At 46.2% G+C, this 70954-nt stretch overlaps 6 protein-coding genes across 6 annotated transcripts; 1 reads left to right on the forward strand and 5 right to left on the reverse strand.

Annotated features, from left to right (window-relative positions):
- Positions 1 to 6297: 6297 nt before the first annotated feature.
- ruvbl2 (RuvB-like AAA ATPase 2) lies at positions 6298 to 13721 on the reverse strand. The gene is made up of 14 exons (XM_079738473.1): positions 13687 to 13721; positions 13161 to 13215; positions 12980 to 13035; positions 12491 to 12632; positions 12087 to 12216; positions 11628 to 11694; positions 11422 to 11528; positions 11210 to 11303; positions 10519 to 10737; positions 10157 to 10275; positions 9036 to 9155; positions 8454 to 8583; positions 7635 to 7749; positions 6298 to 6652 (listed from the first exon to the last, which is right to left on the reverse strand). The coding sequence occupies exons 1-14, from the start codon at positions 13696 to 13698 to the stop codon at positions 6627 to 6629; spliced, it is 1392 nt and encodes a 463-aa protein (XP_079594599.1). The 5' UTR covers positions 13699 to 13721; the 3' UTR covers positions 6298 to 6626.
- A 527-nt stretch (positions 13722 to 14248) lies between these two features.
- On the reverse strand, positions 14249 to 19444 carry ftr83 (finTRIM family, member 83). Its single transcript, XM_079737713.1, has 7 exons — positions 18733 to 19444; positions 18095 to 18190; positions 17634 to 17867; positions 17261 to 17420; positions 17089 to 17151; positions 16521 to 16598; positions 14249 to 15215 (listed from the first exon to the last, which is right to left on the reverse strand). The coding sequence occupies exons 1-7, from the start codon at positions 19339 to 19341 to the stop codon at positions 14689 to 14691; spliced, it is 1767 nt and encodes a 588-aa protein (XP_079593839.1). The 5' UTR covers positions 19342 to 19444; the 3' UTR covers positions 14249 to 14688.
- A 4014-nt stretch (positions 19445 to 23458) lies between these two features.
- ftr82 (finTRIM family, member 82) lies at positions 23459 to 29172 on the forward strand. Its single transcript, XM_079738863.1, has 7 exons — positions 23459 to 24284; positions 25890 to 25985; positions 26295 to 26528; positions 27164 to 27323; positions 27493 to 27588; positions 27722 to 27790; positions 27899 to 29172. Exons 1-7 carry the CDS (start codon positions 23652 to 23654, stop codon positions 28417 to 28419), a joined length of 1809 nt encoding a protein of 602 aa, XP_079594989.1. The 5' UTR covers positions 23459 to 23651; the 3' UTR covers positions 28420 to 29172.
- A 903-nt stretch (positions 29173 to 30075) lies between these two features.
- Positions 30076 to 32312, reverse strand: atp5l (ATP synthase, H+ transporting, mitochondrial F0 complex, subunit g). The gene is made up of 3 exons (XM_079737742.1): positions 32193 to 32312; positions 31675 to 31835; positions 30076 to 30280 (listed from the first exon to the last, which is right to left on the reverse strand). Exons 1-3 carry the CDS (start codon positions 32242 to 32244, stop codon positions 30182 to 30184), a joined length of 312 nt encoding a protein of 103 aa, XP_079593868.1. The 5' UTR covers positions 32245 to 32312; the 3' UTR covers positions 30076 to 30181.
- A 901-nt stretch (positions 32313 to 33213) lies between these two features.
- Positions 33214 to 39426, reverse strand: nherf4b (NHERF family PDZ scaffold protein 4b; the record flags this gene model as incomplete). Its single annotated transcript, XM_079738162.1, has 8 exons — positions 33214 to 33438; positions 33850 to 34161; positions 34473 to 34669; positions 35212 to 35416; positions 35512 to 35648; positions 37286 to 37493; positions 37891 to 38102; positions 39405 to 39426. 8 exons carry the CDS (start codon positions 39424 to 39426, stop codon positions 33214 to 33216), a joined length of 1518 nt encoding a protein of 505 aa, XP_079594288.1.
- An 8003-nt stretch (positions 39427 to 47429) lies between these two features.
- On the reverse strand, positions 47430 to 61166 carry abcg4a (ATP-binding cassette, sub-family G (WHITE), member 4a; the record flags this gene model as incomplete). The annotated part of the gene is made up of 14 exons (XM_079737555.1): positions 47430 to 47655; positions 47809 to 47927; positions 48279 to 48437; positions 48541 to 48641; positions 49198 to 49366; positions 50026 to 50124; positions 50383 to 50522; positions 51254 to 51368; positions 52591 to 52714; positions 53427 to 53572; positions 54069 to 54119; positions 54595 to 54727; positions 55495 to 55612; positions 60938 to 61166. 14 exons carry the CDS (start codon positions 61164 to 61166, stop codon positions 47430 to 47432), a joined length of 1929 nt encoding a protein of 642 aa, XP_079593681.1.
- Between the last annotated feature and the right edge of the window lie 9788 nt (positions 61167 to 70954).

The raw sequence follows: 70954 nt of genomic DNA on the forward strand, positions 1-70954 counted from the left end.
GACGTCGGGACCGCTTTCACACTCCAGAAATAAACCACCACCGCAGCAGTAGAACCTATAGAGACCCCTATAGATCACCTACGCCCCCCCATCCCCCCACCCCTGCAAAACAGAGGTAGGTTTATGTTATGGAAAAACTTCTAGTTCATGTGTGTGTCCCTTATGTGTGGAATCAGGGGGCTTCCCCCCCCCCTCCCTCCCTCCCCCCCACTGATTCCGCACATTTTTGTCTGACAGGCCCAGTCCCAGTCTGACAGAATAATGCCATCACATTCGTAATCCTATTACGGATCTGTCAGCTGAACTTCATGAAATCATCCGTAGGGTGAACCGAAGGACGCATGAATAAATGAAGTCACTGGCAAACTAAAAAAAAACAAAGACATTCGCAGTATGATTTATGTATAACCTTTAACCGCTAGATTTCTCCTCACATTTCGCTCCTCTTCCTCCCTGTCTCTGCACTGAGGTCAGGAGCTCTTCACACTGCTACTGAACAGGAAGATGGGTGTTGACGACCCCCCCCCCCCCGCCCAGGGTAGCCAATCAACCTTTAGCTTAGCTGCGCGCCGCCGGAGCGTTAGCATGAATGACTGACTCTACCCCTATAATCACTCTGCGCCATCGCTGCTCAGTGCCGCTAATAAGGCAGACGCTCATTCAAGAGGAAGGGTGACACTACGCTCCCCCCGGCCTCCTCCTCCTTCCCCTCCTTCCTCCTCCTCCGCCCCATCCTGCTGCACCCTTCCTCCAACCCCTCCTCATCATCTTCCTCCCTCTCCTCTTCCTCTGCTTCCCCTCCTCCTCCTCCCCCTCCTCCTCTCCCTCCGCCTCCTGCCCCTCGCCTCCACCTCCTATTCCATCTCCTCTCCCCTCATCCTCCAATCCCTCCTTTTCCTCTCCTCCTCCTCCTCCTACTCCTCCTCCTCCTCCTCCTCCTCCTCCTCCTCCTCCCCCTCCTCCTCTCCCTCCGCCTCCTGCCCCTCGCCTCCACCTCCTATTCCATCTCCTCTCCCCTCATCCTCCAATCCCTCCTTTTCCCCTCCTCCTCCTCCTCCTCCTCCTCCTCCTCCTCCTCCACCCCCTCCTCCTCGCTCTGCTCATCGTTGCGTGCAGGGGAGAGCAGCGCGCGGCGCGCACAGCGATGGAGTCAACATAAAGGGTCACCGGCCGGGATCAAAGGCTACGTACGCGCCGGGCCTCCAGGCCGTCTATTATTGCTCTACTAGACGCCAGGCCGCTCCTGCGACCGCGGCTGTAAACGAGCGGGAAACTGGCCGTCGTGTCCTGTAGGTTAGTCACTCTTTAGATGCCGCAGTGGCATCCATCGGGCGGCGGCGCGCCCCCGCTGCGGAGCGGTGTTTCGCGGAGGGCAGGGGGCGTGCACTGCTGAGGGGTTGATTAGATGTGCACGCTCTGAAGGAAGTAATGCGGACAACATCCTAAGTGGGAACGTGATGCGCGGCGAGGTTCGGTCGTCCCAGGGGGCTTTGTCTGGTATATAAGGAAAGTGCACATTCCCGCATATGCGCATAATATCATTTTTTCCACCATAAATGAAACATGAGGGAAGCTAAACTTGGCCGGGTGTGAGTGATGTCGGCTGGCATCGCTTGCCATTCTTAGCTTACGTGAGTCTATATTTAGACCCTCGAGTGTTTCCATTGTAGAAAAAAGCTGAATAAAACAGAAAAACAGGCAGTAGAGTATTTATGTATTTAGTGTGTGTGTGTGTGTGTGTGTGTGTGTGTGTGTGTGTCTGTCTGTGACGTGTTTGTATGTGTGTGTGTGTCTGTGACGATTGTGTGTGTGTATGTGTCTGTTTGTGTATTAGTGGCGTGTGTGTGGGTGTGTGTCTGCACAGCTGCAAATGCAGCTGGGTCTCGCAGGGCATGCAAGTTGTTCAGTGTGTGAGATTGACCGTGTGTGTATGTGTGTGTGTATGAGTGACGTGTGTCAGGCTGTGTTTCTGCAGAGTTGCATATGCATTTGGGTCTCAAAGAGCAAGCAAGGTGGGTGAGCGTTTGTGTGTATGTATTTGTGTCTATCTGTGTGACGCGTTTCTGTCTGTCACTGTGGTGTGTGTCTGTCTGTCTGAATGTGACATGTGTGTCTCTGACTCTTACCATGTGACGTGTGACGTGTGTGTGTCTGCCTGTCACGTGTGTGTGTGTCTGTCTGTCTGTCTGAATGTGACATGTGTGTCTCTGACTCTTACCATGTGACGTGTGTGTGTCTGCCTGTCACGTATGTGTGTGTCTGTCTGTCTGAATGTGACATGTGTGTCTCTGACTCTTACCATGTGACGTGTAATGTGTGTGTTTGTGTTTGTGTTTGTGTGTCAGGGGCCAGGGGTCCCACGCGGCATTGTGAATGACGTCGAGCAGAACAAGAGTGTCCAACCGAGTCTCACTGGAACCAAAACTTTCATTGAATGGGAGAGAGACAAATACAGAATGATAAAAATATACAGTGTCTGCACTAATGCACTCAGGGCAGCATGCAGATCTTCTGCTCATTCAGATGTATACACCCAAGGGGCACTCACACACGCACACACACATACACACAAAAACACGGCAAGGGTAATAGAGTTAGCACCTACACCATAAAAGCTCATAGATACCCACAGGAAAACACCGATTAATAACAGATGACAGGTCTAGGAAGTCAGTGTTGGACTCCTGCATGAGTCTCACTCTCTATATCCAGCCCTATAACTATTATTTTGTGTGCATGGAAATAAGGATATTAACATTAAATTTAATCTTCTAGCTTTGCCATGACAGTGACACGCAGTGGAAGTTGGATATTGAAAATTGGTGCGTAAATGTGGAAAAATCCACCCACCCACATTTTATCTGATTGGGGGTGGACACCCCAAAGCATGGAGCTAGAAGGCTATGGTAGGTCAACATCAGACAGTGCAGTGTTTTGGTGGGCAGTTCTGTCTTGAGTCCCTCTGCTCTGCCAGATGTTGGGCAGACAGTCTGGCCTGAACCCGTCCCCTCCATACAGTATAAAGGAGCTTTTCTACTGGCACACATTGTCTGGTCAGCTTCCTCCATGCGAACAAAACACAAGGTATGTGTTTGTGTCAATAGGAGGCCTGCAGATATCCACTGTAAACAGCAAATCCTGACTTTCAACACACAATATATAACAAATATAAATCAATTCTGCAGAAAAAAGCAGCTGTGTGTTGATCCGGGTTTCAAATGTGGTTTCAATAACCTTCTTTTTACGTCAGGGTTCTAAATCCAATATTTTTTATTTGAATAGTCAACTACTTCTTGGCAGTCAACAGCTGCTTGAGTTCCATCCAAATAATTATTTTTATGAAAAACCTTTAGCATACCTTATATTCTTTGATGCTCACCATGGTAATAATGGCTTCCACACAGACTCTGTCCTCTGTCTTCACCCTTTCTGTCATTCCTTCCATGTCGTTTCTTCCATGTCCCTATCTAGCAGAGGTTGTAGGCGGGGGGAAAAAAGGTCTGCTATAGATCATTGAGTGTCTGTGTCTGCTTAGGGGGGGTCTGTTTCAGTTCACACTCTTGTCCAGCCCTGAGATTATCTGAATCAGTTTGACAGATGCACGCCCATCGCCAGATCACTCCCCCAACTGTCCTCATCTCAACATAACAGCAGTAACACCCCTCCTGCAGAACCCGATTCATGAATACAGATGATCCAAGTGTGCTCCTGACACTTTACAGGTCTTGTGAGGGTGAGTGTGAACTAATCCTTTGATAGCTGATACAATGATGGTGGCTCATTAAACAATAAAGCCATCGATTCAACACTTCATGCCCACATACCGCTGAGATATAATGATACCACAATGACAGTGGCTTAGCCCTAACCATTTGATAACTGCAGTACAAGAACAAAGGCTAAATGGAACCGTTTTTCAGTTTGCTTATCATACTTTATTATACTTTATACTATTTTGATGGCCTATACAGCTGCTGTTTTTCTTTCTTTTGTTATATTTCTTTTATGAGACTTTTGTCTCATAGCTAACTCTTTTATGACACTTTTGTCTCATAAAAGAAAAACAATTTCCTCAGGGAGCAATAAACCGGGATCAGAATTCCTATCAGCATCGTTATCAGTATATCATCGGGCAGAATGACGTCATGTTACAGAGCTCATTGGATAAACAAAAGACCTGTGTGAAGTTAGTGAGCTCTGCATGTCCTCAAAGCTCAACGGCTTTATTGAAGACGGGTTTACCAGGTGCAACAGGGGCGCTGCACTCATCATAGAAACAATAGAGTGTGCGTGTTTTAAAGAATGATGCCATCCCGCCAGTTGCAAGAATTGCCGTCCCAGGGATAACTGATATCACAGCTTCCTCAGGCTGCAACGTGTCACTCCTCAAATATTGGTTGGCTCACATATTCATTGCCTTGATTCTCTGTACACATTCAAATATTCATATATTCATTGGCTCTATGGGCTTCCGACCTCTGCCTTTGTGTTTAAAGTTGCGCTAAAGTGACAATGCGAAAACTATAGGGTCAAGTAAAAGTTGAAAATATGCAGAATTTATTATTCAAATTGGGGCCGTATGTTCATTTTATTAAAGATAATAGTAGTAATAGAACAATTGGGGCTCAGCGCATCCCAGAAGGTAGATATAAACGTTTAAACATGACTGGGTATCTTGAGATGCCGATTCATGTTTAAACGTGTCCTTTATATTCATCAGTTTGCAACATGTACAAAAGATAGGACAGGGCACCCATGAACTCAAGGTAACAATCAACAAGAGTTAGTTCATTCTAGTTCGATTGGCTTTTCACTCCCAGCCCTCACAGGGGATGGGGATAAGGGAACATCGTAGGCCATCTTTGGAGAAATGGACTCTAGGATGCAGAAAACACACAAGGCAACGAGCCACAAAGCAACAACATGGTACCTGTGGTTCAGGACATGTACCATCTAGCCTGCAGGTTAGCATGCAACACACTTAAGGGTGACCCAAACAAATGGACAAGGCTTGGTTATTTAAAACAGCCCTGAAAAACTGCCCAAACCAAACATGTGATCTAAACCTTTGTATGGAACCAACTGTCCAATATGGAAAATATCATGTCGAATTTGAAGTTTTATATGTTCTTTACTGTTTGTAAATGTTGCTAATTGTATTGTTAATTGTTTGTTTGCATTACATTGTACTGTTTTTAATAAATTCCTGCCCAGGGACTGCAGATGTAAATTAGCTACATAGCTAACTTTGTACCAAGAGTTATGTTGTGTTGGCACCGCCCCTGTTAAATAAACGAACAAACTAAACTGAGTCATGGCATGCACTTTCAGTTGTATATGCAGAAGACACACACAGATAACACAGACATTGGTATTTTTTGTTGGGAAAGCAATCCCACATCTTTGGATGCCCCCTCTCTCTCCTTCTCCATCTCTCCCTTCCACTCACACGGATGAGGCATCAGATGCGTCTCATCGTGGGCCTCCGAGCGCTGGTGGGCAGCGACCTTATGGTGGACGGCGAGTGGGTTTGATTGGATGAGACGCAGCAGAAGGGCGAACCCAACCACGCAAAAAAGACACGTTCGATCAGAACCAAACAGGTCATTGATTATTTATTTTGGGCTTGTGGGCTGATGAAATAACGTATGTAGGTAGAGAGAGGTTGATCATTCCTACGAAAGGAGTTAATGATTCTCGTTAACGTAGCAGATTGTATTGGTACTCTTCACACGATACAGACGGACGCGACGTTCGGGTCATTTCAAAACACGATATATCTATTATATACTCGTAGCATTTTATGTTTCATATATTTTGAAACAGACATCACACATCTGAATGGCATTCCCACCAGTGGTTAAGGCTACCAATACTGTAGGCTGTACAAGGGACTAAAGATACAAATTGGTTTAAGGCTATAATATCTGGTAGTGCTTTAAGTGTGATATTAATGTATTAAACTGTACATGCTCCCTTTTTTTTAAGTGAGCAAATGGGCAACGCTTAGCTTAGCGTCTTTGTGGAATATTTGGTTCATAGAATAATGTTGGAGCCCCATCTAGTGGTAGAAATAAAAAAGTATTTATCAAATGACGACCCAGACTTGATTCAATGATTTTTTGCAATATTACAGAAAGCTTCGCCCTACAACCTTGCATAAATAATGTATATGAAATTAAAAATAATAGTGATGCCATATTTAGCCATGGTCCTCCTTCTGAAAGGCAGGCACACAGCGCACATAAAAGATGGACCAAACATACTTCAGAAAAAGATTGGTTTAATAAACTCCATACAAAATAAACTACAGCTAAATGAAGGCAAACAGAAGACGAAAGGAATGATATCTCTGCCCCGCTGCTAACAATGACAAGACATGGGAAGAAAACAGAACAGGGGATCAACTTCACCTGAATAGGTACAGTGAGACAAGACTAGAGATGATGTTAAGTGCCGATGGAGGAATTCCAATTATGTTTAACAACTTGAATTATGAGTAAACACTCTTCTCCTTCAAACTCCTCTTCTCTTGCTTCTTCAACTTCACAATCATTCAGTTTTCTCAACGGTTTCGGACGAACAAATGGCCAAAAGGAAAAATCCTAGGCGGTACAAAAGGCTCATTAGGAGGTGTCCATCGTAGGTGTTTCTGAAATATGAACAAAGAGACACATTATTGCATCGCGGTTATAAATGTTTTATGAAGTGAGGTGTAGGTCCCCAGGCTTACTGTTTCTCTAAAGGCCGGCAAAAAAATCCACTTTCGTTGACAGCGGTCATTATATGCTTAGCAACGGTAAATTAGCAAATATAATTTACCGCCGGAAGTTGTGAAGAGCCCATGCAAGTGAACTGAGCATTCCACGGCATTGAGAAGAGCTGTGTAATACAGTGAAATGATGAACATATTACAGCCAGGTTGACCTGATCGCTCCCCTGATTGAACCGAGTCACGGTCGTACGTGATGAAAACCCTTGGTGAAATATGGTCGGCCGACTATAAAATGTATATATAAGAGTCTCTGTATAAAGGACAGCTAGACTAAGGGCTTCTATCTATCTTTTTTTTTTACTATCTTTTATTTATACAGCTACCAAATGTAGAAATGGGGTGATTTTGGACCACACATTCGTATTTCAACAGCTCAATGTTTTCACATGGTTTGGTCTGCTTGACAATCTCCTGAGTGAACACTAACCAAACCCGGATGTATTACTCTCATCCCTGAAACCGGAAAGAAATCGTTAGAATTCAGGCGTCAAAACGACCTTAGTGATGCCAGCAGAGACGGCTACGATGGTTTGAAAACAGAGTGGTATTGTCCTTTAAAAAGAACCTGGCTGTCCAAAAACATGGGGTTCTGACCAAAAACACAGGGCTCAGGGCCTTTTGAGCGATGCCATTTGGTTCTCAGGCTGCTCCCACCGATGCTTAAGGCACGTTGAGAACCCTAGCGGCCATCTTGGTTATTGGCTGTAAACGCCAGCTGAACGCGGAATCATGCATTCAGCTGGCGTTTACAACCAAGGTGGCCGCTAGGTGAATTGGGCCCACGGAAGATAGTGTCTCCAAACACTTTGACTTAAGGGGTGGTCATTCCAGAGAGGTGAACCGTCAGCGGTAAACTTACGTGTTTCATTGAAGAGGAACGAGTCCTGGTACTCCTTCATGTACTGGGAGGACCTGGCCTCGTCCAGGAACAGAGAGTACACCCTCTTGATGTCCTCCACCTGCACCTCTGTCCCCTGGGCAACGCAACACAACCACACACATTAGCATGTTAGGATTCAGCGCCACCTAGAGGTCACCCGTTACTGACGCATACTGGTTTGGTGTACTGTAGCAGGGAGCATCTTTCATGTACACATGAGCCTCTGTTTTACTATCAGGTCTGATGTTGACGAGCCCATTAATATAATCTACCCTGTAGTGACATCACACACAGGGGCCTCCCATATGCATGATGGCTAGTTCGTAGGCTGAAGGTGATCCATCATCATCTGGTTGATGCGTTTGGCTGGCCTCAGCCTCTGCTGTTCATTGGCCCCATGTCACATGGAGCATGGTAAGCCACGCAGAGTCTCCACGAAACCAAAGATATAATTGGCATGCACACAAAGCAGAATGTATTTTCTAGAGACCCCTTTATACCCCTTTGAGCAAGTGGTTTTAACCACATATTAAATAACGGGTTTGTTTTTCTGAAAACACAGTTCAGAGTGTAATCTAGCGTAATGGTGTATGGCGTCTAGTGTAATGCTAGCGTGTCAAGCAAGACCTCCTTCTACTGGTGTGTGTGTGTGGGGGGGGGGGGGGGGGGGGGTGCGGGTGCTGGGACACGGTGTTGATGTGAGCTGTGTCAAAAGCCTGGCTAGCCCTGAGACTAGCACAAGAGTAGCACCACACCAGCGCGTTGCCATCAAGGGCGTGCAAAGGGAAGGAGGTTTACCCTGCGCTTGCGACACACCAGGCCGGCGGTGCTGATGAGCTGGATGGCGTAGCGCAGCGACGTCTCCATGCCGATACGGGTCAGCACCGTGTGGGCCTCCTCGCTCATCTCCACGTCCTCCTCCTCACACCTGGACAACGTTGAGGACACACGAGGTACCTTTATTTAACACGCACAGCAGTCAGAGTCAGAGCTCACCTGCAATATGTCTGGTGCATTGCATTGAAGTGTTTGTAGCTTATGCGTATTTGCAATACCATCCCTATATGGGGTATTAAAACCACAACTCTAGCATACGTCTGCAGTGGCCTACCATGTAGGACACTCGCTAGTGGAAAAGGGGACACCCAGGATGTGGATGATTTGTCACGGTTATATTTTCTACAGCTATGGTTCTACATTTATGTTATAATTGGCCGATTGGAGCATCAACACTTTCTAGACAGTGTTCATTCAAACTGAAACACACCCCTGACCAGTCTGAAGAGCCCCAAAGATAAGTGGCATTAAGTAAGAAACATCAATATTTTAATACAAAACGATAAAAGAGGGACACCGTGGCCCCCTGGTGGCCCCGCTCACCTGATCTTGAGGATCTGCCGCGTCTCCTTCTCGGTGTAGGGCGAGGTGGCGATGATGAGCAGGCGGTCCAGCAGGTCGATGGGGATGCCGTGGGGGCTCTGGTAGTTGGTGCCTCGGATCCTGCCGGGAGAGAGAGACCCTGAGGCGTGAGGGTTTCAGCGGAGGACCCCCCTCTGACACCACAAGGGGACCACCCTGTCGTCGGGAAGGGGAGGAGGGACGGGAAGGGGGGACGGGAAGGGGGGACGGGAAGGGGAGGAGGGACGGGAAGGGGAGGAGGGACGGGAAGGGGAGGAGGGAAGGGGAGGAGGGACGGGATGGGGAGGAGGGACGGGAAGGGGAGGAGGGAAGGGGAGGAGGGACGGGAAGGGAAGGAGGGACCGGAAGGGGGGACGGGAAGGGGAGGAGGGACGGGAAGGGGAGGAGGGACGGGAAGGGGAGGAGGGACGGGAAGGGGAGGAGGGACGGGAAGGGGAGGAGGGACGGGAAGGGGAGGAGGGACGGGAAGGGGAGGAGGGAAGGGGAGGAGGGACGGGAAGGGAAGGAGGGATGGGAAGGGGGGACGGGAAGGAGGGACGGGAAGGGGAGGAGGGACGGGAAGGGGAGGAGGGACGGGAAGGAGGGACGGGAAGGAGGGACGGGAAGGAGGGACGGGAAGGGGAGGAGGGACGGGAAGGAGGGACGGGAAGGGGAGGAGGGACGGGAAGGGGAGGAGGGACGGGAAGGGGAGGAGGGACGGGAAGGGGAGGAGGGACGAGAAGGGGAGGAGGGACGGGAAGGGGACGGGAAGGGGAGGAGGGACGGGAAGGAGAGGAGGGACGGGAAGGGGAGGAGGGACGGGAAGGGGAGGAGGGACGGGAAGGGGAGGAGGGACGGGAAGGAGGGACGGGACGGGAAGGGGAGGAGGGACGGGAAGGGGAGGAGGGACGGGAAGGGGAGGAGGGACGGGAAGGAGGGACGGGACGGGAAGGGGAGGAGGGACGGGAAGGGGAGGAGGGACGGGAAGGGGAGGAGGGACGGGAAGGGGAGGAGGGAAGGGGAGGAGGGACGGGAAGGGGAGGAGGGAAGGGGAGGAGGGACGGGAAGGGGAGGAGGGACAGGAAGGAGACGGGGGGCCGTACCTGGTGATGCCTCTGTTGGTGGCCATGATGAGGACCGGGGACAGGTCGGTCTCCAGCGCGCGGTTCAGGAAGGAGAAGCACTCCATGTCCAGCATATGCACCTCGTCGATGAACAACACCTGCCGAGCGAGTCACAGTACCTCGCGTCAATCAGGACGGACCTCAACCTCACCCACCACAGTTCTGAGGCAGATCGAGACGCCCATAACGGGTAGGATTGGCCAATATGGCAGACTGTTATTTTAACTATTGTAACTATAACACGCAGGCAGGCACAATACATGGGAACATCACTGTACAGGAGCCAAACCTGCGGACACACAAACACACACGGGCAGACAGGCAGAACAAAAGCCTCATACCCCGGGGATGATCTCGGCTTTGCCCTCTTCCCTCCACTCGGACACCTTGGCGTTGATCTGCTCGCGCACCTCCGACTTGATCTCCCCCGTGTCCCCGGAGAAGAGCGCCAGGAAGCCCTGCGTCCGGCTGTTGATGACGTCGATCTCGTGGAGGGACACCGTGTGCACCACCTCCTTCCTCTTCTGCAGCTCCCCCTCTGGACACTGCACGAACTGCGTCTGGGGTTTGGACCATGGGAATGTTTCCATGAGTTAGGATAATGAATGCATACAGATTAATGTGATGGACAGCCCAAATCTGAGATTAACTTTATTATCTGAGATTAACTATTATTTATTATTTTATTAAGCGTTTATGATGTTCATTGAGCATCAGAACAGTATAAAGGCAATCGCAACATCCCGGGATTTGATGTCTGCAAATTTCCTTTAAGCCGATTCAAATGGAGGGACTATATTTTCCCTCTTGGAAACGCAGGCGACCTTTGAGACCATTTTCCTGAAAAGATATTCAGCAGGTGTGCAGTGGATACATGCATCGGTGACATGTTGAATTTGTTTAAGATAATTTTAGATAATGTTTCTCCTTACTTTAAATATAATTTCTAATTATACATCAACAAATAAAAGCTCAGAGGGCCTCCTAATCCCTTAGTTTTCACAGCACTTAAAGGTGAAGTCAAAGCAGTACCTGCGCTCCCATAGCGTCGTAGTCTCTGGCCCTCGTGAAGGAGCGACCCAGCTTGCTGATCTTGCCGGTGGCCTTGTCGATGGTTATAACATCACTGGGACACAAAGAAAAAGGTATAGACTGAAACAACGTAGGCTTCCAGAACAGTATGGAGCACTTGGATGATGCATCCTAGCAACGATGATGACGATGATGATTGAGGATGACCTCACCCAGCCTGAACCTTCTCTTTGCTGAGGCTCTCGATCATCTTGTTGCCCAGGTCGTAGATGGTCTCCATCTCAGTGGTCTTCAGTGTCAGCTTGCCCACCTTGGCCCCCTGGCACCAGATGATTGGAGGTTGTTGAACATTGAACTACCGTCGTTTAAAACGTGCAAACACGTTTTGTGCTTATAGTTTTTACACCGTACAACCTACCGTCCCTGTGGCGGGCCGATCAATCTGGATCTCCACCACCTCTCCCTCGATGATCTCAGTTTCTTCTCTGCAAGAGAAAATAAACAACCACGTTATTATCCGTATTCATCCTGTACACCAAGGTAGGATGTTTTATCTTGTACACCAGGGAAGGAAATAAACCCTACTTCAGCACTGCCATTTTTCAAGGGGCATTTTGACTAATTTACAGGGCCATGTCATAATATTTTGAGAATTTATTTTTTAGATGTTGCATGACAGAGCAATATTCATTGTCTCCCAACTCATAAATAAAACTGACCCGCTTCGCAAATACCAAGTAAACACAGAACCTTTTTTTCCATAAATATTTTACCAATTCAAGATATTTTTAGGGGACAAATAACCCAAGCCCCAGTGTACACAATAAAAAAAACATTAAGAGAGTTATTTTGAGTTAGTGTGGTTCTGTGTACGTACTTGATCCTCACACCCATGGCCTTTCTAAAAGCCTGGCTCAGTGCTTCCGTCTTGCTCATCTCCAGGGAGAAGATCTCGCTGCCGGCCATGGCAGTGAAGGGCGTGTCGGTGCCCAGAGCCTGGGCGATACCTGAACACACAATAACAACACATTGTCATCTAGAGAAGAGTTTATCAACCTACCAATATAGTGTACTGTAGTAATCTAGGTCTTCCGAACCTACTTGTTGTCATCCATTAGCAAGAAGCCACAGGACTACCTCCATAAGACATGGATCTGAGTTGAAATCAGTGACTGACTAACAAAATTGTCAATTAAATACTACGGACGACCAATATAAATGATCAGCAGTAACAGCAAGATGACTGCCATCCATAGAACGTGTTTTGCACAGCGGCCCTACCCATGGCGATAGCGGTCTTTCCTGTGCCGGGTTGACCCGCTATGAGGACAGCTCTTCCGGCGATGTGGCCGTCCTTGATCATCTCCAGGATGACTCCCGCAGCCCGACGGGAGGCCAACTGGCCCACCATCCCCTGGGACACCTGCCAGCAAAAAGGATGCTTTAGGTACTCTCCGGGCTCAATGGAGCGGACTGAACCTCTGCCATGAGGAACAACTTCAAATCATGACACAACTGTAGCGGCCAGTGTGCACTCAGTTCGCCCCCAGACCTCACAGCGATGCCATAGGTGAGGTGATGTTTGACATGTTAAACCTATGGTTGACATTTAATTGATTAAGCAGATAAGCAGTCTTTATATAGTTGTACATTTTATTCGTAGTTGGCTACTTGGCTTAATCTCATGACAGGGACGAGATATGACTAGGAAACACTACTAAATTGCACCTGGAGTCCTAAGAATAATCCTAATGAAACGTCGTAGCCCACCTGTCTTGGCTCCAAGGCATCATCTAAACCAAGGCCACGGATGTGGGAATGAGCACCTAAACAAAACAAATGAGGTTCTCAATCGTGTCAGAGGTCAACCTATTTACTCCGAAATAGTTCTGAACGAGGCGTTAATCGTGGCATATTGTGATGTGATGTCACGATGAATGTGTCTTCTCACCGATCCTCTCGATCCGTGTGATGTCCCGGACCTCGGGCACCTTGGTGGTCGACATCTGTGGGATCATTAGGAGCCGACAGACCGTCAGGTACTAGTAATGAGATACGGGTTTATTGACGGTTTGGTTGTCATAGTGACCGCTGGACGTTACACACGCAAACACAACCGCATGAGCAACGGGACACAAGTTATCCTTTTGTTCACATTTGTTTTTTAGAGAAGAGAAAACTCCAATTATCGTATCGGATACCCTTTTGAATTCAATACATTGAACAATCTTAGTTGTAGGGAGACAATAAACTAATGTAACGTTAGCGCAAGCTAACGTGAAGATTGCTAGTTAAGCTAGCTCCATGCCTAGCTTTTCTCATTTAGTTTTAATTGTACGGAACTCGTTCCTCGCCAATAAGTCTTGCATAGAAAACCAACTCATCATCTTTACAAACCACAATGAGCGCCCTGATTAAATAAAATATATAGTTATTAGTTTATGTCATATTTAACATTGATTTATGAATGAACTCACCTGTGCAGCCATACTGTTGAGCACGCGAATACAGCGCCGCGTATTTGGGTACGCAGAAGAAAACCGTCCGTGGTGCAACAACGACTGAAGGCGGCACCTGACCCATCTGACTTACCAATGACAAATAAACCGCCACATTATGCAATTAACTATAAGTTTAATAAAATAAGAAGAATTGCATGCATAAAATCTACAAATATATTTTTTTCAGCTATCATATTCGAATTTGTAACGTTAAACAATGGGCCGAACGGCTATTTCATACGAATACAAAGTCGTTCCTCTGTTAAATATCTCTCCACCAGGGGTAGCTGTTTTTCCTAGGGTGTTAGATTGAGCCAGCTGAACTTTTCAAATAAATGTGCGTATTAAAGATATGTTTTTGATAAAATAACAGTGTATACCATTTTTGACTTTCTATTATTTATAAGAAATAATGAATTACTTAGATTGACAGGTTAATGAAACTGTAGATGTTTATGTAGCTCTACGCAAATACAATGTAATACAGGTGTTTATTAGAGATATACGAGGACTTGAAACATGAAAGCAGAAAACAAACTGTTTTATACAATTTCATTTTATTTGCAAAGATATAAAAATTTCAATTGGCAATTAAATATTCATTGATTGATCACATCAAGTAGACGACAAGAGCCTGTGAAACATTCCACTAAGTACAATACAACGCTTTACGAATCAAATACGATTTACGCATCCTAAATTTGTCTAAAGTAGGTAAAAAGTAGAAAACCATCAACTTCATCAACAAAAATCATCTTCCGTGTACACTTAGATCCGTCAACATCACATTAAATGTCATTTTAACACTTCATGTCATCCACCTCTGTCTCTCTCCGCCTATATAACTCCAACTTCTTATCTTCCTTTATATACACACACATATATTCCTTCTCCTCATATAATCTATATCCTCAACAACAACAACAAAACAAATCACAGATGATCATTGATGGCTGGGCTGCCCTGCCGGCGCCGTCCTCACAGCTGACCGATGGTGATGGCCGACTCGTACCAGACCCAGAAGCCGGCGTACACGGCCTCGCTGAAGGAGGCCTTGAAGCGGTGGATCAGCGACATGGTGTCCCCCACGCTGTAGAAGGCCAGCGTGCCGCCGGCGTGGTCCAGGAACACGCCGATGCGCGGCGCGTACGGCGCGGTGATCTCCAGCTGGTCCTTGCTGTGGCGCGCCGAGTAGCTGCTGTCCGAGCAGAACAGGCTCCAGGACTTGCGGTTGTAGCCGATGCGGCAGGTGTCCCCGTAGCCCGTGCGCTTGATGCCCTTGTAGGTGATCCCCAGGGCCGCCCCCTCGCCGCTCCAGTCCACCTCCCAGTAGAAGGGCCCGCCCGACAGCGGCTCCTTGCACAGCACCTGGGGCAGGCAGTCGAAGCGGGCGGGGCTGTCCCCGTATGCCTGGGGGTCCCGCTTCAGGGCCGCCTTCCGATTGTTCCGGGACAGGTACAGCTGCCGGTAGGCCGTGTTGGGGTCCAGGGTCAGCTGGCAGGCGACTGGAGAACAGAAAGGACGTTCGCTCATGAGTGCACTGCTACTACACACTGTTGAGTGTCCTCAGAGCCGACACCAGACAGAGTTCAGTACGGATTAGCGTATCACAAACATAGTTTATGATATTGGACACATGCTAAACCGTTATATACACACCATCTCGTCCCCCCCGGCATCCCATCTCAGCAGCAGTTAAATAAATCATTGCCAGTCCAAGGGTTAGTCCTGTTAGATATTTACTACTAAGTGTTATAGTGCTGGTATTCAGCCCTGGGGCTGTAGACGCAGCACGGTGTTCCCTGGGGGGATGGATGTCACCTGCCTGCTGATGTGTGACCCCATCCCAGCCGGTCACAGCTGGTGGGTGACCCGGAGGGTCCGGCCAGACCTGGCTGGCCTATCATCTGGAATGCCAGAGGTTTCAGAAAGGTTTGTGATGTTCCCCCGGGGTCCAAATATTTACTCTTTTAGTATTGTGTCTTTTGACCTGCCAATGTGAACCAACCGACCTGCCAAACGGTCAAATGTATCCATCATTGGCTGGTGGCAGGTGTTTATTTTGAACCCTGTGTTCACTACAAACGGGCATGCATTGAGCTGGAGCGTTTTGCTTGAAAGCCATTGCCAAGCCAAGGAGAGTTTCTTCTCCAAAATAGTCATTTTAGCTTTATGCTGCAAAGCACCCCTGCTGTTACGAGAATGGCATGCAAAAGCATTATCAGCTCACATAGCAATGCGTGACTAACTGCCAGTCTTATCTTAATTCTGCCATTTTATATCTGATCGCACTTCCCTTGCCGACTGAAAGACATTAGCTCCAATTAGCGCTAATGTCTGCACTTTAGAGGAACTTTGTAAAAGCAGCCACACGGTTTTTGCTCTGTGTAGTGGTTCAGTTTTCTGGTGTATGTAACACCAGAAAAGAGCAGTGGCATTAATACAAAAAGCATAATTTGCAATTCATTCATTCATTTCATGCAGGTCCCAAAATAATCAAGCATTCATTGGTATATATGTTTGTGTGTTTTGAGCAAAAAATAAGATTCAATGTAATTGTACTAAAGAAGCTAACAGTTGAAGGTAAACAGCCAGGCTGGTGGGGAACTGACAATTCTCCTGTGTTATGCGTTCCCAGGGGCCTTGACAATAAAACAAACATAACCCCAGATTTGCCTCAGAACATTCCCTCCGAAGAAGTCATTGAATGATTGAATAATGTTTTTTGTATTTGGTTTGGTTTATACGTTCAAATACTACTAGATAAATTGTTCATGGGACCCGTGTTTGTGCCAGGGAATATAACTCACATCTTAAGAAGTCTTCCCTGTGCTTGGGTTCCTGGGTGGGCATTGATCGGTACATGGCCACTTCATCGGCTGCGCTAGCTGATACAAGGATAAAGAAACATGTATCATTTAGTCATTTCTCAGAAATACCTCATGAGTAAAGAAACAGTATTCAAAAGTTACATTATTCAGCAAAGCCACGTGAAATTGTTAAACGTAGGCCTACAAACCATTATCAAGCATAAAAAAGGGGGAAAATTATGTACATTTTAAATATTGATTTTAAGAAGCATTTCTCCAAATCGCTAGGTTTTTCCTCAAGGAAGATAAGAGAAATGCTCCTTTTGTTTCCAAATGCTGACCAAATATCTGGGGACGATAAGGAAGCGATGAGGCCACACCAGGGGACCTTGCCCGCAAATAATAACATGGTTGCCATGACTACATCCAAAATAAATCAAGTTGCACAACATGTTTATGATAGAGAGGGTAAGAATGAAACTCTACATCGGTGTCCTGGCTCTGGGCCAGTACCCTTATTATAGTACAGGTTTCGTCGTGCTCAAACTACAAATTCAACAGGGCTGACCTTTGATCGTAGACCTTCTCTTGTCATCCTTCTCCTCAAGCTGACAGAACGGCATCTTGTTAACTGCAGTGACAAGAAGAGGTTTGGTTAGAAAGCATCATGGTTTATTGGTGTGACCATTGGGACATTTTTATTCCGAGTAAACCCTGTGTGGTCACTGGTCTCCACTCGCCTGTCTTGGCCACCTTGACCAGCTCCTCGTTGCCGAACTCGCTGAGCTGCTGCTTGATGTCAGAGACGGACTTGGTGATCTGGCCGAAGGAGAAGTAAGGGTTAACGCTGACGGTGGGCAGCTCCTCTGCATCCGTCTGGGCGATGAGCATCTGGTAGCTCTGGGGGAGAGGGGAACATAAACACACACACTCAGCGAAAACAAAGAACAGAAAAGGCAAACCCTATGCCGGAGATGCACGGAAGTGTGGGAAAGCCACACTTCTCAGCATCGTCGGCAATAAAATAATTCAACTTTATTGCATTGAATGACATGTTTGGCGTTTCGTTTCTACACCAATAAAGTGGTTTTATTATGGATCATCGGCGGCTACCTGGATGAAGTGGATGTGGTCCTCGGTGCGGGACAGCTGCGTGATCTCGTTGTCGCGGCGCTTCAGGTCGGCGATCTCGTGGGTCAGCCGGTCCATGTGGCCCTCGGCGTTGCTGAGCGCCGCCCTCTTATTGGACGAGATCAGCTTGGACATCTCCTGCTGCATCTTCTCGATGGAGCGCAGCATGTCGCTGAAGAGCTTCTCGCACTCCTGCATTGCCTGCTGGGCCGAGCTCTGGACAAGGAGGAGGAGGAGGAGGAGGAGGAGGAAGGGACGGAAAACACATGAGATCACCAGGTCAGGAATGTCGTAAGGGCAGATACTGGTTTTACTGCTGCAGCCACTGATTGACAGCAGAGAGACAGATAGATCGCTGTCGTTTGCGATTGCGTAACGAAATGTCCAAGAAGGCGAAATGTTTTTGTTTCCATGTTTTTGGGAGATGTTTTGGGCTTACACACCTTGAGTGAATCCACCGCCTGCTTCAGCTCCTCCATCTGCTTCATGCGGTCATGAATCCTCTCCTGGATTTCGGCCTGGGTGGCGCCCAGCCGTTGCTATGGAAAGAGAAAAAGAAAATAAACAGGTGGAGAAGATTACATTAGAACAATGCTGCCCTGTGATCGGCGTCGAGAGATTGCACTGGAAGCTATATCAGCAAGAACTAACACGGCAATCGGAGCCAGAGTCCAGTGGCAGTCACGTTGCATTTAGGCCGCCGACAGCAGACCCGTGTAAAACTGAACAAACTCATAGAGCGCTGCGTTCAAGCATTTCCTTCTTTACGTATTTCTAACTGTCAGCTCGCCCTGCTCGTCCAGCTCAACAGAAGTCAACCGTGAAACATTTGCATTTCGTCTGGTCAAACGATAGCAGAACCTCATCCTTGTATCAATAGACCTGACGTAGGTTTAACATCGCTGTCCTCGTCCGATAAAGAGACAGCGACAGCAGAGAGAGAGAGAGAGAGAGAGAGAGAGAGAGAGAGAGAGAGAGAGAGAGAGAGAGAGAGAGAGAGAGAGAGAGAGAGAGAGAGAGAGAGAGAGAGAGAGAGAGAGAGAGAGAGAGAGAGAGAGAGAGAGAGAGAGAGAGATCCTACCTGCTCCTCGGCCCGCTCCTGCTCGGCCGACACCATGTCGTGGCCCTTGTGCTCCTTGACGGTGCACAGCACGCAGATGCACATCTGGTCCGTCTTGCAGAAGAGCTCCAGGCCCTTCTGGTGCTGGGGGCAGATCTGCCGGTCCAGGTGGCCGATCTCGTCCACCAGCTTGTGCCTCTTGAAGGTGGCCGACTCGTAGTGGGGCTTCAGGTGCTTCTCGCAGTACGACGCCAGGCACATGAGGCACGACTTGATGGCCTTGTGCTTCTTGCCCACGCAGATGTCGCAGCCCACGTCCTGGGCCCCAGCGTAGCCGCCGCCGCCGCCGCCGCCGCCGCCGCCGCCATTATAGTCGGGGGACGGCGGCGGAGGGGGGAAGGCCTCGGAGGAGGAGCGGGGGGGCAAGGAGGAGTAGCGAGAGCTGCCGACTCGGCGCGGCGTGGGCCTCTTGTTGTACGAGACCCGGCACTGGGGGCAGAGGAAGGAGCCGGACGGGTCGGTGTGGTCCCAGTAGGTCTTCAGGCAGATGGAGCAGAATACGTGTCCGCACGGGATGGACACGGGGTCCCGGAGGGACTCCTTACACAGGTGGCAGTGGTCATGGTCCATCGTGGCGACGCGAGGATCAGGGGGTTTGTGTTGGTCGGTGGATTGTGGTTCCGAATGCAGGAGGGCTTCCGTCGGAGGTGTGTGCCCTTGAGTGAGTCGGGGCAAAGTGACAACGTAATCAGACAGGTAGTACAGGCACACGTTATATAGAGTAAATAGAGGCGGAGGCTAAACTGGTTGAGCCGATACCAGTTAAACAGAGGGTTGGGCCAGCTGAGGAGAGAATAAACACCGCAATCAGATAGGCTTCTGAATGCGGAACATAGGTGAAGTGAAGTGAATGACAGCACGGAAGAAATGGCCGCTTCAGAATTTCAGCGTAAGGGAGGACTTGAACTTGACTGTGCCACCGAACACTTCAGCCAAGTGTTACAAATTGGATACATGTTGCGGGTTTTAGGATTCCAAGCATGTGCCACAGAGCATAGATACACCTGGTCAAAAATAGAGCCGTATTGAGAATTTACGTTCACATTTTGGAATATAGTCCTATTAAGATCAGATTTGTTATATTTAATTATATAACTATTTCCCACAATTTTATTTACTTTTACAGCTGTACTGGGGGTGTGCATTGTACATTGATCACATAGATTAAAGTTGCCAGTCAATTAAATTAAATCCTTTAAAATGCACACCACTGTCTCATCGCAAAAGCAGTGTTTATAGCATGACCAACCTTTTTACCTGCCTAATAGAGAGTTGTTGACCGGGTTTCAACAAATTTTCCTCTTGAATAAGTGAGACTCAAACCAAGTTTCACCTTTTTTGGGAATGGTGAGCCGTTAATCATCAACCCTGTTTTACGTTCCACTTTATTACCTTTGACTTCTAATTAACTTAACGACAAATTCAAAACCAAGCAAGTAAGAGTACCGTGGCCATTTGCAAGTAATGTTTCCCTTTCTTATTGCATCCCCCCCCCCCCCCCAACCCTCTCTCTGGGCTCCTCCTCCTCAACATGCAGAGTATCAGGGTTGTGTAAACCAAGGGTGGAATGTGACTACGCTTGACAGTCCAGATAACAGGAGAGCCAGGCTGAACAGATTCCATTGTGTTTGGGGGCCAGGCGTGCGTGCGCGCGCCACCAGCAGAGCCTTTGCAGGCTGCTGCTATCCATCGACAGCAGCATGGCACGCCTCGGAGAGGTGGTGTCATCCACACATATTACACTCATGTTTTACTTACCGCCCACGCGGTCAATCTCAGGTGAACATCTGAGTCATTTTTGTTTATTCATCATTGTTAGATGCTTCCGAGATTTACCTGTATTGTTTACTTGGAGAGAAATATTGGATTTAATATATTTCAATAAGCATTTTAATTCATATTTTAACTAAATATCAAGCAAAAAACAGCAAGGATTTTTTTTGGGGGGGAAGTATAAATTGCTTTACCCTAGATATATTATATTCCAAGTAATGTTCTTGACTGTCACTATACAAAATACAATGCGTTGGTAATAATAGAGTTTTCTTTCCTTGTCATATTTCCATGCCGTCGCATTTACTACTACAGTTTGCATGTAATGCTGATGTAGCAAAATATATGAAGATTAGGCAAAGCTAGGGTATGTCAATGCCATCTTTAAAAGTTGCACACCTGTATTCATCTCATCATAAGGTTATATTTCAGAGGACACCCGATGCCTCTCAAGGGCTTCAGGATACTATACGAAGAAAGACGGTCTTTGTTATCTGACTGATGTAGTAAAACACTTGAACCGATATGTCAAGTGAACTTTGGGACCATGAAACTATAAACATAAAAAAAAGATGTTTCCGTTACAGTTATTGTAATTCATAACTAAATCACCACCACCTATAAATTAACAACATTGAGGAGGGTGGACCTATGAGAACCTAACCCATGTAATGGACACGGGAATATGGAGCTATGACTAAACGCTAAGTAATTATTATATTTATTTTTCAAAGTGGGGTGAAAGTTTGGGAAAATTCACTGTTATTTTGACGTATGGTTTCATATCCCCTAGTATATTGATTGTAAGGGCCTTTAATATCTTAAAAGGTAAAATGACTTATCAGAGATATAAATGCAGCAGTTTCTCCTTCTGTGTATACGGTTTTACTCATGAATCTTCTCTGGAAATTTCTTGTCTTTCTTAATTCAGTCCCATCATGGAGATTATAACAAACACCTCCTTGCTTAATCCAGGCTTTGGTCTCGGGTCGAAGCATTGGACTGAGTCGCAGGGGCAGGGGGGATGGGGGTGAGGGCGGGGGGTCTCGACAACGCATGCTTTATAGTGGCCATGCATCCTGTTGTTGCAAACCAGGCCTGCGTGGCCACCACTGCTCCTCCTATTCTTCACCTTGTGTTTCCACTCCGAGCCACAAAGCCACCATTGTTCCCCCCCCACAGCACCTCAAGTATCATGCTTTCATAGCCCCATCAATAACACACAGCGCCTGCCTCCTGGGCCGCTCTCCATGCTAAAGCAGCCCTCCTTCTTGTTCCTCACTTCCCCACTAAATTAATGTAAGAGTACTCTGCACAACGCCCTTTGACCCAAAAGACAGGCGACCCATGAACTTGGAGTAGAGAGAGTGTCGGGATTTATTTTGGTATTGAATTTTTGGAAAGGCAATTTAGAAGTGTTGAAATACTTTTGAGCGAATGTAATTGGAATGACTTTTCTATTGATACAAATGAAAGTATTATTGATGACTGGTATCATTGATATTTTCTATACAGGTAACTTTTACTAGGTTATCAATTCGTTCTCTATGGCAGGTAAAAGCCCGTTTTTTCTCACCTAAATCAAAGCCGTTGAATACCGAGTATCTATCCAAACCCTCTCTGTTGCTCTCTCCACCAGTTAATCATTAAGCACAGTACCACTACATCTTCTACAGAGTAGATGAAGAGTAATCTCTTAATCCCTCCAAAAGAAAGTGAAGTACCAGCGTCTGATCTTAAACCTGACCATATAAGGAGAGGGGGGAAACTGGCTTTGAAGTGATGCAACAAGTATACTAACAAGAGGGGACAACAATTTCTTTACATTTGGAATGTAAAAATCAACATTGTTTCATTTTTGGTCTTTCGGCCACCACACTAAACACAAACACTAACAATATTACGCTTCAAAGTGACTTTCATGTGAACGGTTAAAATACACGAAACCTGCATAGGAAGTGTATCACCACAGAAACAATGGAGCCGGCCCAAAGGAAATGCTAATGAGGGCCAATGATGTCAGCAGACACTTATGCCCAGAGCAGAAGGAATTCTTTCCACTAGTAGGCATGAGATAGTTGCACATCAAGATGGCATGAACAGGATGTTTGGGTGACTATCAATACAATGTAGAAGTATTTCAGATATTTACATCTGCAAACTTGACAGCAATGGTGAACATTTTTGCGTGTGCATTTTCAGTGAATGGGTTTGTATGTATACGCGTCTGTCTTTTTCCTGAGTGTACACATTCTCTCTCTGTTCTCAACTTACAGAATGCCATTTCCTCATCGACGGATGCACCTGTAGAAGTGACCAAACTCGTCTGACGAGCTATAGTGTAAATATTATAACCAGTACATGCAATGCACTGCTCTCGGGCAAACAAACCCAGCTATTTACGAGACTATAATTAGCTTGGGCTGAGAGATACAAAAGCTAACATCGAAACTACAACAGGGGCCAAAACAGTTTCTATCCCTTCCCAAAAACAAACCATATTTTTGTAGCCTACAATGGATAGTTGACACAAATGCTAAATGTTTTGGTTGATGAGTGACACAGTGCAGCTAAATATATAGTATATAGTAAAATTATTATAGTAAAAAAGCTATAAGTAAAACCATTGGACAATGTTACCCACTTTGAAATGTGTTCTGTGACTAAGGCTGGCCTCAGGGTTTGGCTCCCATAGTTCATTCATTTCTTTCCTCCCCGCCCATGTCTTTTCCCCTTCCTTTAGACACACCCTCTCCACCTCCGCCAAGAGCCTTTGCTCGACCTGCTTATCTGAGCTGGGCTAGGATTGGCACACACTCCCCTCTACAAGGGGAGGGCCTTGTCTGCTTTCAATCAATAACCCCTGGAATTCAGAAATACAAGTAGGTCCTGTCTCTGGCAGGCAGTACCACACTCCTGAGGGCGGGCTCCCAAGTGTAGTCTGAAGTCTCTCTCTCTCTCTCTCTCTCTCTCTCTCTCTCTCTCTCTCTCTCTCGTGTTCCCTCCCTCTCACTCACCCTCTACCTCTCTCGACCGTGTTTTCTGTTTGTTTTCCGTACTCCCTCCTCTCTCCCAGGACCGGCTCAGTGTTTATTTTGCTCACAGCCATGGCTGAGCCCAGCTCTTCCGATTACTTCAGCTGTCCGCTATGTGTGAGCCTGCTGAGGGACCCGGTGGCCATCCCCTGTGGCCACAGCTTCTGCATGGACTGCATCAGCGGCTACTGGAACGATGCAGACTACACGGGGATCTACATTTGTCCCCAGTGCAAGATCACCTTCACCCAGAGGCCCGTGCTGAGGCCAAACGCCACGCTGACCCTGGTGGCCGAGAAGATCAAAAAGAGCGGCCTCAACCTCAACAACGGAAACGTCCACAGCCCTGCTGTCGCCGCCACCGCCGCGGCCCCCAGCCCCGCCGCCAACAGCTACGCCGGGCCGGCCGACGTCCCGTGTGACTTCTGCTCCGGGAAGAAGCTCAAGGCGGTCAAGTCCTGCCTGAACTGCCTGGCGTCGTACTGTGAGAAGCACCTGAAGCCCCACTACGAGTCGGCCACCTTCAAGAGGCACAAGCTGGTGGACGAGCTGGGGAACCTGGACAGGAAGATCTGCCCCCAGCACCAGAAGTCCCTGGAGCTCTTCTGCCGGACGGATCAGATGTGCATCTGTGCCATCTGCACCGTCAGCGAGCACCGGGGCCACGACATCGTCTCGGCCGAGGCGGAGCGCAGCGAGAAACAGGTAAGAAACGAAAAAGAAAAAAAAATAACAGCCAGGCTAAAGCCTCAAGTGGCTTTGAGAGTTCAGGAAATTCCTGAGGAAAGGAAAGTGTGTTGCATTGTCCTAAACCCAGTATGTTCAGCTGTGAGGCAGGAACTGCACTCTGACTCCACAGGGCGACCGCCGTCACAGTATTGACTTACCTACCAAAAACTTTAGATTCACAATCCTAAACCCAACGTTGTTAATGGATGAAACTATAGGATCATAAAATGACAACGATAATACTAATGTGGTAGTTTATTGCTCCAAGACAGCTGTGAGGTAAAAGCCCCCCCCCCCCCCCCCCCTCCTTCCTCCCCCCTTCCCCCACCACCTTCCTCCCCTTCCTTTACTGTATTGCCAGTGTTGTACTTTGACCCAGATCAGGAATGCTATCAGCAAGCCTAGCAGGATTTCACCGCCAAAAAAAATGCAGCTCTGTGATTAGCCAAAAGGGGTTTGAGGGGAGGGCTCCAGGTGTGAAACTACTCCAAACAATCTTTCAACATTCGTCTATCCAACCGTTTGTGTGTTTTTGTGTGAGTGAGAGACCTGGAATACGACAGAGCCAAGGTCTCTAGTGCTTCATGTTCGTGAGCCAGTAGTAGTTATCTCTGAACCATGACCACAGAAACTCAAATAACTTCCACTGTCACATGGTCTGCAAAGCCATGGAGGCGAGATAAGGAGTCGAAAAAACACCAGCCCTCCCCTACCCCTCCAAAAAAACGAGCACTATTCATTATTTCAACCTGCCTTGGTTTATTTACACTGCATGTGGCTTCACCAGGGCCGTTGGTAAATGAATGATATCTCGACGAGATCAGGCAGCAGCCCATCCTATTTCCCACTCTCTCAGCTAAATGGGGAGTCTGTTTTCCCTCATCCTCGGATTTACAATCCGAGTCTCACACATCTTACTCCCACCCTTCCCTCCCCCCCCCCACCCCCAAAATTACTCTCACTCCCATCCCCCCCCTGATTCTTACTCCTCCTCCCCCCAGATTCTCCACATTCCTCCAGCTTATCTTGAGAAGAATGGGTCGGTGGGTTAGGGTGAAGGCTGCATGAGGAGCCCTCTGTTCGGCCTGCCTGTGTACCGTGTGCACCTTTAAAAACCCTGGTGCGGCGCTCGACTCGCATTCCTGACAGCGCCAAGATTCCATTACACCCCCCCCCCCCCCCCCTCCCCCTACGATTCACCCTCACATCAACACCACCTCTCATCTCTGCCTCACATGAAAGCAGAGAATAAAAAGAGAAGAATTTCCCCCAGTATTTATCCGCATTAACATAGCAACCGACGTCCAAACATTGGTTGGTTGCTATGTGAATGCTGATCAAAATGGAAATTCAAGTTATTTCTCTTTTTTCCGTAAAGCAAACATTCTCGATCCGTAGTAAAGGGAACCGTTGCATTACCATTATGAAACACGGAGTGGTTGTCTAGAGCAAAGAAACCTGAATCTTAATCGGAATCATTCATTCAAATGAGCTCCAAGAAGACTGACGTGCCCGGAGGTCGCGTCCATAGCTATTTGCGCATTTGACTGTTAAATAACACAGAGTGGTTCCTCTTAACAGAAACTGCTGGGAGTCTCTCAGGCCGAGATCAAACAGAAGTGCCAGGAGAGGATGAAGGAGCTGGATGAGTTAAGGACCTCCGTGGACTCCCTGAAGGTAAGGTCTAGCCCAACTGTCAACGGTAAAGCATACCGTGTTTGTCTCATAAAACCCATTAACTCACTCCCATTAAATCACTTTTAACTGATTATACCTTGGTACCACATCAACCACCGTGGCCCCGTCTAACGCCATATCAAGCAACCATCCATGTTATTGTAAGGAACTGGGAATGTAAACAAACACTCCAAACTACCTTGGGTTACAGCCGCCATGGTTACTAAGCCCTCAATGAGGCTACGGTATGTATTGTACATAAACTCACACCACAGGGCGTGTGTTCTGTTTGTTTCTGTTCTGGCACAGAGCTCCGCCCAGAGAGCTATGGTGGAGAGTCAGAAGATGTTCGAAGAAATGATTCGCTCCATCGAGAGGATGAGGACAGAGGTGACCAAGTTGATTGGCATCAACGAGAAGGCCGCCTTCAACCAGTCCGAGGCCCTGGTGGAACGCCTGGAGCAGGAGATCGACGAGCTGAAGAAGAAGGAGGCGGGGCTCAAGCAGCTCTACAGCACCGAGGACCACATTCATTTCCTGCAGGTGCCTAATTCTAGCTTATGACAATAAAGCGAGTAGGGCGTCATTGGCTGTTCATTAGAGACCATGCTTAAGAAGTAGTGATGGAGCTCAACGTGGGGAATGAGGAGAATTAATACATTTTAAGTTATGCTCATCCCCAAATGTGTGACTAAGTTAGTCATGAGTATGATAATGAGATAATTTCAAACCAGAGGATCATAAGATCATTGAACTGTCGATTAGTAAGATAATTAAGTGATGATTGTGTGTGTGTGTGTGTGTGTGTGTGTGTGCGTGCGTGCGTGCGTGCGTGCGTGTGTGTGTGTGTGTGTGGGAGGACTAACGTTACCGCACATGATTCACCTTTTACCAATGTGTGATCACCAAAGACTGCTGTGGTGATCACACCTGTTTCACGCCAGAGTTCCGGCTGGTCTGTTAAGCAGAACTTCGCAACAACAAACCATTCACGTTACAACTATGTCGTGTTAAGATTTCACACCAGTATCTTTGTATCGCTTTGCATAACCTGCGGTCATTAATCATGTTTGAAAAGTCAACAGCGTTCCACTGGAGATCGACCGTAGCCCGTACTAGCAACACAGAAGTTTCGAGCACGCTTTACTAACCTATTGTTTTGATTTCAATCGGTGCAGAACTTCAACTACCTCTGCACACCGACGGACGACGGCTTCATCCCCCGTGTGACGGTGAACCCAGACTTCTCCTTCGCCACCGCCAGGAAGGCCGTGTCTGAGATCAAAGAGCGGCTGGAGGAGTACGGCCGAGAGGAGCTCCTCAAGATCTCCAAGTCAGGTGGGGAAAATAGACACACGCGCACGCACGCGCACACACACAGACACTTTTTTGCTAGGCTACAATCTAGGCAATGCTAGCGGAAAAGTTAGATGTTTGGCTATCAAAACACGTCGTGGCTGGGTGTGTCGAGTAGGCTGGTGACCCTTGTTCTGTCTCTCCTTTGCAGTGAACGAGGTCCCCGTCTACACACAGGTTCCAACCTACACAACGGAGACCTTACAAACAACCCGCAGTGAGAGAACATTGGACAGAAGAAGCAGAGGTGAACGCGCAGCATAATTGATATTTGTCAATATTTTGTTAATTTTAAGGAAATTGTATTTATTTTCGTCGAAAAAAAACAAAACCGTTTAAGGGTTACATATTTGCTGAATATAACATTCCTCCATCTCCAGGCAAAGAAATAATGACAGTGGACAGTGCTCCCCCGCCAGAGCCCAAAACCAGGGCAGACTTTCTCAAATGTGAGTATCTGACTCCTTTATCAAGATCATCATCACCACCATGTCAAATAATGACCACACACAGAGAGGGAGAGTATTAAACAACATGGATTTGTTTTCTCCCGTTAGACTTCTGCCAGCTGAAACTGGACCCCAACACGGCCTACAGGGAGCTGCATCTCTCCGACAGCAACAAGAAGGTGATCCGCACGCGGGACCTGCAGCCATACAGCGACACCTCGGAGCGCTTCGACAGCTTCGCCCAGGTGCTGTGCCGAGAGGCCCTGTCCGGTGGGCGCTTCTACTGGGAGATCGAGTGGAGCGGGGAGTTCTCCATCGGAGTGGCCTACAAGGGCATCAGCCGCAAGGGCAAGGGCTCGCTCTGCCTGCTGGGCTATAACGACAAGTCTTGGAGCTTGCTCTGCTCCGACACGGGTTACTCCGCCTGGCACAACCGGGTGGACAAGAACGTGTCCGGCCCGCATTCGCCCCGGATAGGGGTGTACCTGGACCACACCGCGGGGGTCCTGGCCTTCTACAGCATCAGCGGCAGCATGAGCCTGCTGCATAGGTTCGAGACCCGCTTCGGCGAGCCTCTGTACCCGGGCTTCGGGGTCGGCACATCGGTCAAGATCTGTCAACTGAAGTGACCTCACGTCCCTTACTGAACAGTCTCGTTACGTGGCCTGTGTTTATGTTAGAATGTAACGTACCAAGCAAATGCCTTTTTTCTACTTTTTCAGCCGTTTTAAACTGTACTTCAGTTTAGAGCTGCGATGGAATTGCAATTTTTCACAGGCTGAAATATTAGGCCTATTAGAGCATGCTTTTGTATATATTCCTACACCTAAGCAATTATTTTTTTGCATCTTGATGCAATTTGTATTACTGCAACACATGCAAAATATATTCACAACTGTACTCGGCAAGTTTATGAAGTGTTAGTCTATATTTTGTTTGCCCCCACCTTTTATTTAAAGTCTTATAATGGAATAGATACAAGGATAACCACTCATTTATATGACAGGATATTCATTTATAATGGTCAATTTGTCAATAAAGTGCTATATAATTGTATTTTTATTTATTTGAACTTAATTTGAACAAAAGAAGCCAATGTGGCTGTGCGACGGTGAGAGCGATATCTGAGATTAGGCTGTTTCTTTGAAATTAAAATAGAAATGTGTAAAAAGGACCAGCATGACGCCCGTGGAATTAGAGAAATAAATGTTCACTTTAAGCTAAAGAAGTTTAAAAAGCGTTTGAAGTGTAACATAATTCATCCACATGTATATTCCTTATGTTACGTTTCTTGGAACATACTGGCCTCTGGTGTTGGACTGATGTTTTACCAGTTTTATGTATATATAAATAATAAAATTGTAATTTATTTTTCAATTGGCCTTCTGAAACGAACGACAAAAAATAATCGCTATGAGGAAGCCAGTGGAACCTGCCAATTACAATTTAGGTGAAACCCCTTTGCACATGAATGCATTCTATTGGGTCTAGGATTTTTTTATATTCTAAGTTATATCACCTGACGATGCAAGCGTCATTTGTGTCGACATAGCAAAAAAGAAAAGGTGAAGGATTGTTTTATATAAATGAACACCATCTTGAGTGGCTCAAGTACGTACATTCATTTTCAAATGAGTGACATTACAATGTATCCAACTCCCCATATTCTAATCACAATATGACCAATGCTGGCACAGATGACTAATCTTAAAACAGTCACCTTTAAACTAGAGTATACACACCCTTTCAAATTCTGTATAGTATAGCAGCATTCCAGGACACACCCATTTATTAGTTTAGATATTGTAGATCCTGTAGATTATGGCAATACTCTGGGATGAAGTTATGAAAGAACAAGTTAACCATGTTCACAAGGAATGCAAAATGGTCAGGAGCTGAAACTATGCTAATTAATGGTGCCGTTTATTACAAGATAGGCGTGCACATGACCATCTAGTGTTCAGGAATGCGACACAATACGGGCAGACTTTGTTGGTATTATGACCGATTGCAGATAAGAGCATTTACTACATTAGACGTAAAAGCAACGGAGTGAATGAAGAAACATCAAGGAGCATGTAGATGCTAGCAGCAGGGAGAGATTAGGTCTTTCTCCAAAAAAAAAAAAGAAGCAGGTAGGTTGTTGAGATTTGAGATCAACTTGGTTCCTTCCGGTGGTGAGTCGAACACCCTAGCGAACCGACTACCCTGTCTCGCGATTAGAATGGGATGAAATGCAGATATTCCCTCCTTTGAGGTTTGGCAAGGACCACAACAACATACCATTTAAACAATAAACATTTATTGGATCCCTGGACTTGTGAAGGAATTAAGCATACAATGCTCAGGAGAAATAAAATCTCAAACTGGTTTCAGAAGCGTCCAAAACTTTTAAACAGCGTAGCCGATCAGACCGCCCTTGCCGATGCACTCTCCAATGTAGAACCACATCAGCACCTCGGTGCACACCAGTCCGTTCCTCACAGCATCCTGGGGGGACAAACACAATGAGACAGTTAGGGATGCAGCCTTCAGTGAGGAAAATAGGCTTCTTCCCACAGGTCGATTCTTAAATTCTGGTCAATTTCTGTAAATCAGACTGGTTAATTAAAGCTCATCATGCCAGACCTATTAACACTGCTTCAGCACATTTCAGAAGGTTTTCTAATAAAGCATTTATACTAAATATTCCATTATTATAAACTTATTGTCTGAATTTCAACCCAGTATTTTACTGTATCAGATTTAAATAATAAAAAAAAGCTATACGAGCAAACTACCCATCAACTGTTATAACTGAACCATCCAATATTCTGTAGAGCTTGTAAACCACCCTCCATCATTGCATTCATGGAAACTGATGAACCTGTATTGGCTTTATATGTTATCCATGCAGTACATGTTCATAAACACATAGCATCTGACACATTCTGAAGCATTAGCAAAAGGAAATACGTCTCAAATAATTTGAAGGTGCTTCTCATTATGATTCACAATATCAAATAAGGTCTGAAATATCACAGCTGTTTGTTGAACTTCATGATCTCCCCATATGTGCCTCTCCAAGCCCCATATGATCACTCTGTGCGACACATTCTAATGTCATAAAGGAACACTAGGGCAAAACTAAAGGGTATATCAAACTGCTTTCCAATGTTGCAACAGATGTCTGAAATACAAAGGACTCACGTATGTGTCCTTCTGAAAAACCCTTCAAAGCATATCTACAAAGTATCAGTGATGTTTTTAGGACACATGCGCGAGTACTTGGGTCAATTAAAAGCAGTCAATATGACATTGGAAAGTACTTTAAGACAAGGTGACCCGTAGGTCGTGTAGTGTGTTCATATAGAATGCAGGGGCATATATGGGGCTGCACTTAACGCAGACTAAACTAAACTACCTTTTAAAATTTCAGTTACATTGAAAAGACCCAGTATCAGCGGCTTGCGCTACTACTTTTACACAGCACAAACCAAGTATAAAACGAAACAGGGCATTTTTTAAGCAAAGACTAATTATATAAAAACAAGTCAAATGTGTTGCGTAAAAGGTGAATCTCTTTGATACCCAAGTTCAGGCCGAAGCCAACCCGAGCCATTACATGACTTAATCACCAAGGTCTTACCGCACCTTTTTTATTTTTATTTAATCCTTTAATAGTTTTATAATTTTTATTGTAGAGTGAGTAAGGCAGGAAGGTATGTGAGACATGCAAGCATGTCTAACATACCTTCCTGCCTTCGATTCCTGCCCGTAGTCCTTGCATGCCAAGGACTACGGGCAGGAATCGATCCCCGGTCCCTGCGGTAAGGACATGGCCTTAATGGTACGCGCTCTACGCGGTGAACGACCACATACAGGGGCGCCAGTTCCTAACGCACCTTGACGGTGGTTTGTCCCAGACGTCCAGACTGGAAGGACTTCAGGATGTTCGCTGCTCCTTCGATGGCCTTGGGGATCTCGGCAGGTGAAGGGGGGACGAGCTCGACCCGGGCGTAGTGCCAGAAGGTGGCCAGCTTGGGCTTGGAGAAGGTCACGGCGGCTGTGACACAGAGACACAGAGCTGTCAATGAGCTTCGGAGCCACAAGGAACCGCAGGACAAGTCTGGATGTTTTAGGCTGCTAGCTAAAGCTAGCCAATATACTACACAAGGTTTCGGCTCGTGCATCATCGACATGTAACGCAGTATGATCCTCTTCAGCTAAACTTCTTATTTTCCCCATGGTTACTTACACGTATGCAAAGTACAGTTTACACGAGCGAAATGTCATATGCTGAATAGGTCACGATGCGGTTTGCTGACATTAGCATAGTGAAATTATCTCAATGTTAGTCGTTTTAGACATTTTTAGATTGATCAGCCGAGCCCTTAGTTCTGAAAAGATATGCAAAACTTACCGCCGATATATGTCGGCACTTTGGCCACGATTTTCTGCACTGCCTGTGCCATGTTGCGTTATTGTTGTATGTTCACAGCTCCCCCGTTAGCTGCTAGCTGCGACTGAATGTCACCTCCAGTAGGACCCTCTAATAGTAGCTGACTACACAGCTGCCTGACTTAAAATAGGACGCGCGCCTCTACCGGCTGTCTGTATCTTTTTTTAATAGGTCCGTGTTTGCATGCTCGAAAGAGGATAAAGAAACAGCACCATGTTTTTTTATTTTATTAAACCTTTATTTATTTAGGGTAGGCCATTGAGAGCAGGCGTTCTTTTGCAATGACGCCCTGATTACAACACACGAATAAAAACAAAAATACAAATGTACACTATATATCGGTCAAACAACCAGAACAACATTTCAATACACATAAATTATTCAATAATACAATTGAGTTGGTGAACTTAGAGACAGAATATAAGTGGGGGAACATCAATGGAAGAAGATACGCACAATTATTTATTAAATTATTAAAATACGTCTTTTTATTTTTACCCGACCTCAATTTAAATTTCGATTTCTTTTATTTTTTTTCTACTTTTATATTCAGTACATCGATCTGGACCTTTATCGTTGTAAATGCATTAAATAGTCTAACCTTAAATATGAATCAAACGTGGAATGTGTATATGTTGATGTACTATATATGTGTACATATATATAAATAAATATATATATATATATATATATTCTGCTATAAACATTTCCACAACACAGCTCATTTAAATATGCATTTATTTGTACATTTGAGATCACTCATAGTTTGTCTGAGATATTTGTCTGATCATTGATTCATTATAATATATATGGTACAGTAATGGTTCCTTAGGTAGTTTTAGGGGCAGGCCTACACGTTGATTGATGCCTGTAGAATATCTCTCAAAGAAATGAATCTTCAGCATTCTCCTGTGAAGTAAAAATGACAACAACAATAAGTCACCACCATATAGTTGTTCAATGATGCTCAGAATATCATTTGTTACCTTACCTCAGAGTCCTGAGATTCCAATCCAGAGCATGTCTGATCCCGATCGTTGCTGTGGTGACTTTGATTCTTAACCACCAGGGAGAGATGTTTCCCTCCTGCCTTCACCAACATGAGCACATCTTCCAGGTATTTCCTCTCAACATTGTGTCCGTTGACCTCAACGACCACCTCACCTTCTACCAGTCCTGCTCTGTGGCCAGGGCCCCCCGGAGTCACCTACACACACACACACACACACACACACACACACACACACACACACACACACACACACACACACACACACACACACACACACGCACACACACACACACACATTATTAAACACTGAACGGTGTACCCAATATTACCATGTCCAAACTACGGCCCTCCACCACATTCTGGGTGGGCCCCGAAGCGATGTATGTTATTCATTGTATTCGGCCCTCTGGTTTATTTACACCTAAGGTGTGTTTTTCTTGAAATTCCCATTTTTGGGGGAATTTCAGTCCCATATTAAAGTCCACTACAGTCCCATATTATGCAGTCCACATATATTAACATCGGAACATTCACCAGGATACCAGAATACCATGGGAAAATACAAAAATAGGAAATGTTAAAGACAATATGTGTTATTTTTAGTACCTGGCTGACAACGGTCCCAGAAGTGTGTTGGACAGAGTCAAAGTCCAGGCCGAATCCCAGAGGTCCTTTTTCAATGACACAGTGTCTTTGAGCAGGCAGGCCATCCACCAGCTCCTCTGTGGTAGCACACAGGCTAGCTACAGAATCCTCTGAGGTAGCACACAGGCTAGCTACAGAATCCTCTAGGCTAGCACACAGGCTAGCTACAACCTGCTCTGGGGTCTCCTCTGTTACTGAAGGCAAAGGACTCTCCCTTTCCTGCTGTTCCCCACCAGCTTTGTCTCCACAGAAAATAACCGGAGATAAACCAAGCTGGGACATGGAATAAACGAAAGAGATTGTCAAACAACAACCGCAGCCTAAGTGTACACGGCTATGTGGTCACATACAGGATTTCCATAACGTTTCAATGCCAGGGGAAAACCAAGCAAGGGCCCCCCATCTACAAAACACCAAAACTAAAGACAGGCATGTCTCTGTTAGATGGCATGATTGGTTGCTTAAGCTTTTTTTAGTATGCATTATGAAAGGACCTTCTTTTTTTCTATTTGAATATTGTTGTATATTGTTGCATTTAATCGGCGGCTGCCCCTCCTAGAAGATCAGTGGTGTGGAGGCACTACCTTGCAGTAGAAGTCCAGCCCCTGGGCGGAGATGGTGGTGAGTGTGATCTGAGGACTGCTCTGTTTGACTCGCTCCACCACGACCTTGTGTGCTAGGGACTCCACCGACTCCCAGTCCACCTCCAGAAGCAGCTCCCCCTCCTGCATACCTGCCCTCTGTGCTGGGCTGCCGTCATGCACCTCCTGCACCACATGAACTGTAATGTGAGGAGAGCACTGTAAAAAACTGTCATCGCTCACATCACAACGAGTGGATAGTAGTAGTAGATCAATAATGAGTAACACTGTCAACAAGAACACCTGAATCCCTGACATAGCACATGTAAGCAGACCACAGGATAAACAAAAAATATAATAATTATAAGCAATTCAATTAAATACTTCAGAGTGCTAATTTCTATAATTATCAAAAACAATTCCATAATGAAACTAAAATACTCAATTGGGGACAATTGGGGTTGAGGAGCATCGTCGAACTATGGCTTTAATCGGATTAAACTGTGCATGTAAACGTACTGAGTGTGTGTGTGTGTGTGTGTGTGTGTTTGTCAGCATGCGTTAGTGTGTGTATGTCAGCATGTGTGCGCATTCATAAATGTTTGTGAGCGTGTGTGTTTGCGTTCATACTTATGTTTGCTTCCGTACGTTTGTGCATGGGAACGTGTGTTTTTCGTGTTTGCATGTGCGTGCGTGTGTTTGTGTGTGTGCTTTAATTATTTTGCCTGTCTAATTGGCCCACCTGTTCGTCCTGAGGAGGTTTTCCCCTCCTTCAGGAGGAAACCATAGCCATGGGGCCCCTGGGCCAGGGCCAGGCTCCTGGCTCGGTGGGGCAGGTTACAGGGAACCGCCATGGCCGGGAGGATGGGCCACTTCTGCTGGGTGTACTTCTTCTCAGTCTCGCTGTCCACCACCAGGACGGTGATGTGATCGCCACATTTCTTCACCTGCGGGTCCCGACACCATGCAGATTATCAGTTTGAATTGTGTGAACAAGAAAGACCAAACCGAGCATCCATTTCTTTGCAGGCGAGCATCTCACCATGCTGGTGAGGGCAGAGTGCGTGAGGCCGGACACCGCCGCACCGTTCATCCACACCAGGCGGTCTCCCCGGCGCACCCCTGCCCTCTCAGCGGCCCCCCCATGCACCAGGCCCACCGAGAAGTGGCCCTTCTCTCCTGCCGGTTGGGTGGGAAGGTAGATAGACATAGAAAGACATGCATAGAGTATGGTCTTCAATGTAGCTTTCTTCAGTTCCATACAATTTTACTAAACTAGAAGACACCTTGGGCCCTATCTTGCATCCGGCGCAATTGACTTTCTCACTGGCGCATGTGTCGTTGCTAGTTTGCAACTGGCGCAGAGCGTTCTTTTCCCTCCTGCGCCACTCGTCGGTAAATTAGGGAATGATCTTGCGCCCCAAGGGGCGGTTTGGTGAAAGGAGGAGGCGTGTTCTGGCGCAAACGTTCCCTGGTGCTATTTTGCAGTTTCAGAAATCACTTGTGCCACAAACCAGGAAATACCTGGTTTAAAGTCAGTGGCGCGTTGTTCAGATGCTATTTTAAGGGCGCATGCATAATGTTCCTTGTGCACCTCGCGCATACACTTTGCTTCTCTCATCTACCTAGCCACACATTCTTGGTAAATTATTTGGGAAAGAACAGCTGATACAGCGGTAATAAGTTGTATTTTTAAATCAATGCATCTGCAAACATCGTACAGCCAACACATATTGTCTTGACACAGACATCGTGTACATGCCCATAACTTTTAGGATTGATTAGTGTTTGATCGTGAGAAAACATTGTTTTACCACGAGTGAGTGTTAAAAAGAATGAATGAATGCGGGCGCGCGTGTGTGTATGTGTAAAAGAATGAATGAATGCGGGCGCGCGTGTGTGCGTCTATCTGTTTAAACACAAGCAAACTAAACACGTAACGCATAATACAGTCCATGCCAATGTATATAAACGGGGGGACACATGCATATTAGGAAAACAATTGACAACAAGTCGATAACGATAATGCATACAATACTGATAAGAAACGATGTTTATAATGTATTGCGTATATCATTAAATAGAACCACAGTTACCGCATATCATGTGTGTGTTAAGTTTTCTTTGCCGAAATTTATTTGAGGACTCAGTATTTCTGAAGTTGTGGAAGAAAATCTTATTCCATGTGTGAATTAGGCCATATTATTTGGCCATAAACTGAGCCATTTGAAGTTTGAAATTCCTGTGCATCTGTCTCATCTGAGACTGCAGACGCGCTGTCAAAATATCAACTCGTCAGATTCAAATGCGCTCATGGCTCTTAAAGGGGATGGGAGCTGGCACTCTCATTGGTTTATTGCATGTTACGCCCAAACCACACCTAAGGGGAATTAGGCTACTTCAGAACAACCCTTTCTAGATTTGCCCCGGGCGCAAGAGTCATTTTTGCGCCGGTAAAATAGCAACATCGTCATAGAACCGCCCACAAAGCTACTTGCGCTTGGCGCTTCTCACTTGCGTTTCAGACCGTTAAAATAGGGCCCTGTCTCTCAAAGCAACTGACAGGGATGCTTCTAATCAGATCATTATCTATCATTATCAGATCTTATAAGATCATTAAGAAGCAGGTTAAGGGGTAAGAGGGAACTGAAGTGTATAACTGGAGAGAGATAGGGGTTTGAACCCTGAACCCTTTGACTCTGAGTCACAGCTCCCTAACCCTATCATATACAAACAATCACTTGGATCAAAAGTACATGGGCAATTTTGGTTCTTGAATACATATAGATAGTTCTGATAGTTCTGAACAACCATACCTTCCACCGGGTTGAAGCTGACTCCCAGGCCAGAGTGAGAGTGGTTCCTGGTCACATGGCAGAGCCTGGGCGATTTGCAGCTCTTCATCTCATGTGACTTCACCAATTGCAGGAGGCCGTCCCCCTGGGCCTGGGCCCTCTCGTAGCCCTCCTGGTCCAGCACTAACACACACAGCTGGTTTCCGCTGATCCTGATCCTCCGGGCCATCTTGTGGATAAGATCAAAGAAGAGAAGATCAGAAATAAGATCTATTTGATTGAACCCAGACAGGAAATGTGGATCACAGGGCACAGGACATTTGGCCTACTACTAAGTAAAACAACATCATTTGTTTTGATTAGAATATGTTAAAAAATATATAGGCTGCATGAAAGAAATATTGATCAAAAAATATTAAATAAATACATAAAAATTAAATAAAAACATTTTCAGGAAATGCATGAATCAAGATTGAATTCAATTTCCCAATTATATTTGAAGGTTTGATTTTATTATATTGCAGAGCGCATTAGGAAAAACCATGCACACTTCCATGGGCTTCCACCCCTCCACGTCAAAGAGGGGTCTATTAGCGTCAGTGATGAGCGAGGTCCCTCTGACGCACCACGGCTTGAGACACGTCGTCCACGAAGTACCCGTTGACCTCCAGGACCCGGTCACCGTCCCGCAGGCCGCTGCGCTCCGCCACCCCGCGTGACGCCAGCTTCCGGACCAGGTGACCCCGGGAGCCCCTCTCCACGGTCAGGTTGAACCCGTACCTCTCGCCCTCGTCACGCCGGAGGAAGCAGAGCCGCGGCGTGGGCTTGGAAACATATTCTGGAAGAGGAAGGGGAGGGGAGATAGGTGGGCTTCATGTTTTCTTTAAATTTCATTTTAATTAAATTCAGATTCTTTGTTTGTCCCTCTTGGGTCCATTTGAACCTGCACACAACCTTGGGGTGCAGCTGCATGTAAGATACACAACTATTCTTGAAAACTTGTCTGGTGAACTTTTGATGGACAGACTTATTGTCCTATCAGGTTGCATGGCTGACCTATCGGACTTCCTGTTTTTTGGGCATTGGAAGCAGTTTAACTAGGCTCAGAGATGAATTACCAAAGAGGTAGGGGATGAGAGGGAACCCACAGTAGAAGAAGGGCTAAAGGGCAGCGATTTGTCAGACACAGACAGTGAAAACACATCTCAACCCAGGCGCCCTCAAAGAGAGAATAGGGGTATGCTTCTTGTGAGGTACAGAGATTATTATGTTTTGCGATAGAAGATCTTAAAGACGTTTCCAGATAAGACAAACTGAGACTTCAGTATTCTTGTTGTTATGTGAAAGTACATGTGCTAAACTGACATGTTGTTTTCTTGTGTTTCAGAGATGGGTACTCGGGAGATCTTGCTGGTTTGGCAGGCTTGAGCAGGGAGGACGTAATGCATACAAGTATTCTTACAAGTTTATATTCTGTTGTTTAATGAACTGTTGATGGACAGACGTATGTAGAGACCGTTGGGAAAAGGTGATACATTTGATGCTTTGAGGGGGGGAAACATTTGGACCAAAGGGCCAGGCGTCTAAAGGGGAGTTTTAGCTTCGTGGACTGTTTTGCACTTTACTGGCGGTTGATGATAATATAATATATGACAATAATGATTGCTTTAGCATCGGGGATTAGCACGTGGAAACAGAAGGGGTTCGTGTCTCAGAGATGGCAGTGGACTGAGGGCGAAGAAGAGGTACATGTTTCAAGCTGATTTACGTCAGTTAAGTGAGTGACGCTGTGCCCGTTTCGTGTAGACGATATAGGGGCACAGTGTCAAACGCTCACGCTACATAACAAGACATGCTACAAATCCCTGCATGAACTTTGCGCATGGGGCTTGATGACCTCACTTTTGGTTTGCTCCAGTTGCACATTTTACACACAGTGAATATAAATAAGGTTTAACGGCCTTCTGAGATTTTCCCACTGTGGAAGCAACCTGCACTATGTAACTTGCAGTTACATAGTGCAGGATTAGGCTTTATGTTGATGATCAAAAGGCATGGCCCTTTGTTTTGTGTATGTGTGTACATCATGTACTGGTGAAATGATTGATGGCAGTTAGGGGTCGTCGATGTGTAGGCCTACCTGATTCGTCTGTGTTGGCCATCGTTGGGTTGTTGATTCCTTCTTGGGATTAAGTTAATTTGCTGTATTGAAATGTAGATTTTTTTTTTAGTTCATTGTAGTTAAAAGTCATTAACCCAAGCAGTCCTACATTTTAACAAATATTTGTATTTCTTTGGAATTTTGGAAACTTTGGCATTTTGAGACAAAACAAATTAAACCACATCAGAAATATTTGCAGTATATTCTCAAGATCCTACATGTTGTTATCTGATATTTTATATTATATGAGGTAGGTAGAGGCAGTAACTTTACTATCATGTTCCTATGAAAGGTGTATCAAACAATCTTTTCTCTGTCACTTGTTCTTATCTCAGGCCAAAAGTCTGTTGGGTTTTTATTAGCATGTTCCAAAAGTCAACATACTGACAACAGTGCAAAACAGAACAGCAATTAAATGTGGTGATAACACATTATACTATACTGTTGTGAATGAAATGTGCTCTATGAAATGTGAGAATGGCTTTCAGTGCAAATACTTAATTGACAATAAGTGTCCTGAAATAAATTAATAAAATGAAATCAATGTTACATTTGTGTCTCGAGTTTGAGAGAGACTCCTAAAAAGATCAACTTACTACATTAACTTTTGAGTTCTATCAAACCTTTTAAAAATTAAATAGCACGTATATTAAACAGCTGAAATAAATCGGACGGAAGCCATTTTGCTTACCGATCCATAGCACACTCATTAAATTAAACCCATGACCTACCTCATATGCTCCAAGCCTGCTCAGTCACACTCACCACCGACTGTCATTACGTCACCCTGTCAATCACGCTTGTTAGGTATTCAATTTACCAGTCAAATTAACCGCTTTTTAGAAAATACGTGGGGTTCCGTCCAAGAGATACTCTTAATGCATGTGAGGCTGGTGACTGAGCCGTGGATAACAGAGCTGCTGACTACGGTAATTATCGCTAGCCTCATAAAGCAGAATTGAACCTGAACAACATGTGACTATGTCTTGCTGATGGGCTCCCTGCAGTGTAGAAAGTAGAGAGTGAAAGTGATTATTCAATATTTTTCGTGGTCAGTCAGCTCCATGCAAAATATTGCTGGTTATTTAAGTGGCAAAAAAATATTTTACAGCATCAGGAAGATGAAAAAAAGAAAAGAAACTAAAACAATTCTGGCTTTTATCATGGAAATTATATAAAATAATAATAATCTTTTTGGCAAACTTGTACTAAAGTATCAATCAATGCAAACCAAATGGCTCTGATTTTTTGTTCTTTAGAACTCATTCTAATTATTTTCCATCATCCATTTCTCTATGTAATAGACAGACACTGCTACTTCAGTACACCATTAAAAATATGCCGTTGTTGGTATTCCAAAAAGTGAGTCTAAGAAACAGGGTAGACCTCAGTCCTTGCATCAGATCCAATGGCGGAGGTTTGCATTAAAGTGGATGAGCGCCCATAGCTGGTTATGTATCAGGCTGTTTGCTGCTGCTAATGGCTTATTGTTTGCTTTTAGTCCTCCATAAACCCTGTTACATTTGCGTCGTGCGGACCCACGCATACATGCACGCGCACACTCACACTAACACACACACACACACACACACACACACACACACACACACACACACAAGCACACACGCAATACATTTTCCAGTGCCATTTCTGTGAGTGTTTGAGTTTGAATTTAGTGATTAGTGTCTTTTATTTAGTCTGTGTAATCTGGAAAGTTTCCTTCTACTAATCAATAAAAACATACTACTTATCCTACTTATTTTAGCTAATATCTTTATGTCTACTTTTAAGATGTGTTGACTCTTTTAAAGACACTTACTTGTTACAAAAAATGTATCTAATTCAGCGTGGAAGCGGTAAAAATAGGCAAACACGGGAATGGTGAAACTAGGAACAGTTTTAACGCAGTAGTACCGAGCGTTCCTCTTGTTGAAGTCTCTTCACCTGCAGGTCCCCGGAGATAAAAAATATGCAAAAAGATGGAACTACTTCCCCGGGGGGACGGTGGTCGGAAGGTGGTCCTACCCCTCCTTCCCTAATACCCTCCTACCCACCTACCCCTCCTACCCCTCCTACCCCCGTACCCCTCCTACCCGCTTACCTCTCCTACCCGCTTACCTCTCCTACCCCTCCCCTACCCCTTCTACCCCCCTACCCATTCTACTCCTCTTACCCCTTCTACCCCCCCAACACCTCCTGCCCTCCTAGCCTTCCTAGCCCTCCTGCCCTTCTACCCCACCTACCCTTCCTACCCCTCATACCCCCTCCTACCCCCTCCTAGCCCTTCTACCTCTCCTACCCCTCCTACCCCTCCTACCCCCTCCTACCCCTCCTGCCCCCTCCTAGCCCTCCTACCCCCTCCTAGCCCCTCCTACCCCTCCTGCCCCCTCCTACCCCTCCTACCCCTCCTACCCCCTCCTACCCCTCCTGCCCCCTCCTAGCCCTCCTACCCCCTCCTAGCCCCTCCTACCCCTCCTGCCCCCTCCTAGCCCTCCTACCCCCTCCTAGCCCTCCTGCCCCCTCCTACCCCCTCCTAGCCCTTCCACCCCTCCTGCCCTTCGACCCCTCCTACCCCCTCCTACCCTCCTACCCCTCCTACCCCCTCCTACCCCTCCTACCCCTCCTACCCCCTCCTACCCTCCTACCCCTCCTGCCCCCTCCTACCCCCTCCTACCCCCTCCTACCCCTCCTGCCCCCTCCTAGCCCTCCTACCCCCTCCTAGCCCTCCTGCCCCCTCCTACCCCCTCCTACCCCTCCTACCCCTCCTACCCCCTCCTACCCTCCTACCCCTCCTGCCCCCTCCTACCCCCTCCTACCCCCTCCTACCCCCTCCTACCCCCTCCTACCCCCTCCTGCCCCCTCCTACCCCCTCCTACCCCCTCCTACCCCCTCCTACCCTCCTGCCCCCTCCTACCCCCTCCTAGCCCTCCTACCCCTCCTGCCCTTCCACCCCTCCGACAGAGGGCCAGCAGGGCGGTCCGGTGCTTGATAAGTCTCTTAAACCCCCTGGACCACCACCAACCATGATACGATCTAACTTTATTGATCCCAGACGGGGCCTTCTGGAGAGGATGGACTAAATAACGGATGTATCGTATTTCTTCTTTTCCTGTTTCCATAGCCATCATGTGATTCATGTTTAACAGCAGTTCCATCCCACAGAACTGCAGAATGATACAAGTAACACTAAAGCAGATTAACGTTGTGTGACTCACTGGAGAAGTTGAGCTGCTTGAGTGGAAGTACGCAGTGCTATTAATATTTGGTGTTATGCTTGAGGAAGGGGGAGGGGATGAGAACGCAGTCAGAAACCCTGTTGTATGTTTTTTTGGGAAGCTATGTGTGCAGTAATGTGGGTTGGATGGATGAGGTCGTTAAACACCTTCTCCTGTTAATGAATGTCATGTTGATATTGATATTGTTTTTACTAAAAAAGAAAGGGTCAATGACCTAAGTTTGTATTTGCTCACACTGTGTCGCTGAGTATCCCACTGCATTAAAAAAATCAATGAACGTGGGGGCGGTGTTGTTTGTTTTTTCTACTTAGATTGGCTAACAAAGTCATATTGATGGGGTCATTGTTAACACCTACTGTACACATTATATTTGCCTCCAGCAAATACAAAGCTCTCTCTAGTCACTGGAGGAATGATAAATATGTATCAAACTAATTCCCTTTAAAAACTATTTGTGTGGTTGAATATATAAAAAAAAAACTAAAAAAAAACAAGGCCTGCTAGTCAATAATAATTAATTGTAATAATTAAATAATATGTAAAAAATATAATCTGTAATAATATATAATAAAACAATATAATGAGAATAATTGATTTATAATTAATTAATAGTAATTACTATTGTTACTATTATTAATAATAGTATTATTAATCTGAAGTATTAGTGACGGCTGCCTCTGCCACTGTTTTGTTGTGTTTGTAATATTTAGTATTTAGTATTTTTCTATTTTCATTGTTATTAGTGCTACTATTGTTATTTGTGGAGGTTCCCATAAATGGTCTTAGTATGAGCAGTGGAAGAAAAGGTTATAAACGGTTAACTTTATTATAATCCTTTTAACAGCGTTCAGTACACAGAACTTGTATTGTTTGAGTTTAAGATCCACTGACAAACAGAAATGGACAAACAAATAAGGTTAACAACTCACCAATGATCTGTTTGGTGGAAACAGCCGTTCTAGTCGATCAAAACGCATTGTCTGTCACATACTGAAAGGTTTCGTATAGGGATGTCATTACTCGTAATATAAGAGAGAAGAAAGGCTCGGTAGACGAAGCTTGATGACCAGATCATATTCACAGTGAAACAAGTGAGGCCGACATTGAATGGAATAACAAAGCACAAAATGAACCCAGATAATCATACAGTAGTGGAGTGTTGAACATCTGTATTTTAAAGTTCCTGAAAAAAAACGATTTCATCATTATTTGAAAAGTGTGTGAAACCATACTAATGGCTAATGAACGGGATACCATGCGATATCTAGGGAAGGGTGCGTAGCCTGCCTGTGTTCATCCTTTCGCCTTAACAGCTTGGACGGATTGGGGGCTTACATTTTGGTAATGTTCGAAGAAACATAAACATATTTTTGTTTCAATCACTTCATCAGTTAACCCGCTTTACACACTGCAGAAAACAACATTTTCCCATTTATCTGATCCTGACCTGCACACAAAAGAAGGACCTCCATCAAATCAGGCCCTTTCTCTCCATTCCCTGACCAACCTGGGACACATTTTGATCAAACAATAACACATGTCCTGTTCGCCTCACATGGGATTATCCAGACCTCACTCGTCTGGCCTTTTATAGCTTCCAATGCAGAGAGCGGTGACAACACAGTGACAGGAAAACTCAAAACAATGTCAACGTTGGTGACACAAAAGTGTGTGCATGTGTGTGTGTGTGTGTGTGAGGGTGTGTGTGTGTGAGGATGAGAGGGTGAGGGTGTGTGTGAGGGCGTGTGTATGTGAGACGGTTCATCTCTGGGCCACACTCACATTTTTATGGATCAGACTATTGCTCTTCTTGACAGTAACCTCTGCGAATCATAAATCCTCTTTAGTCCTCAAAGGATGGCATTACATTGCTGTAGTATCAGGGCAAACACAGGTGTAGCTGCTAATATTAACACACATGTATCAAAAAGCTTGAAGGCATCGTGCTCTTGAGATGCAGGTAGGGTTAAGGATACAAGGAGATCACGGCCAAAGCGGTTCGAACCCAGAACCTTCTGGCTGTCAAACACCATAACCGCTAACTCTTGCTAGACTATCCTGCTGCTCGCTTCTAGGGGGTAACAGCATTGGTCAACATAATATAATTATAAAATTAATAATAATGATAATAATACATGTTATTGTTATAGCACCTTTCAATCTAAAGTTACTTAACAGTGCATTTAAAGCAATAGGACAAAAATACAGGCAGCAGCAACGTACGGTAATTCCACTTGTGTTTTGGGTGCTCATGTGCACACTGGCCCCAGATGTGATGTCTGTCATATGAACTCAGTTACTGCTAACAGCCACACCTGTGTTTAGGCCAGCTCAGTGAACCAGATGCGTTGCTACCTGAATACGCTTACATGCTACATACAGTACGTCAGCGGTGACATTTGTCTTTCCACCTTGTTCACAAAATGGAAAACCTCTGCAAAAACACTTCAGCTTTTTTCCAGCCATGTCAATAAAACACATGATTTTGTAATGTTTGACAAAATTTGAATATCCTCCTGTGGTTTTGCCCAAAAAAAAAATCAGATTTGGATGAGGGAAGAAAATCAGGATGCTTTGCTCAGAAATTTCATTTTGGATAAATTTCATTCCTTAATTGATCATGCAACATCCAGTTGCGGTTTCCCCATATACTTTCAAGCAGCACTCATATTGATATAGAACAATAAATTAAATACAAATAAATAATAACCATACACTGAGAAGTGCAAATGTACATTTCTTTACAGCATAACATATTCACTGTACAATCATTGAGTATATGCTTATTCTATTGTATGCATTATAATAAGGATTACTTAGTATTATAGGAAATATTTCATAGCAAGTTTATTGGAAAATAATATTTGCTTTGCCCGGTGGCATGTACTTTTATACATGTCAAGTGCTATTGATTGTGTATGTATGTATGTATGTGTGTGTGTGTGTGTGTGTGTGTGTGTGTGTATGCAATTTGTTGATGTGATTTTCGATATGTTGACGTGTGTGTGTGTGTGAGCACGTCCGCGCACCTGTCTGTGTGTGTGTGTGCTTGTGTGTATGTATCTCTACACCAGTGTGTTGAGTGGGCATTTTCTATTTACATCTTCTGTGTCTGCAAAAAACTAAAAAGGAGCATCGAAGCAGAAGAACCCATTCTAATTCAGAGGCACGAACACACCCAGCCAAGCAAGTTTCAAGTATCTAGCATCTAGCAACAACTCGTCAGTCGGACATGGACCAAGTGGCTCATAAGCCGGACCTTTCACTGTTCGCAGTCTGTGAACGAGAGTGCGAAAGGAGCGAGTCCGAAGTTGGAAAACAGCTTTTTACGCAAACGACAACATATTAGCATTGGCTATTGCATTTGAGCTTGACCCACATTCAACGCATACATCCAGGATGAGAAGACTTGGCCCCCTTTGTGGAACAAGCCTGTTTTCTTTTGTTTTTTTAATATTACACTCCAAGGTTTTCTTCCTCGTCGAAGATATTCATATGTGGATTAAAAAGTAAAAAGGGCCGTACTCAGGGTCAGGTCAACTGTAGGTTGTGTTTAAAAACAAGGATATATCTGCCCTCCTCTTTCAAGACACACTGCATCCGCGCTGTATTGAATCTCGACATATACAAGGACACCTAATCCATATCTAAATAACATCCATGTACTTTTTTCCCCCTCTGTAAGAATCCCGATGACACACATGGAAAACAACGTTTATTACCGCTCACCGTCCATTATTTTTTTGTTGTTGCTGATGTCCTGTGCAGACGAAACGTGGAGCGGCTTTTTTCGAAAATGCTGTCTATGTATCAGTTAACGCATACTTACCGAACTTGTGTTGCGATTAGGTTCCCGTGGTTACCAGCCTTAGTTCAGTATTATGAAAGGTGTCCAATCTTGATACTCTTGTACCGGGCCCTGCCACAGTGTCACTTTCTCATCGTTTGTCCCAGTGTACCATTGTGTCAAGTAGGGACAGAGGTTCTTTGACTGGTGCGAATCCTTGCGGGGCTTTCCCACAGAGGGAGTTCCCGGGTGTGACCATGGGAGAGATGGAAGGGGAAGCCATGGTCCGCCTCACTTCAAGCAGGATTATTGCGTCCCTTCCGAGGAACGTGGCTTGAGCTTCCAATCTCCTCAATGCCACGTCCCCGCAGCGAAACCACAACAACTCTATTCCCCACCGCAAGTAAACATGCTTTCTGGTCTCGTGGGGTACATGTATAGTTGCAGTGTATTAACATTGTATTCGTGGAGAGTTACCGGTGGGTGCTTATGAAATACTCTCAACAAAAGTACTGTTGGGAAAAAAAAAGTTGTTTGTGTAAGAGAATAAAACAAGACTACTAACATCTTGGTGTGTTTGTCCGGGTTAGAATAATCTTGACCGAGGATAAAAACCTACGAGCACAGAGTCTACCCCTCTACCACACTGCACTCCTATACCAGTGAATTATGAACTGTACAGGTGGAGTAATGCTGCAGCATGTATTCTAGATAGTTGTTCTTATGTGCATGTCAGTGTGTTTGTGTGTGTGTGTGTGTGTGTGTCTGTGTCTGTGTGTGTCTATCTGTCCGTGCAAGCCTGCATGTACGTATGTGTGTGTTTCCGTGTTCGTGTGTGCATGTCTGCGATCAGAAATGAGACTATATATATATATATATATTACTGTTCCCTACGCTCATCTGTCAATGATATGGTACACGGATGGTTTGAGATCCATGCGTGGTCAACATGGGCCGCGGCCGACGTCCACGCGTCCAGTGCTAGCGCTCTGACTTGACCTTGTAGCGCAGAACCAGGTAGGTGGCCAGTCTGAGGACCACAAAGAACACACCCAGGACTATGAAGTCCACGTAGAGCTTGGCATCCTCCACGTCCAGGAGCTGCAGCACCTCCTCGGGCTTCTGGAACTTACACACCACCCCTGGGCACTCCAGCTCCGAGCGATTCATCCCGTAGATGGACAGGATGACGCCCTCGAATCCATACCTGCACCGGGCAAACAACCGTCAATCCGCCAGCGTTAGTGCGGGGGTGATCGTCTGGCAATCATTTTTCATTGAGGAAATGATTCGAAAAAAGTTAAGCAAAAAAAGTGGTTTGTTGCATTTTGGAAATCGTTGTAATTTCATGACAACGCACCTGACGTAGGAGATATAAGAGCTCCACTGCAGGTACTTGGGAATGGTGTCAAAATTCACAAAGAAGCCCGAGAAGAGCAGGACGGGGATGGCCGTTACCGGTCCCACAAACGTAGCCACCTGGGATGGGAAAACAGGCTTGTTCACCCTTACGAACACGGATTGAAACTGATTTCAGTGACATTCAATGAATGAGTGAACTTTTCTTTTTCTCATTCAGTTTCATGTGGAAATATATGCCACGTCTAATTTGCAATGTCTCCTAGGTTTAACTCTTGATTACCCAATATCACACTGTAGCGCTAACAGTAATTATTTTGCACCATGAAAACTGTGTTTGGTTTGGGGGGGGGGGGGGGGGGTATATATCTGTATTTATATATATAGATATTTCTTTTTATTTGTATCTAAATATTTTGTAGGCTCGTATTTGTCCTCCTCTTTGTGTACAGGACATGCGGGGTGGCTGACCTGCAGCGAGGTGGATGCGGCCCCTATGAGCAGGCCGAGGGACTGGGCCACCAGGGCTGTGGACGTAGACAGGGCCATGAAGAGCAGGTACCTCACCGCCTCGGGGGGCTGTTCTGTCATCCAGTACACGATGCTGCAGTACATGATGGGACAGAGCACCTGGCACAGAGACAGAGGGAGGCAGAGGGTTTGCAAATCCTTTTTTTTTTGGTTTTGTTCATGTAGACGGTTATATTCTCCGGCACGTCCTCGTGAGAGTCACCTGGAACGGTATGTCCGCCATGGTCTTTGCTAGGTAGTATGCTTTCAGACTGTACCAGTAGTTGAGATGTTCCCTCAGGAACACGGACATCTCTAGCGGGACTGAAGCAAAGGGCAGAAGAAGCGAGAACACATTACAATTCAGCAGACGCTTTCAACCAACGCAACTTTCGAGTGAGGCGTCAACAAAACTGGGGCGTTTCCAGAAACAATTTGAAATGTCGCACAGCCTAGAAAAACAACTGGATAGAGTGCAGCCTGGCTCCACTCAGAAATGCAAGGTTAGCAAGAACACAAATAACAATTCAAATTCACATAATAGTTTTATATTAGCGGAAGTGCGGCAGTTAGCGTAGGTACCATATATCAAAGTGCTGACGGTACAGTTGACCAAAGTCTCTCAAAGGCACTCCGAAAAAAATAAATAATAATAGAAAATTACTTAGTTGTGTATCATCTTATCCTAGCTATCTTTGTTGTATAAGGGTAATGGGTTAACCTAGCGATTGTAAGTGATTGGCACTTGGTTCTATGAACATCCTTACTGTACCGACAGCGATATTTTTCTCTCTGTCTTCTGACAAATGTACTTATTGTAAGTGGCCTTGGATAAAAGCGTCTGCTAAATGCCCTCAATGTGAATGTAAAAGTCTCTCACAGGTCAGGATGGTGGGCATGAGGGCGGCGAACATGAGGAAGAGCATGGAGAAGAAGAGGAAGCCCGTGTTGTTGAAGACCTTGCTGGCGTCGTTGCCGATCTTCAGGTAGAGCAGGCCAATCAGCACGCCCACACACAGGTGGGACATGACCCGCAGGTGGGTCAGCACCTTGGGGAGACACAAGCAGGGCCACGCGTCAACGCAACGCCGGTGGCCGCTGGTGAAGCCACACTGTAGTCCGGCCAAGTGGATCCGAAGGGCCCGTTACCACGGTTACAGGCTCAGGGGACTTCAAAGGCCCCCATTTTATGAACACCAAGTCATTTATGTCGTCGTGAGGGTACTGCAGGGTTTTTACTCTTGAAATAGACATATATTATAGATAAAGTGAGGAAAATATAGTATTTTGGCTTTTTATTATTATATATATTATTATTTCAGAAATAGCGTTGCTTTGTGCATCACAAGATTTCCATTGTAACTTTGCTGACTTTTTCTTTCCACTTCTTCGCTATGGCCTTGGCCCACTTGCAGTAATAATGCATGAGGGGGCTGGCGCGCTCAGCCTCTGCATGTGTATTTAACCATTTTCTACCGTTTGCATATGAGGTGAGGCACCAAAGGCCATCACCTCGGTACAATTAAGAGGTACACCTGATGTCAAAGGTTGTGAACCACTGATATAAGGGCATGGGATACTTCCCCCCGAAATCCCAAGGGAAAGACCCTGAGAACGAAGGCAGCCGAGGGATCCCTGGGTGGAGTGTACCGGTAATGCACAGTATTAATGATGCTGTGGAAAAACCATTAATAGGATCAGGGCATACCACGTCTCTGCATATCGTGACAAAGGTTCTCTTAAACAGAATGCAGAACTGTGTGAAGGTACTGGTGGCAAAGCTGCGCTTCTCCATGGTTCCATAGTCCTGGGGATCACATTAACAGCACATTCATGATCAATGATAACTTTGTTTGAAAACAGTTCAAATAATAGTATAATATAGTAAGTAAAGCAGAATATACTTAATAAAGCGAGGACATGACACTGCGTGTGTGTGTGTATGTGTGTGTGCTTGTGTGTGTGTGTGTGTGTGTGTGTGTGTGTGTGTGTGTGTGTGTGCGTGCGTGTGTGTGTGTGTGCGTGTGTGTGTGTATGTGCCTTTGCGTGTGCGTGTGCAACACACGTTGTAACCTGTGGAGTGGCAGAAGGAGTCGCTCTCGTCGCTGGAGTTCTTCTTGCCCTCCTCGGAGCAGAGCCCTCCCTGCACCGCCTCAAACAGCACCGGGTTCAGGTCCCCGTACTCCCCCGACGCCACCTCGATGACTGGGACACAGCACAGGGAGAGCCACGCACCGTCAGACCCGTGTCCGTCGGACCGGGCACAGATATTTTTACGTTTACATTTAGGGGATTTTGCTGACGCTTTTTATCCAAAGCGACTTTGAACCATTCGTTCGCCCGCCCGTCCACCCGGCGGCGGAGTCGACCACGCAGGGCGACAGCCCGCTCATCGGGGGCCGTCACGGTGAGGCGTCTCGCTCAGGGACACCTCGACACGCAGCTAGGAGGAGCCGGGGATCGATCTAGCAACCTTCCGGTTACCAGTCAACCCCGCTCTACCTCCTGCGCCACTGCCACCCGAGATATAAGATATAAGGTGGTTCACATGCGTCTCCTGAATCCCATGTTCCATTATTAGTCGAATGTAGCAATACTTATAATATGATAGCTCTCCAATCCAATCCAATCTAACCGAGCCTATTCCAGCCTATCCTAGTCTAGCCTAGCAAAGCACATTCCACAGTCGCTGGGCTGGGAAACCAAAAAGTGAAAAGAGTTTCAGTGTTTCAGGTTTTGATACAGATATATTCTAATCAAATTCAAGCTAGCCTATCTTTATTTGATCTGATCTAGCCTATCCTAGCCTAGCCATATCAAACATAATATATTCAATTCAATATAATATAATCTAGCCTAGCCTTAGCTGATACCAGTAGCATATGGATAGGCATGCATGTAATAGAACACACCCCCAACCTACTGCCCATACTTACTGAAGTCAGCTGGGTTGTGGTAGGTGGGACAGTGCAGGCCCAGGTTCTTCAGGTAGGGGATGAGATAAGGAACAGTGCCTTTGTATATACACTGACCCTGACTGAGGATGTAGAGCTGGAAGGGGAGGAGAGAGGAGAGGAGAGGAGAAGAGGGGAGGGGAGGGGAGGAGAGAGGAGAGGAGGAGAGGAGAGAGGAGAGGACAAAAGAGGAGAGGAGGGGAGGAGAAGAGCGGGAAGGAGGAGAGGGGAGGAGAGAGGAGAGGACACGAGAGGAGAGGAGGGGAGGAGAAGAGAGGGAAGGAGGAGAGGGGAGGGGAGGAGATGAGAAGAGAGGAGAGGAGAAGAGGGGAGGGGAGGAGAGAGGAGAGGAGGAGAGGAGAGGAGAGGAGGGGAGGAGAAGAGAGGGAAGGAGGAGAGGGGAGGGGAGGAGAGAGGAGAGGACACGAGGAGAGGAGGGGAGGAGAAGAGAGGGAAGGAGGAGAGGGGAGGGGAGGAGACGAGACAAGTGGAGTGGAGAGGAGAGAAGAGGAGAGGAGGATAGGAGAAGAGAGGAGAGGAGAGGCAAAGAGAGGAGATGAGAGGAGAGAAGAGAGGGAGGGAGGAAAAACAGAAAGAGGTAGAGGATAGATAAGGGGGAGGGGAGGTTGGAAGGGGAAAGAGAGGCAGGAGGGATGGAGGGAGGGAGGGAGAGAAAGAGAGGGAGGGATTGAAGGAGGAATATAGCAAGAGAGGGAAGAGAGACAGAGAGAATAAGTCACAGGGATGGGAACACAACAAACAGTGACACTGGATGTCTATGAATTATACATGAAGAGCTGACACAACAACAGCCATGGATCGCCGACTACGTTGACGCATCGCGTGTGTGTCAGGGGTATCAAACACAGGAAGCTACACAGCATCGCTGTCTGTCTAGAGGAGATGACTCAGGGAGAAGTGGCCCTGCGTGCCAGGCAGAGCAGGGCAGGTTTGACGCATGTGGCCCGGCGGTTATACCTTGTCATGTTCTGAGACGCTTTGAAACCGTGTGAAACTGACCATGAAGGTCTGATGCATGGCGCTCAAGTTATGCAGTGCATTTTTTTCAATGAACTGAAGATTCTGATTGGCTGTCAGCATTGTAGATCAAAGAAATGTTTATATTTTTTTGAATTTCTTTACCCGTTACACATTGTCCATTTGTTTCACCTCAGCTTTTGTAGGAATACCGTTCCCGGCGTGTGGGTCCGTGTGGTTGGTCATGCTGGCATGTCAATCAAGACCTCTCCCTGACGGGTAGGCGGCTCTCGACACCGCGTGTCCACACTTTACACTGGGCGGGCTCAGCCAGACTGTACCTTGTCAAAGAGCTCAAAGAGCTTGGCACTGGGCTGGTGGATGGTGCAGATGATGGTACGGCCGCCCAGGGCCAGGGACTTCATGAGGGACAGCACCTGGAAGCAGGACGCGCTGTCCAGGCCACTGGCAGCCAGAAGGTCGGGGGGCAGGTGGAGGAGGAGAGGAGCGGTGTCAAGGGGGCATCGGGGGTATCGGGGGGTAGGCAAATGATGTGGTGAATGTGACACAGCATTGTGCCAGACTATACTGTGCTTCTGACTGTACTTGGCCGTAGCATGCATGTAGAGGCATTAACTCTTTTGGTTTGAATGTTCTTAAGAGTTCAAAATGCTGTGGTCAAATATTACACAAAATATCAAACTCATAAACAAAAAAATAATAAAAGAAAAAGCAGATGTTTTCTCTTTGAGCTTAACTCTCAGTTCCATTTATATGAGGATGAGACGTGAGGTACGGGTCAGCCTATTACAAGCAGTCACACAGCTCGATCGTGATGCACCGTAGCCTGTTCAACAAGCAGCGGATCCACGCTAATCAACCGCACACTGTGCTCCTTTCATCCAAATTAGCTTCTGATTCATTCAGATTTTCAATTCTTGCAGCACAACAACACCCTCCTCTGATCATAACGGGCCTTGTCTCATCTCATCTGATGTATCTCCGCTCACCTGTTCAGCCCACATAGTGGGCTGAACAGGTGAGCGGAAATAAGTTCATGGAATTACATAATGGTGACACGTTAAAATGTTACATTTTAACATGTTAAAGTTTAATTTAACATGACCCCATTTGACATGACCCCACACTTTGTTTCTTCGACTGAGGGCTCTCCTACCTGGTGGGCTCGTCGAAGAACATTACTGGGGGGTTGTTGACCAGCTCCAGGGCGATGGCCAGCCTCTTACACTGACCGCCCGACAGCGAGATGGTCCGGGTCTGGGCGCACTCCTGGAGACCCAGGGCGGTCAGGATCTCATCCACCTGGGTCACACGCACACACATCCACACACACACACAAATGCATTCACCCACGCACGCAGACATACACACACACGCATTCACGCACACACACATACACATGCATGCATGCACGCACGCAGAAACGCACACACGTTGAGGCACGCAGGCACACGCATTCGTGCATGCACACACAGGCATTCACGCACGCATGCAGACATACACACACATACAGGCACGCACGGACACACAAGTACACACACATTCAGGCACACGCATGCAAGCACGCACGCAGAAACACACACACAAACATTCACGCACACACACACACACACACACACATGCATGCACGCATGCAGAAACCCACACACACACACACATTCATGCGCGCACACACACACAGACATTCACACACGCACACACACAAATGGAGGCTTGTTAGGGTTTATATACATACACAGTACAAATCAGCAGGTATAAGCGTGACAGGGTGCGGACGACAGACGAAGGTTTAACCTACCAATGCTTTCTTCACTTGCATGCTCTCATTCAGCTTCAGATTGGCCGACACCTGACAGAAAGGAAGGGTGACATCTCTGTTATTTCACTGTAGGAATATCTCACATAAAGGTGGAAATCCTGACAATCATTTCATTTTGAAACTACCAAACAAAACAAAAAAAACATAATTCATAATGTTCTTCTATTTCTGATGATATCATTTCCTGCCTGAAATGACTTCCCTGAGGTAAAAAAAACGATCATGTGTTTTGATTGAATGAATAATAAATCATATGCATGAGATAGAGTTTATCATTCTGTTTTATATAAAGCACAATCAATAAACTATATCTTATGCATATGATTTATTAATTAATAATAGATTATATGCATACAATAGAGTTTTTCAATCAATTTTATATAAAACATAAACAATAAACTCTATCTTATGCATATGATCTATTAATAAATAATGAATCACGTGCATAAGATAGAGTTTTCATTTTGTTTTATAGAAAGCATAAACAGTGTCTGAAGGAGCTCACCATCATGGCTTCACGGGTGGAGAGGTGGGGCAGCAGCATGTCGTCCTGCATGATGTAGCAGGACATCTTCCGGAAGGTCCTCAGGTCCCGGGGCCGCCCGTTCACCAGGATCTGACCCTTCATCCCCGTCTCCCTGGTAACAGATACACACACCCCACAAAAACACGGACCGTGTTTCTAGCTTAGGCTTTAATTGTCAAGTTACTTGTAGCTAGGTATTAGCTGTAGCCTGTAGCCAGTCAGTATTTAACCTGTAGCTAGGCCTTAGCTGTAGCCTGTAGCCAGTCAGTATGTTACCTGTAGCTAGGCCTTAGCTTTAGCCAGTCAGTATTTTACCTGTAGCTTGGTCTTAGCTGTAGCCTGTAGCCAGTCAGTATGTTACCTGTAGCTAGGCCTTAGCTGTAGCGTGTAGCCAGTCAGTATTTTACCTGTAGCTTGGTCTTAGCTGTAGCCTGGAGCCAGTCAGTATTTAACCTTTAGCTAGGCCATAGCTAAAGGTTGGCCATAGCATAGCCAGTATGTTACCTGTAGGGTTAGCCTGACCTGGGGAGCGTACCTATGTTCCCCGGGTCCTATGTTCCCCGGGTCCTATGTTCCCCGGTCACATACAAAGCGGGGAACATAGGACCCTGTGAGCAAATCTTTTTGTCGTAGGATGGTAGGAGCAAGTACCGCCTTTTTCGCCTCTGATTCGCCTGTGATTGGTTAGAATGGCTCTCCTCCTATTGGTTATGGTTAGGGTTAGGTTTAGAGTTAACCCTCACCCTAACCCTAACCCTAACCATAACCCTAAACCTGACCCTAACACTTTGCACCCGGGGAACATAGGACCTGGGGAACATAGGGATGACCCCCCTTACCTGTAGCCAGCCAGTATGTTACCAGTAGGGTTAGCCTTACCTGTAGCCAGCTAATATGTTCATCAGAGTGGATTTCCCGGCCCCCGAGGGCCCCATGATGCCGATCAGCTCCCTGCTGTTGAACCGTCCGGACAGACACTTGAGCAGCGCTTTGTAACCTGGGAGAGAAGGAAGCTCCATCACTCCAACGCCAAACGGAGATGTGCTTCAGAATAACCGTCACCCGTCGCTCCAGTTTTCATCTCAACAACTACCCCAATAAACTGCTTATTCTCAAGAAAATAAATAAAATCAATGTAACATTTATTGTGTAATCAATGTCAACAGCATTTAAACATTCCGATAAACCGATTTAAACATTCAATCCTGTCCAAAAATTCACAAAGGAAGGTTAATCGATGACGGTTGTTGAGTCCAACTTAAACAAAAATAAGAGATCCAAGTACAACAAAAGGATTCAGTGTGTATTTGACTTCAGTTGCACCTTTTCTCCATTGATAAAAATGTTTGCTCCGTCTGGAACAGTGTAGAAAATCAATTCAGTAACACCTTCAATACCCCTGACATTTGGACGTCTGCTGCGCTAATAGTTTAAGTTAGCTGTGTGTGTGTGTGTGTGTGTGTGTGTGTGTGTGTGTGTGTGTGTGTGTGTAGGTGTTTCTTCATTTCCCTAGTCTATACTCTTCAAAAGTGCCCATGGGCGGGGGGGGGGGGGGGGTTTCATCTGGGGGACGGTGTGTGTGTGTGTGTGTGTGTGTGTGTGTGTGTGTGTGTGTGTGTGCGTGAGTCTGTGCATGTGTGTGTAATTAAGGGTCCCAGCAGACATGACAGCGCTGAGCCTCCGCGAGGCTGCAGTAGTATACGAGCCCCGTCCCAACGGCCTGTGGGCCTCCTGCCTGCTCGTCCATCAGTCATACCGGCCTCCTCTCACACATCACAGCGGCTCTCCTATCAGCCCCGTGGCCCCCGGCCTTGACGTGCGCCGCATACAAACACATGTTGTCCTACGCTATTGACCTTCCCAGCATGCTAATACCGGGGCATCAGCGCACGGACACGCCGAACACAAACCCTTCAAGGCGGGCGTGTCCGCGTGGAACGTACACACAGACACACGCATGCACACACGATCGGATGCACGCAAGGAAGAGCACACACACGCATATGACCCAAACCCACACACATACACACACACACACACTTGGATACACGCAAGCATGTGCACACACACACACACACACAGACACATGGATGCATGCAAGCACGCGCACACACATGCATATGACACACACACACACACACAAACACACACTTGTATATGGGCAGCGACACATGCAGTGGCCGGTTTTATTAAGTGGAAGACCTTGCTGTTGCCGCTCGCAAAATTGTGTCTTGGAATTGACTTTGAATCTCACTAGAAAAACTTGACTCTTCAATCACGTGTTAAGTGGAAATGTTCACATGCAATTGATTTTCCACAGAACATTATCCTTAACCCATTACAAATTCATCAGCAAAGGTAGAGCAGCGCTGTGGGCAGTGGCTCGAGAAACGGGTTGTAGGTCCTCAGTGAATAACAACTACGAATTAAAAAGAATGAAAGACTTTTACACAGAAGCGCCAACACATCAAAGCCATCGCAGTGGGAGTTGTAACCATATGCAGAAGTGTCCCAGATCACCTACAGACCATCCATCCTCCTACACACACATGCTCTCTCTCTCTCTCTCTCTCTCTCTCTCTCTCTCTCTCTCTCTCTCTCTCTCTCTCTCTCGCTGGGCCAACGCGGGGTTGACATCGTAATGGTCTCTCCCTCGGGAGGTGAGGCAGTCTTTAGACAAAGGGGGCCCGTGGTGCCGATGTGCCGGCATGGAGACGTGTTCCGCCCACTCTAGATGGAGCTAGAGGCCTAGAAATCTGTGCTCATATACGTCAGCATGAATCGCCTTGTTGAAGGGTTCATACCTGCCAGATATACCATCAGTGACCCAGCCCTCCTCCCTTCTCCTCTTCCTCCGCCTCCTCATAATGTTCTCCTCTAGAGTGTTGTTTTATGGGACGCGATGAAATCATAGCCAGCCTCCTCCCTGCCCCCCCAACGTCCCTTCTGCCCTGCCTGTCTCTGCCCATCCGGACACACATCCCCTCCAAAATAAGCCCAGCATGGAGCCGTCCTTGTGACTCACAACCCCAGCAAGGAGCCTACCTCGTGACTCACTAAGTGTTCGCTTAGTTGTGACATCATCGCAGTGTTCCCAGGTTACTGTGGTGCATGTAGCCTCGCACATCCCCCCCCACCCTGATCTGCTCTCTCCTCTTTATTTTATCTGATTGTTTTTCACACAATCCAGAACACCTAACCGCTTAATGTTCTAGGTGTCATTTGTCTCAGACTGAAACTGCATGAAATCTGGTTTACAGCTTTGAGGACTGACTGAGGACAGACTGAAGGAGGGCTGTGAAACGCTGTCAGCCTGAAGACCACCAGCATGAAGTCCCACAGCTGAAGGTGACCTTGACCCAGCCTTCTCCCCCTCCTCAGAATCCAATTCATTCTTTATTGTCCTCCATAATGATTTCTGGGAACGCATCACTGGTACACACATAGACAACGTCAAACGCAACGTCACACAAACACATGCTCACGCACGCATGCGCATGCCATCACACACAGCAGATAACCTACATTACATACTCACATTAGATACACGTTACACAACATGTCACACAACACCTCAAACACCCAGAAGCATGCACACATACACACACGCACGCACATGCACACACACTCGCGCACATACACACACAACACATAACCAACATTACACGCACACACATCACATACAGATAACCTACACTACCTCACACAATATCATACACACACACACAAACACACTCAAAGCACTTAACCAACAGACAGTTGGTTGAATGAAGGGTGGCTATGGTTACCCTAACACTAACTGCTGTCAAAAGATATATGAATGCAGAATCTGTAGGCAACAGGAGAAGATGACGGTGTTTAAGACATTGTTTGGAGTCTGTTGGATGCAGGTAAACAGTCTGTGTGGAGAGCAAAAAATATAGTAAATCGATCGAAAGAAGAATCACATTGAGCACAAACAATAAAGAATAATGAATGAAACAAAGACACTTGACAGTGATGCGGACATTTTTTTGGAAGCATTTAGGGAAACTTATTTGTGACAACTTAAACTGGCCTGACAATGTTAATTAGCACACTGTTTTCTGAGAAATTATGCAATTCTCTTATCTCCATTGGCGCACGGACGTGTTTGCCGGAATAACTGTCCGTTATCCGGCTACACCAACACCCTACAAATATTTCCAGTTTTGCCCGGAGGTAAATCGCTGTCAGACAATAGCCGTTTTTTTCTGAGATCGCCCTCACACCAACTCTAACCATGACCTATGGATTGCAGATCTTGGTATACAGGCCCTGTTATAAATAATCCTGCACCAGCAATACCTATTCTAAATAAACAATCTGCAAGAAAACCTTTGCACATCTCAGAGAAGACCAGCTTTGTGCTGAAGAGTGTGCACAACAGAGGAACAACAGGGATTGATTTTGCAATGAGAAGACAGAGGAAGACAAAGCTTCGATACACGTAGAAGAAGAGGCTGCGATATCGACCGGGAGCAGAGAAATCTCCTGTTATTCCTTTCCTCTGGCCCGGTCATCACTCTGTTCACGCGCTGTGTCAGCCCCAATCGACGCTACATACTCGGGTTTCACACAGAAGAGAAAAAACAAACCCCAGAAAAATACTTCCCTGTCTCTGTATGCATATGAGACGCTGAGAACAAATAGAGAGGGAGTGCATAATGCAGCGGGTTATGTATCCTACTTCAGGAGGACAGCTTGTGTGAAAGATGTAAACAAGTTCCCTCGTTCACACCCAGTTCAGTGGGTGGGTATAGGATATGCCCTTATAACCCATTTGGTGGCTATTATTCATCCAATGTGTCTCACTGCACCGCCACCGAGGGTGCATACGATGTTACCTTGGGGATGTTCTCAGTAGGGAATCCAACAAGCCTAAAGACCAAATCATACTTTTGCGTCCTGCGCGAATGCAAAGATCTGGGAAGATCCACCTCGCTACTCCTAGAGGAGGAGCCATAGGGCACGTGAAGACAGGCTGACCTCCCAGCAGTTCCAACTGAGGTTCGAAAGCCGAGGCAAGCGGTGCTCTAAGGAGTGTTCACTAGCAGGTGACTGGGGCCCGACCAGAGATAAGTAGGCTGCATGTCTCCTCCTCTAATACGTGTGGTGAGAATAAATACCATTCATAATTAATGCACAGATCAATCACTGCCTTTTCCTTCTACCAAAGCCGGACGTGGGTTTGAATGAGCAGGGGTGGGACAGTAGTGGGGTGGGAAGGGTGTGTGTGGGGGGGGGGGGGCGGGGACACACGTCGGGCAGCAGGAGTGAATTATTTACCACATCTAAATTCTGCTGAGCGCAGCACATCTGCACACACAACTTGATACAGTACAGCGATTTGAGTTTATGTGTGTGTGTGTGTGTGTGTGTTTGAGTGTGTGTGTGTGTGTGTGTGTGTGTGAGTGTGAGTGTGTGTGTGTGTGTGCATGTGTCTGTGTGTGGGTAAGTGTAGTATGTTCTGTAGCATTTGTGTGTGTGTGTGTGTGTGTGCGTGTGTGTGTGTGTGTGTGTGTGTATGTGCATGTGTGGGTGTGGGTGGTTTGTGTATGTGTGTGCCTGTGTATGTGTGTGCATGTTTCTGTGTGTGACTTAGTGTTGCGTGTATTCTGTAATGTAAATGTTTGTGTGTGTGTGTGTGTGTATGTGTGCATGTATGTATGCGTGCATATTTGCATGTGTCTGTGTGTGTTATTGTGTTGTGTGTGTGTGTGTGTGTGTTTTTTTTGTGTTTGTGTGTGTCCGTGTGTGTGTTTGTGTGTGTGTGCGGGCATATGTCCATCATTAATTGGATAGACGGGCGAAAAAAAACTCTCTACTAAAGAGTGGCTTTTTTTGGGCAAAAGCACCTCTCAAAAATAGCTGATACTAATCAACACAGCCGGTGTTTTCTCATGCTTTAAACCAACACTGTGTTTGTGTGTATTTGTCTGTGTATGTGTCTATGGTGTGCGTGAGCACGTCTCCATTTTGTGTGTGCGTGTGTTTGTGTGTGTTTATGTGAGTGTGAATGCTTGCCTATGGTGTGTGTGTGAACTCAGGTCTGTGTGTGTGTGTGTGTGCGTGCGTGCGTGTGTGTGTGCGTGCGTGTTTGTCTCTTGTATGTGTGTATGTGTGCGCGTGTGTTTTGAACACGCGCGTGTGTGCACGCGAGTCTGTCTGTGTGTGTGCATGTGTGTGTGTGTGCGTGCGTGTTTGTCTCTTGTATGTGTGTATGTGTGCGCGTGTGTTTTGTACACGCGAGTCTGTCTGTGTGTGTGTGCGTGTGTGAATGAGTGAGGCCGGCGTGCAGTACCTCTCCTCCGCCAGCAGGGCCCCTCCCGGATGGTGTAGGAGAGCTCGGTAAACTCCAGGTCCACGGCGGAGCGCTGGGGCAGGTGGGAGAAGCGCTGGGCGTCGGTGATGTGGTTCTCCACCTTCTTCAGGTGGACCAGCAGGGCGGCCTCGGGCGGGGCCCCCCCGGGGACCTTGGTCTCCTCCATGGGGATGCTGACTGGCCCCGGGTCCAGGGCCTTCTCCGCCATGCTGAACGCCTGCCGGGGGGAGAGATCGATTGTGTGGTCAATACACTTATTCAGCTGAGATATTATTTTCTTTGAAAATGTTCTGTTGTCATGGAAACCTCTGGACGATGGTTCTATCTAACTGTGGTGTCCCGTTTTTCTAAAAATCAATGCACAACCGTGGGGCAGTGTTGACCCACAGTATACGCTTTAGATTCTTGCGAGCCGGTTCGGCTTGGTAGCCTGGGTGTACCTGTTGACTTTGGAGTGGAGGCTCTGTACCACCGCGGTGGGAGTTTACTTCTATCTTTCTATCCTTATTCCTCTCTGACTCTTGTGTCTATCCATCTGTCTCTGCCTCTCTCGTATTACGTGTTTGTACCAACGTAGAGTCCGTTTGTTGTCCACATTCACGAATTCTGCTTTTATTTATAAGAGCTTTATTGACATGGAAAATAAACATGGACACTGCCAAAGCAGTTAAAAATGTAAACAAAGGAAACGGATAAAGCAACAAGAACTATAAAAAGTCCAAACAAAGTGGAAGCATAAATCTTCTGCTCTACTCTTCGTCTTCCAGTAAAGTGGGAGGTGGTCGACGTAGCAGGTGTTATAATCAAACTCAAATGAAGTCAATTGGTTTATAGAAGGTGGTAAAACGTTCAAAGGGCTGTTAGGCCATATTGGAAAAGGAGAAGAATAACTGTTGCTTTGGTGTGAATACACTAGCCAATGGTCTGAATGCTGTTCTGCTGATCGCAGACATCCTGTTAAGAGGTTAGGTGCATGGCATGATCTCATTACACACACCGCTATGAACTGGCTTCTGGAGAGGGGATGGGGCTCTGAATGTGTGTGTTGTGTGTGTGTGTGTGTGTGTGTGTGTGTGTGTGTGTGTGTGTGTGTGTGTGTGTGTGTGTGTGTGTGTGTGTGTGTGTTTGGAGAACTGGGCTACTCTGGTTTCCCTAGCCCAACCGTCTTGGCGATCACGAAGGAACACAGCGAACGAAAGCGCCTGCTGAGGTAATGTAGGCTATGGCGTATAAACGTCCAGTAATGCGTGGTGATGGATGACTCCACTTAACTCAATTGAGACTGCCCAAATGCGCTGTTCAACTCAAACACTGTGCAGTGTACCAATGCTGAACCAATGAGCTGGTAAAAGTATGCAGTTTCATATTGATTTTGTTAAATGAACAAACAATAACATTAGTATCTATGCATCCGAGGCGAGGAGGTTGAGAAAGGACAATACAGACTTTGTCATAATGCTGATAATCTCAGCTAATATTGACTCATTGGAAAGAATATAGGCTGAATAAATACACAGGACATTCCTCTCCAGTATAATATTTGGATTATATATGTGTGTTCAGGGTACCTAGTGTCGCAACTGAGCATAAGGGCATGTCAATTTCTAGAAAGAATTAGGCTGATAATGCATGTAATAATTAGCTTTCACAGTTGGCAGTAGAACAACAAGTCACTTAATGAACTATTTGGAAGGGTGGTCTTAATTTGGTGTCTTAATGACTGAGTTAACCTTTACCAACCATTGATCATCCTCCATGAAGCTTTGAATCTAACTGCTATAATTCCCCTCTATATGTAAGCTAATGTGAATGCAATGCCTTACACTGCAACATATTTTGCACCACATTTTATGAATACACATGAAAGTTAAAATTATGCAAGTATGGCATTATAGTTAAAAATTCCAACTGGAATGATATGTTGGCTGTGGTCCAACACAAAAAGTCTAATTAAATCAAGAATCACTTCAATATTCCACTTCTGCACCAGCTTACAGAATATGTCCTGGCCCATTCTCACTGTTTACAATTAGCCACATTACACAGGGAACGGGACGTGATGAAATCATTTCATTAACCGTCATGGAGTCAATGATTAAGAGTGGAACTGTCACTAATTGAAGTAGCACATCGTGGTGGCTTTTGTTTTTGGTCGGCTCCAACATACTCACATGCTTACTTTCTAGCATGTAATAATAAAAGTAGTTTCATATGAAGAACATGAATAAAGACCGTTTTGTCACTAATGGATTATTTTACATCAGAGAGCGGGGTCTGGTCACCGCTGGCAACAGTGCAACGGGTTCAAACTACAGTTTGAACCCACCACTGTTGACATTTCACAACCGGTGCCGAACTGGAATGTGGGGCTGCGACGCATGGCCATAGAGCAAACGTGAACCCTTTGCTTCAACTTAAAGGCAAAGAAACACAACTGTGTAAACTTTACTACAAGCATCCAACGTACTCGATTATCTTCCAAACAAACAGCACTTCGTCACACTCCAACATGTCCGATGGACCCGCTGCAGTGCTGAAAAATCTCTTGTGCTGTAAATGCAGGACCATGATTCAAAGTGTCGTGTATTGATTCTCCACCGGCCCTTTGTAAATATCCACTAAAGCCCTGATGTATATATAAAAGTATGGAGCCCGGCCCAGTGGGAACACTGACAGACGGTAATGGCCTCCCACTTAGATGTAGGCCGATAGGTTCTCGTGCCATGATCTCTCCCCTCGCAAGGACATGATTATCCTGGTGATGTTGGTGGTGGTGGTGGGTGGGGGGGGGGAGATTTACTTTGTTGTTTAATATGCACAAAGTCGTCTGAAGCCCCATAATAGAAGGTAGTGTTCGGCTCATGCTAACTGCAAGATGGTCATTAATGAAGGACACCCTCAGAGTCTCCTCAGAATTCTATAGAGGCCGGTGTGAGGAGGGCCGCGGTGAGAAGAGCAAATGCAGGGAATGTGAGAACCGTAATAATCGATAGACACATGTTAAAAAAAAATGAATCCAAGAAGTCACACACAGGCACCCACACGCGTGAGCGCATGCACACCAACACACACGCATGCACGTACACACGTACACACACGTACACACACACACACACACACACACACACACACACACACACACACACACACACACACACACACACACACACTTTGATTCACATCGACATAGGCGGAGAACATGTAACGTACTTTTTGGTGTGTGTTGAAACGGTGGCCCAGACACTCGCGGATTCTTTGTTCCTTATGTATAATAGCAACAGTGTTCAGTTGATCAGTGGAGATCAAATAACAGATTCCATCCACGTCTGAAGGTCCCGGGAGAGTCAAGTGGCAGCTCAAAGATGGACAAATGAACAATTCAAAACGAGTGTGAGCCGGCGACACACGGTGTTCCGTTCAGCAGGAGTCCCTCGGGGTGCGGTGCATCATACCGCACATCCAATAATACGGCAACTCCTGCTATTAAAATCATGTCCGGCGATAACTATGACAGCATCTTTGAGAATAGCGAAGGAAACAGCGTCGCGCAGCTACGTAGGCTATGTCTCATGTCTAGGTGCTCGAATCAATCTCCTCTCTGATTAAACCATCCTGAACATCCATAGAGTTGATGTCTCTCTCTCCCTCACTCTCTTTTTTTCTCAAGCGTCTTTCCCTTTTGTAAAGTGTCGATTCCAATCTCGAGTCCGTCTAAATGGGGGAAAGAGAAAGCCCCAGTGGTGCAGCAGCAGCAGCAGCTCAATGGCAGGCGCCGTTATCTCGCCGGTCAGTGCATCAGTGGCACGCGAGGCGGTTTGGGATGCAGGGCGTTGCTGATGCTGTCAGTCTGCGCGAGGAGAAAGACCGCACTCCCATCTCCCGGAGCTCGTGATATGGATGCTCACATGCAGACTTGTTATTGTTGTTGTTTTGTCAAAACGGGACAGACATTTTCCATCGTCCCACTATTATTAATATTGTCCTATTATCATGATAGCCTGTTATACCTCATGCCTTACAACGAAGTATTGAGGAGGTGTTATCACCTCAGGTTTACCGTTTGAAATACAAAGGAAATATATCTAAATCAGATAAGAAAAGTATATTTTAACTGGGGGGGGGGCGGCGGCATATTTAAATTAACCTTAACCCTACTACACAACTCTCTCCTGGATATCATTTCGGTTCGGCTGTTGACATATCGTGGTGAGCTCACGTCATCCCATGTACAACACTTGTATACACATGCAGGCAGTGTGTCCTTATTGTGTCACTATGTTAATCAGGCCAGGGGTTTGATCGCCTCAGATGTAAACATTGATCAGTGAATTGGAGCGCGCGGTCTCTTTAAAGACCGCACCTGCGCAACGAGCCGCTGCTGCTGATGCTGCAGTGGCTGGGTTATTTTCGGTAAAACAACCGAGGGGTTACTATCGTTCAGACATACTGGGCCTCCGTGCAATCACAACACCGCGACCTCCATTCAAACTTCTTATAATCAGGATTTAAAAAATAGATGTGTGTGTCCCTGGCATCCGAGAAACGATGCGCGTCTTTGCGCAACCCCATATAAGGAATATTTAAATGCATGATAGGAGGGCTACATCAATGATAATTGTTTACTAACGCTGGGTTGTGTCGAGTGTGGACAGGAAACGTGGTGGAAACGTGTATGATCTGCTTTTCCTTCTTCCAATAACCGAGCACTGTAAGCTATAGGCGGTGAAATGTCTGTCTTTCCTCATTGAAAAGTGTCAATAATCCCATATGTTCTGCTTATCCATTTGAAAAAGAAAAACGTAATATTTAATAAAACACTGGAAAATCGGCAAAACAATTGGAATGTTTACATTTTGAATGCGTCACCAGTGTCCCCTTTTCCATATTGACCCAACATCGAAGACTTTATTTGTCTGGGAATGAACATGGCTGCGGTAACCATGGCAATGTGGGGATTGGAATGTTAACCCCCAGACCAGGGAGGTGTTCCGAGGAGCTCAAGCAGTGTGCGGAGCCGCTCCAGTAGACTTTAAGACCAGAGCAGCCCCCTGCAGTATCCCAACACAAACCAGTACACTGCCTACAGGATGGACCTCAGACTGGCCAGTGCTGTGCCTCCCCTGGGCCTTCTGCTGCTCATCATCACACTGGGCACTTCAGCAGGTGAAATGATCAATTAATACTATTTTACATTGGATATCCTTTGATGCATTTAGCATTACCCAAATCACACTACTTTAACTGTCAACGTTGTTTGTGTTTGTGTGTGTGTGCGTGAGAGTGCATGTGGGGTGTTAGTGTTTTGACTCCCAGCCTAAAGGTTCTGTGTTTGAACCAGAATGTCTGCAGCCTAACCTGTAGGCGTCCTCGTAAGATGCTTTTGTTGCTTTGGATAACAGCGTCCTCTAAATGACAGACTTGGCAGACATAGGCAATGTGTACGGTGTATGACAGTGTCTTTAATGGGGTATCCCATGTCAATGTGTTGGCATTCAGGGCCGGTGGGGGTGACGGTTCCTATCAGGGTGTCGGTGGAGGGCGGGCCGTCTAGCGAGGCTACGGGCTCCTACTCTAGCTCTGTGGTGGAGGGAGGGGTTCTGCTGGGGGCCCTCAAGAGACTGCAGCAGACGGATCCATCCTTTACGTAAGATCACACACACCACCACTGTGCAACAAAATGCATTTCATTCATCCACACAGCCCTCCTGGGGGAGGGAAGAATAGTCTGGTGGTTAGAGCGTCTGACTCACCGACGGTGAAAGGTCGCGGGTCCGATCCCGTGTCTGCAACCTAACCTGTGAACAAGACGCCTAACCTCATACCTGCTCCTTAATGACAGATACCTGAATCTACAGCAGGTTGATTTGGATAAGCGTCTGCCGAATAAACAGCAGGCGGCCACAGGTCCCCTAGAGCAACACTGCATGGTCGGGGTTTTTTTCTTTTAATATTTCACATGTCCCTCGCTGAGTGACAAACGGTGTGTCCCGTCAGGTTCACGCTGAAGGAGGACCCCGACCACGGCCTGTTTCTGGAGAGTGTCAACGGCGTGGCGGGCAGCGGGCAGGCCCAGACCTACTGGGAGCTGCTGTCGGCGGGCGCGCCAGGGGAACCCGCCCGGCTGGCTGTGGGTGAGTACCAGTGTCGCTACGGCGGGATCGCCGTCGCGATGAGGACCTCCCCGCGGCGGGCGCGTGTCGGAGCAGGCCTGAATGAGCCGCTGGTTGCAGCCTCAGAAGACTTCCTTACATAACAGGGAGCGGAGGGGAGGCCTAATGATGGGAGCGTTACCGCGAGATCCGTTACACCGGGCGGCGCACTGAGGATGTCCGTTGGTATACGACAGTTAGTTCCGACCGGGTGATTTGATTTGATGGTTTAAGAGGCATTTCATGTGTGCTGATATGCCAGCACGGGGACTTTAATGTATACATGTATTACCCTGCTTGATAGGTGTTATAATAACATTAATTAGCCGACATTAATGATTGCAAGTAAGCTGGTGACTCATCTGAATCACACATGCCACCAAAGCGACTGTCAACAGACTCTGATTTGGTGGCACAGTAAATGGAATATACAGATACATGCACGTGATTCAAAGCAGCTGGCTGGCGGTAACGTGTAGACCTATACAAGGTAGCAAGCTAGTGTGCAGGAACATGTTTGTGTGTTCCTTGGCAACAGTCCTGTCCCAGTCAAGTTGTGGAACCATTTGTGTGGGCAGAGCCAAATAAATGATTAGATAAAACAAAGAAAAACAAAACCAATCAAAATCGGTTTGATGCATAAAACTGTTCAGTAATAAAGGGCACTTGTATAACGGTTGTATAAAAGCAATATCCCACTTGAGGTGGTGATGTATATCAATATGAGAATATCAATACGACTGGGATCCGGTCATAGCTATGAGGCTGCAGGCCAAGTGCCGAAGATAATCCCATTTATTTCTTCCTGTGTAACATAGTAATGCTAATTATGTAAATGTATTCACTCCCAGCAGTGCTTAATACCAGTACCAGTATTGTTGATATTCCTATAGTGTTATGGTAAGGGTGTTTAACTACCTGCCGAAAGATATTTTGGGGTTTTGACTCCCAATGTCATTGCAGTCTACTTGTAGACTTCCTTAAGCGATCCTCACCCCACCTGCTACTTAATGTCATGTATCTGTAATCACTACAAGGCATTTTGGATAAAGCATCTTCCAAATGACTAGAAAGTGATGTAGTAGTGTTGTGCAGGATACAACGATTAGGCTACTACTGTAGTACTGATGTGAAGATGATTCTATGTGTTTTTCTGTTACACAGGTATCGGCTGCTACAAGCCCAGAGCTGGTGAACACATAATTCTGCGTCTGAGCACCTGGTCCAAAGACTTATAAACAAATTCATGGATTGGGTTTGATTTCAGTCTTTCAAGAATATAAGCATTAAATATTGTAGTTGTGAATTTGCAGTACAGCATACTGCACACATGGAAAACATTGATTTGCTAGATGACTGCTTTAGACACGTGACCGGTGGGACTCTGCTTACTAGCGACCTCTAGTGGCCCACCGGAGCTGTAGCGCTGATGATCAGACAAACAAAATACGCTTAAAGACATAACAGACAAATTACAGACAATGAAATAGATTGTGTTTTGGGGAATTTAGGTAAATTAAAAAGCCTGGGTGAGTATTTAAATAATGCATGCAATGAATAAATGATTGCACAACATAAACATGACGTGATTTAATTGTCTTTTGCATATCTAAAACATATCTAACATCATAATAATAATAAAAAAGCAAGAAATGTCTGTCTCACAGCAGAATAATAAAAGTATACATATCTGCAAATCTCTCATAGTGTAAATTATGTTGTATGAGGTTCTTAAAATGTTCCTAATTACCATTTATTATATGACACTATTGCTTTTATTATAATATTGTTTGCAGCATAGAACTGGTAGAATCAGAAAGGGATGTCCATCAGTCCATCAAAGCTATCCTACAGATTATATCTAAGATTCATGTTTTGATTGTCAATTATGTATTTCATAAATGTTCTTAGTCAACCTAAACAATTCAGACCACAAATCAATGAAATAAGTTTGTTCAAAACCTTCATTGATGTCAGTTCATTTCGATTTTCACCTGAGACAAAGGGAGGGAGATGATTGGTCAAAAAGAGAAGAGAAGACAGGAAGGAACGGCAATCTCAGTTTCGATTCCTCTTCAACTCCAGTTTGACTGCGTTTGCTGAAAATATCCAAAACAGAGAAACAAACACACAAAGTTGCGTGAACAATAACAGAACCAAATCCCCCTGTGTATGTAGCTCTCTCCTCAGCCACCATCCACCACAATCCCAAGTAGATTGGCCAGTGACACATCTCAAAGGCCTTTACTCACCTAGCGGCCATCTTGGTTCTGAATGCTAGCTAGCATTTAAAACCAAGATGGCTGCTCTATGAATGAGGGCCCGTTAGAAGCCTACTCACTACAGGATATGGAGCAGTCGCATACGCAGGGGACACACTGGGAGAAGAAGCGCTTCCAGCCGGTCTCCTTGTTCTGACAGTTGTCAAGATGGCTACAGCCTAGCTTGGGGTTTCCGAAGTAGCTCTTGTTGGTGCAGGTTGTGGAGCAGTTTCCGCTCAGCTCCCTCTCGTTGACCTCCACGCGACCCCGCTGACACATCCCTGGGTGGAGCGGTCAGAGAAACGTGGAATCTAGCATTTGTTGTTTGTTAATATTTTCGATATTCAGCAGACTATCTTTTCAGCAAGTGAAATGGGAAGGAAAACAAAACAACAACAAAAAGAAAATATTCTATGATATTTTATTTTACTCACAGTGAATTCTGAATTCATCCATTCATTCAATGAAGTCATTTATTCTGCTTGGAGTCAAATGTTCTATGCATGTGAATTGCCTTAATTCAGGGTTGTTTAAGATGTACTGGGGGGCCCTAAACCACCCTCCCCCTCCCGCCCACATTCGAGCTACCAAACCCTTTTCTCAATTTCATAAATTCTGATTCATGAAATGTATCAGACAAAACATCAACACATGTATCTTGTATTAACTCACGCAGGCAGGAGGGTTTGTGTTAACTCAGACAGGAGGGTTTGTGTTAACTCACTCACGCAGGAGGGTTTGTGTTAACCCAGACAGGAGGGTTTGTGTTAACTCACTCACGCAGGAGGGTTTGTGTTAACTCAGACAGGAGGGTTTGTGTTAACTCACTAAGGCAGGAGGGTTTGTGTTAACTCAGACAGGAGGGTTTGTGTTAACTCACTAAGGCAGGAGGGTTTGTGTTAACCCAGACAGGAGGGTTCGTGTTAACTCACTAAGGCAGGAGGGTGTGTGTTTACTCATACAGGACGTGAGTTTGTGTTCACTCACGCAGGCAGGAGGGTTTGTGTTAACTAAGGCAGGAGGGTTTGTGTTAACTAAGGCAATAGGGTTTGTATTAACTCACTCACTCAGGCGGGAGGGTTTGTGTTAACTTGTGCGGGAGGGTTTGTGTTAACTCATGTAGGACGTGAGTTTGTGTTAACTCACGCAGGCAGGTGGGTTTTGGGGTCCAGCGGCCGTCGGACTGGCACACTCTGGTGGGGTCTCCGAGCAGCAGGAAGCCGGCACGGCACTCGTACCTCACCAGCGAGCCCACCCACCAGTCGTCACCGGTCACCACGCCGTTGTAGTCCACGTCCGGTCTGCCGCAGTTCACTACAGTCCACCCCCCAACAGAGCACAACGCAGACGCATTGGAGAGGGGGTTATGAATCATGAACCCATTGAGGTTTCATTCCATACACCCAGTTGAATCAACGGAAGTGCACCAGTACAGCAAAAAAAAAGCATGAATGTTTGCAGACAAAGGACATAAAAAAGAACATTAACATTCAAATAAACAAACAATATTACATCAAACCCAAGTGCAATGACAAAGATCTCTGCTCCTTATAAAAAAGAAAAGCAATGCCCATAATAAAAAGATG

Source organism: Pollachius pollachius (genome assembly GCF_949987615.1).
Source record: "Pollachius pollachius genome assembly, chromosome: 6".
NCBI lineage: Eukaryota > Metazoa > Chordata > Actinopteri > Gadiformes > Gadidae > Pollachius > Pollachius pollachius.

Coding starts and splice junctions, on each gene's coding strand:
- ruvbl2 (XM_079738473.1), bottom strand. Junction 10,738..11,209: donor ACGACGCTATGGGAGCGCAG/GTACTGCTTTGA, acceptor TCCAAACCCCAG/ACGCAGTTCGTGCAGTGTCC. Junction 8,584..9,035: donor CGGCAGATCCTCAAGATCAG/GTGAGCGGGGCC, acceptor AACGTTGTCCAG/GTGTGAGGAGGAGGACGTGG.
- ftr83 (XM_079737713.1), bottom strand. CDS start 19,341: ATGGACCATGACCACTGCCACCTGTGTAAGGAGTCCCTCCGGGACCCC. Junction 17,421..17,633: donor ACCACATCCACTTCATCCAG/GTAGCCGCCGAT, acceptor CCTCTCCCCCAG/AGCTACCAGATGCTCATCGC. Junction 16,599..17,088: donor GAGAAGGTCTACGATCAAAG/GTCAGCCCTGTT, acceptor TCCTTGTATCAG/CTAGCGCAGCCGATGAAGTG.
- ftr82 (XM_079738863.1), top strand. CDS start 23,652: ATGGCTGAGCCCAGCTCTTCCGATTACTTCAGCTGTCCGCTATGTGTG. Junction 25,986..26,294: donor CCTCCGTGGACTCCCTGAAG/GTAAGGTCTAGC, acceptor GTTCTGGCACAG/AGCTCCGCCCAGAGAGCTAT. Junction 27,589..27,721: donor ATTGGACAGAAGAAGCAGAG/GTGAACGCGCAG, acceptor CTCCATCTCCAG/GCAAAGAAATAATGACAGTG.
- atp5l (XM_079737742.1), bottom strand. CDS start 32,244: ATGGCACAGGCAGTGCAGAAAATCGTGGCCAAAGTGCCGACATATATC. Junction 31,836..32,192: donor AGTGCCGACATATATCGGCG/GTAAGTTTTGCA, acceptor TCTGTGTCACAG/CCGCCGTGACCTTCTCCAAG. Junction 30,281..31,674: donor TGGGACAAACCACCGTCAAG/GTGCGTTAGGAA, acceptor TTGTCCCCCCAG/GATGCTGTGAGGAACGGACT.